General features: G+C 46.7%; 2 protein-coding genes across 2 annotated transcripts; both read left to right on the top strand.

Moving 5' to 3' along the window:
- The first annotated feature begins 40,490 nt into the window (after positions 1-40,490).
- On the top strand, positions 40,491-56,512 carry LOC142588735 (kelch-like protein 10). Its single transcript, XM_075700552.1, has 8 exons — positions 40,491-40,726; positions 43,384-43,603; positions 48,211-48,360; positions 49,806-50,008; positions 51,343-51,421; positions 53,891-54,090; positions 55,652-55,820; positions 56,504-56,512. The coding sequence occupies exons 1-8, from the start codon at positions 40,491-40,493 to the stop codon at positions 56,510-56,512; spliced, it is 1,266 nt and encodes a 421-aa protein (XP_075556667.1).
- Positions 56,513-57,176: 664 nt separating this feature from the next.
- Positions 57,177-63,586, top strand: LOC142586920 (uncharacterized). The gene is made up of 5 exons (XM_075697805.1): positions 57,177-57,317; positions 58,618-58,796; positions 60,310-60,429; positions 62,324-62,449; positions 63,426-63,586. The coding sequence occupies exons 1-5, from the start codon at positions 57,178-57,180 to the stop codon at positions 63,437-63,439; spliced, it is 579 nt and encodes a 192-aa protein (XP_075553920.1). The 5' UTR covers position 57,177; the 3' UTR covers positions 63,440-63,586.
- Positions 63,587-72,089: the final 8,503 nt, after the last annotated feature.

Raw genomic sequence — 72,089 nt, 5'->3', positions numbered from 1 at the left:
ATGCAATTCATCGTCTCTCGCGTACACGCGCGGCGTCAGAGCTCGGAAGCCATGACAGCCGGGCCGGAGGAGAGCGATACACTTAAAGCTCGCTGGCAGACCGAAATCGCAACCCAAATTGCGGCGCGGCCGTCCCGGCGCAACCCCCACCCTAATACCCACCGTCTCGTCCGTCTCATCAATTCCGTTTCTAGCATTGCGAAAGACATAAGTGCGTGAAGAGACGCGCCGGCGCACGTAAGTACTATTCGGGCCGTCAGTCGTACCATTCCTGCGCGTTTGCGAAAGCTCGCCTGTCTGGTCGGAGAATCAGAGCCGGACGCTTAGTCCTTCGGCATCAGCCCACCGTGAACTTCCTCCTCGGACAGAAATGACGACGGTGACTGAAATATGAGGCGCTTGTTGAGATGCAGCGAGTAACGTCGCGTGCGTGCGTGTATAACCATATGCAAAATGACACGTCGATACGTGAATAAGGGACCATGATACGTATAACACAGATGTGTATGGTGCATGGAGTGTAGAGAGGGCATATCCATGTCGCATATACACGCCATACATGCCATGTATTGTATGCAGGTTATGCATGTGAATTAGAAACAAAGATTAGGGGCCGTGCTCAGACATCGTTCTACGCGCACTCGCCACGCTTACGCAGCGTTTCATATGCAATTGCAGTTCATGACTGAGGCAAGGCGGGCACATCTCGCAATCACATCAATGCTTGCAAAAGAACTAGTTGTTATTTCGTATTGCGTAGAATTAAAGTGTGAAATGTGGCTAGCAAAACGTGCACAGAGAAGCGTAGAAGCGAATGGGAATGCTGTATAGTTTTTGATTCACAAAAATCGTCCACGATCTCCTCTTAAGTCAAGTCAACTAAAGGATGCAACGCGCAAATTGAAGTGTGTTCCATGTGCGATAGGAGTTGTCTACCAAAGCGTTATCATGCGGCGTATCTTGTATTGTTAAAAATCGGCTGTGCGAGCGTGCAAATAATGTTCACTCAAGCATGGATGGACACTTGGCAGCCCAGAGCCACATTTGTGAATGCAAAAAGAAATCTATCATAGTCCAAGCGTCTCAATGCCAGTGCACTAGAAAAATTATAGAGTCAGAAACAATACATAGCGGGCATGATCTGTACTTTACACGAGGCGTCAGCACGCCTACTTCAGTGGAATTAGCCTGCCGGGTCTCAATCCTTCACATGCCTTGCAGTAAGACTCAGAAGCAGAATTCACAGGCTTCTCGGTCGGGAGCGTTTTTTGCCATTGGCCGACCACCATGGCTAATTAAATGTCAAGTACCATGATTAGTCGCATGTACGCGGGAAATTCTAGTGTAAGAACTGTGAACGTTGGCCCAGTTTTGCAAGATATGATTTTTTTTATATTTTGGTTGCTGTCACTGTGTATGTAATCATGTCTTATCGTTCAATAAAGTTTAGCTGAAAGTTAGAGCCTGCCCATGTCTTTACTAATCGTCCCAACTTCCTTTCGCGCTTCGAATCTATTCATCTAAACAATCATGGCCTGTATTCCCTCTCCCCAAGAAAACTGTTACGCTGAATTCATTATAAGATATAATTAAAGCAAGTAATCATGTTAAACGCATTATTATTGAAGGCGCCCAGCCAATGCCGCAAACAGCTAAATAACAAAAAGCTTAGCGAATTCAGCCTCATGTCCTCAGTCCTGGTTGCCAAAAATTGCTGGTTTTCACAAAGTTGGGTATAATTTTGCAGCAGGCTTATTTCCGCTGTACGAGACATCGTAATAAAGCAGAAGTTTACCAGCGCGCTATTTTCTAATTTCCTTTCATTTTGTTGTTTTCTTTTTTTTTCAATTTTTGATTGCCAATTGGCTCTCAGTGATCGTTGATGATGTCAGAAGAGCCACCTAGAATTTTCTTTTTCCAAAATGTTGTCGCAATTACCAGAGAATAACACAAAAGTGTAAATATGCATTCACTTTGTTCATTTGCAAGTCGACGGCACTGGAAGAAATTGCCAACTTGTTTGTTTGAGCGAATGCATAGTAATTCATATTGTTTGAATCCAAGACGTTAAATTCTCTAAGATCTCAAAGGCATTTTGATATGCCACTGCAAACAGAGGGGGTGTGCAATACCTGCGGAAGTGTGGTGGATCACTGTACCGCTACTAAGCCAAACAGCTTGCAGTGTTGACATCAGAATAAAGCACTGTTGTTGTTGTTTTTTTGTTTATTTAGGTTAGCCTTAACGCCCAAAGGCACTGCAGAGTGGATTGGTAAACTGGAAAGCATAGCAATAAAATGCTACGCATAAAGTCAATAGTAATGCCTTACATTAGCTTGTTATCTACAATGGCTGCAATGTCTCCTTGAAGGCGGTTCCATTCCTGCGATCTTCCTGGAAAAAAAGACTGACTGCAAGGTTTAATGCTACTTCCTACTATTCCGACTTTATGCTGATGATCGATGCGGCGCGACATGCAATGTGGTTGAAAAACGAAGTAACTCTAAAAGGAAGTATAGTGAAAAATATGTCAAACGGGATCAACGGTACTGCTACATTGTGCTACGTGATTCACGCAACTTCCACGCATAGTGCCGAAAATCATCTGGTTGAAGCACGCCATGACATCGCCTTACAAGAGTGCCCCGAAACTATACTTTCATTTCATGGTTATATTGCGCTCAGTTTTACAAACACGATATTAAGGAAAGACAGGACGTGGACGGACGCATCGCAACGTCCGTCCGCGTCCTGTCCTTCCTTAATATCGTGTTTGTAAAACTGATCGCAATATAACCATGAACGTTCACCAACTAGCCCCCTTCATTGCTTTACTAAATACTTTCATTTCATGCGCGTCTCCGCAAGGGAATCGGAAACGAGGAAGCGGAACGCGCAGGAAACTCGACCAGGAGGTCAGCGTAGAATGACATGTTAGACATTTCCACTGAACACGCTGCATTTTCTTGTAGTCGATACAACCCAAACACAAAGCAAAGATACCTACGCAACGACACACACGGCCACACCCCACCCGCTTGCGGTGAATTCACGGTCCGGGCCGTTCGCGTTAAACGGATTGCCGCACTTCGCAAAGCACTGGAAGATCTACAAGCGGGCGCCGTTTTTCGCAACTGCGTGCCGCGGCAGAGAAACGCGTGTGCCAGTTATGTCGCTGCTCGAAACGCTGCGCGGGGTCAAACAGATTCACCCCAAATTGCCTGCTTGAACGCTTCGCTACAAGTTGCGGCCATTTGTCGGTGCTAGAAACGAGAACAGTTACAAGTCGGACTTCCCCGTTTCAAGTGGCGAACACAATTGCGGGGCCAATTACCGCACCGCATAACTCAATCTGTTACTTTTGTTTCTCTTTCCTTTCACAAATGGGCACCGCAACAGCGTTAACCTCGATCTGCGGCCATTTACGAGCGCCCTTCTATTCCCGTTCCATCCGAGAGAGGCGAGTCACTAGTGACACCTATACCGGGTCAAGAGGTCACACAAACTATCGAGACCGCTTCAATGTGCCCGTTGGCTATAAGAAAATATTTAATCCTACAACGTAGCGGGATATCTAAAAAAAATATAAGGTTAGGCTGTGTCAGGGACACAGCCACAGTGGGCTATGTGAAACGTCTTGTGTATGCTGTAGGCGGTGTGTGAGCACTAGGGCACACAAACATAAGACGGAACGAAATGGACTCGTTTATTCACGCATTAGGAACCTTACACGCCAAACTTAATACAGCTACGAGGCGACTTACGATCTAAGTTTGCAATCGTGCTAGCTCCGTATTCGCAGTGGACCCGTTTGTTTTGCAGAAGGTGCAGTGGAGAAGGTCAAGAAATAATCGTCGTACTGGTGGCGCCTGAGACAGCCCTCCGCCACTCGAGCCCTCCGTACTCATAGATGGTTGGGGTTCCTGCGCTTTTCTCAACCTCCTGCGCTTGCGCTCCTCGCATACCGGGATGGACGTATGCCACTGGGGTCAAAGGGGTTCAATATCCTTCTGTCTCGCTCGTGGCCCGAGTCTCTTCACGCCAATTCCGGACCGAAAGTGCCAAGGGAGCCATAGTCGAGCAAGCGCGAAATTTCCGCCACGAATTGTACACTTGCAGGCCTTATAAGTCCTTATGATAACCAGTATGTATTTCATAAATTATATTTACTACGACGTAGTGAGATCTCTCACACGCGACCATTCCTGCTCAGGTGGACAATCGCACTGACGAGCCACGTCTCTCTAAGCGCCGCGCCCGAGGCTGCATTCATCTCCTGTTGTGTCATGCGCTGCGCGACAAAAGACGCCATCTGCGCACGCGACACATGCATGACCGAGTAATCCCTTCTCTTCTCTAGGCAATAATGCCGAAGTAGTGCACGTGGGTAGTACGTGGTTGTAAAGATATAAGCGATAATGCTATAACACTTCATTTCAGTTCGTTTATTTCTGAAAGAGCCCAGTAACAGCTCTGCAGCTTAGTATTGGCGCAATTGTGTTACCTAAAAAAATAGGGCACAAAAAACAATTATGGCTTCGTTACATGCGGTCTTGGCAAGAGACCGAATTAGGTACGTTTCATGTAAAAATGTGTTTATTACTAACTAAATGTACTGGCGAAGAGGGAGCATAGCTTCAAGGAACAAGTCAGTGTGTTAGTTGACGCGTAGGAAAGGAATCCACGTCGTCAAAACCAACGCTTGCATATAGCCCTTGCTTTGTGAACTCTCGGAGCGGTGCACTTCGTACCGAACTTCATTAGACTAGAACGGCTACCTACATAACTACGGCTGCCGCAGGCAGTTCCACCTCGTGTAAAATGTAACGAGCATCAGGCTCCATGCAGACTCCCAAAATTAGTTCGTGCGAGCGATTCATAGTACAAGTGCCAGCCGATGGCAGCGAGCAGCACCGTATTATTGAATTCCGCCACATGCTTACAGAAAGCCCTAGCTAACGCGTGCAAATCCTCGCGTCGCAAATTAGGCCCTAAAGTCCGTTGATCTCTCAAACGAACCGCACTGATTGCGAAAAGAAAGAACCAGACGCGTTGGAACAGAACGCGTGTAGCGATCACGCAAAGCGAGGGGCAATGACGCTCTGGAGGGCAGACCCATAAATATCGGGGCGTGATTCGTTCGCGTGACGTCTGAGAGGTCTTTGTCCTCGTGCTGTAGATGCATATAAATTTAGCAACCAACGTGGCGACCGGTTCCAGGCTAGTGGAAGCCTTATAGAAGGCAAGCATCGGATAACTTGGTCGCGTGTAACTGGGAAGCGGTGGCACGATCGGCAGGCAAACAGCACGAATCCTAACGGCCAACTCCTTGATGCTGCGGAATCGTGTGCAGCACTGCAAATTACTCAAAAGGAAGTGTTATGCTTTCCATCGCGGCTCGCAACACAAGGAACTAGCTGCAGGCGCACCCGGTGTTGTTCAATTATAAAATATGCACGAATGCAGACATTGTTCTTTAAACGCATTATTGTCCGGAGACATTTGCTTCTGTAAGCAGCCGTGCCTACTAGTTTTTAGATAAAATAATGGATGTGAGTAATAAAGATACGTGCTGAACAACGTAGAACCACAGAAATAAGAGCACAATTTGCGCGAATAAAAATCAACTGCCCTTGAGCAAAGAATGTCCCTGAAATTTGGTTTGGCCCCTTGTCCCCTTATCGAAATGTTGACTCCAGAGATGCCTATTGTTCGGCCACTGTTTATCCCGTTGTCTTCATCCTCCCAAAAGCGTTTGTCTTGTTTAAAATAAGTATAGTAATGCCTACTTTTGGTGTTAATTACGGCTACGAACTCTCGATCTTTGGTGGGTGTCGAACCCACGACCTATGTAGTTAATTAGGTCGAAGGTATTTAAGACATCGTTAATTAAGCTAGAGTTAATTAGGATACTCGAACCACGACCTTTCGTGTGTGTCGTACCCACGACCTTAGTGTTAATTAGTGCGAAGTTATTTAAGGCACAAGTAATTAAAATGGAGTTTATAATGACACATGAACCCGTGACCATCAGCGGTAGTCGAGCTCACGAGCTTTGGACTTAAGCAAGGCGAAATTAAGACCAGTTAATCAAGATAGATTTAATAAAGGCCACAGCCTTTGTTGGGAGTCGAAACCGCGACTATTGGTGTTAATTAAGACACAGTGAAATAAGCTATAGTTAACTAAGGCACAGAACTCGAACCCACGACCTTTCGTTGTGGCATAATGTCTAAGGTGGTCGCGATCCTTTCGCATTCAATCACGTAGGGATAACTAAGTGTCCCGGGAATTTGTTGTTTTTGTTTTGAATGCTACCCGCTCTCAGTATAATTTTACGAATCTCCAAACCCAATCGCGATACGGCCCTCATTCTCGCAATTTCTTTAAAGAGTATACACCCACTAAACAAAACGCGCCGTACGGCGGCCTACCCAACGCGAAGCTGGATCGTGACACCGACGTCGAGGAGGTACGCGCGGCCCTGCACGACATCAACAGCCGGTCGACAGCCGGTTCGGACCTCATCACGAACAAGGCGCTCAAGAACTTCAACGACGGCTCGATTGAAAATCTCGCAAAATACTTCACTAAGTGCTGGAGAGCGGGCGCACTGCCAAAGCAGGGCAGAACAGCCAAGACCGTCCTGATCCCCAAGCCAGGGAAGCCGCCGGACACGGACAACCTCCGGCCCATATCGCTCACGTCCTGTGTCGGCAAGGTGCTGGAGCACGTCCTGCTCAACAGGTGCCAAGACCACCAGGAACGAGAAGGGCTGTAGCCGGCCACGGTGATCGGCTTCAGACAGCGCCTAGGCACGCAGGACGCGATGCCGCAGCTCAAATACCAAGTCATCGAAGATGGCGGCAGCGCCCGCTACAACAAGGCAATCCTGGGGCTCGACCTGCAGAGCACCTTCGATAAGGTGAAACACTCAGCGATTCTGTCCCAAGTCTCCAAGCTCCACATGGGCGAAATATGCTACAACTACATCAACGACTTCCTCACAGACAGGACCGCCGAACTACGAGCAGGCGACCTACAGACGCAAGAGAAGAAGCTCGGGAGCACCGGCACACCGCAGGGATTGGTAATTTCGCCGATGCTGTTCAACCTGGTAATGATGGGAGTTGCCGAGAAGCTCGCGGACATCGAAAACGTCAGGCACATCGTATACGCGGACGATATCACGCTGTGGGTGACCGGTGGCAGTGACGCCCACATCGAGGGCGCGGTGCAAGCCGCCGTCGACGCGATAGAAAAAGAATCGACTAAGCTGGAATCGTCCACAGCTGGAAGGCACCGGACTGAGATGTTCGCCGAGCAAATCGGAGCTCCTCATACTCCCGCCTACCAACAACGGCAGAGACAAGACCAGACAACGCGAATACGAAAAAGTCAGAATCGTAACAAAATCCGGCAACGTGATCCCCGAGGTCGGCAAAATTAGGATCCTAGGCATGGTCATCGAAAAGCACGGAAGAAACGGCGAAACCATCACCCGTCTCAAAGCAAAAGCAGCCAACGCGATTCGATTCCTCAAACGAGTCACTTTCCGGAAGGCTGGCATGAGAGAGGAGAGCCTAATTAGGCTCGTCCAATCTTTCATCATCAGCCACGTCGCGTGCGTTGAAGCCTGCGTGCTGTAGCCTGTACAACCAGCACCATCGGCACGACGTGTGGTGCCATAGCGCCCTCTCACCGTTTTCCTCCAAAACACAAACACACGTATTGCGGCCTCCAAGATTGCCGCTCCGTAGCCGCTAGTTTCAGTGCACATGTTATCTTGCTTCTCAGTTCGCGAACAATTTAGACTGAAGGAAACATGACGGCTGATCTTCAGTTGCGATTGCTTTTCTTTTTTTAATAAACTCGGGGCTTAGAAAAAGAAATGCCGGATGTTTTAGCGAATCCAATGTGCGCCTAACTAGACTTACCGACCAGCCCACGTCAAGTTGCTCTGTCGACGTTGTCGTTCCCGAACAGAAGCGAGGCGAACGTTCATGGGTGGTCACGCCCGTCTTCTCCGCTTACTGCTTCGCTAGCATTGCACGTGACCGCTTCTTCGTTCAATTCACGTGAAAAAAAAAAGATCTACATTCGTTGAAGAACGGATGCCTCTCGAGGCAGCCTTTCAAGAACGGGACTTTGTCTTCGTGGAGGCAACGATTGCCACGGAGGCTCGATGGAAACACGCAGCCGTGAATTTGCCAAGTGGACATGTAGTGTACGATGACAGAAGTCGAAACGTTTGAAAAAAACAAGTGTGTTTATAAAAAAAAGTGGTTGTGTTTGCCACGGAAATGGGGTGGAGGGGGAGGGGGAACAATGCAGTTGATTCTTCCGATCGGTAGTAAAAATACGAAATAGACAAAGAGTCATCACGTGTAAGCATGGGCCTATCAATCCCAATGGCCCAATTTTTCATGGAAAGGGTAAGGAGAGATAGACTGTACTGACAGTAAAAAAAAACGAGCAATAAAGAATCACAAAAAGAAAAGGTTAGCAGAAAGTGATCTATAGATTCATATTCGCAAATAGGTCCTTCCATTTCACATTTACTCTACTTCCACAATCCGTTCGGTGGGTATACAGCGTTGTGCTGCGTAGCAGGAGGTTATGGGTTCGATTCCCAGCCACGGAGGACGCATTCCGAGAGATCTAATGCGAAAAGTGCTCGTGTACCCCGCTTTGGGTTTGCACTGAAAAAACACCAGATAGTGAAAATGAAGGCGGAGGCTTCCGCTACGGTGTCCCTCGTGGTCAACATTTTTGCTTCTGCAAGTTGAACGCATCGAATTTAGCCCAAGGTAACACATTTCACACTGCTGTGCACTCGAAGAACAACAAAGCTTTATGCATATTTGTCACATGTGGGATAGCAGAGAAAAGATAGCGTAAATGATGTGTTTTTTTCTTCGTACATATCCCGAAATAAACGCAATGAACTGAGTGAGAATAATTAAATCGCAGCCTTTCCGGCTCTGAAAGTGCGGACGGTAAATTCAACAGGACGCGCAAGAGATCAATAAATACCCACAGTCACTGCCTACTACTAAGGGTGAATACAACCTCCTGCTGACTCGCATCTTATTTAGAAGCATGAAATGGGCCCTATGTGTCCACGTTCGCCTTCATTTCGGCCACAATTACAATCTTTTCATTACCTGATCGAAAATTTAAAAAAAATGAACTGACCTGATGTTAACGATTAATTTATTGGAGAAATACCGTATCAAAACACATTTTACCTAAGAGATATTTCAAATGTGCTGCAGGCAGAAAAAAAAAAGCTTGACACGGACGCGCAATACCAGCGCACAAGCACTTTTGTTTTTCGCTGCTTGCTCCACGGCTTCGACGTGTAACGATGCAGCGCTAGCTGCGCTTTCTCGACGTTTCCGCGGTGAAAATAATTATTCGAGCTTTATCCAGACAAGATGGTGTAGATGCACTTCGAAACTCAGCACTTGTGGCAAGCCATCGCCCTAAAATCTGCGCACGCAGTCCCGCGCGCGCCGAACATCTTGCTTCGACAGTCAGTGCACAGCAAAACCGAGGATGACCGCGAGCGGTACCGTCAACCGCTGTAAGTTATCCTTTGTTTGTTTGTTTGTTTGTTTGTTTGTTTGTTTGTTTGTTTGTTTGTTTGTTTGTTTGTTTGTTTGTTTGTTTGTTTGTTTGTTTGTTTGTTTGTTCGTTCGTTCGTTTGTTTGTTTGTTTGTTTGTTTGTCATAGGTGGTGTGCGGAAATGGCGCCGCAGCGCCGCCATGTTGCGGTGTGGTTGTCTATTGTTCCCAATCATTTCTCAGGTACTCATTACACGTGCACTACACGGAAGCACTGGCAACCGAATGCTACTGTCGGCGCGTGTTGCACTTTGTCGTGTGTAACAATAACTAATTATCTGCTTAGTATAAATGCATGAAATAGTCTCATTTGCTCCAAGCGACGCGAAACAACGTTACCTTAGTTGTGTTGAGCTACGAGGCAATTCCATGTTTTCAAATGCTGTCACAAGTTTTGAGGGACGCATGCCTTAAGCGCGAGGTTGAAAAAAAAAAGAATAATGTTCTAACAGGCACGCACATTGTCAGTATTTCGAGTACATAGCACAAAACAAAACAATATATGCAGATTAAACGAACATGTTTTAATCCATAGAAGGCAAAACTTTTGTAAAGCCGGTAATTATACGCTTTATCCCTCATGGTGATGCACACAGTTTGTTTACTTTCTTTAGAGTCTATGCCTCCTGTGTCACATATCGAATGGCTAAATCGAAGAAAATTAAGTAAACCAAAATCCCTTAGATACAATTCACCATTCAAATAAAAGATCAATGTACTTTAGAGACTGCTGTGAGCCGTATGTTCAGGTTTTATGTAAGAAGGTATTTCCTTTTGCTACGCTGAACAATATAGAATTTATTTACAGGAAAGACAGAGAGGTCAACGTACGCTGAACAAAGGATCACATACATGGTCATGTGGCCAGCATGTGGGGGCTTGTGTAACGAGGGTTATATAAGTCCGTAGGCTGGTACATTCGTTGACAACTGATATAATATTTGTATATATACACACAGATATGTCTTCCGAGGCAGCGACCGACCCAACATCTGTCAGCAGCCAGGCAGACGCGCCAGACCTGGTAAGGAAGGAAAATGAAACTTCGCTTTAAAGGAAAACAATGCACAGCGCATGATGTTATCCTGAAGATGTCCTGGTGAAGGCCACCATCCTAACATAGTTCACGAAGAAAGCGCTGGACTGCTCGCAGTCATAAACTGCCCACAAGGTTTCGTCTCCACTGCGCTTACAGCGGCAAGTTAATAGCACATGTTCGATGTCCTGATACGGTTCACCACAAGCACGTGACCGTAATTGAGCGCGACGTATTTGATGTAGAAAGTGGTTGTAGAAGACACCACCTAGCCGAAATCGTCGAAACAAAGGTTCTACGTCTAGAGGCAAGTTAACAGAAACGCAGAATTTTAGTTCAGGGTCCATTACATAGAGAATAGTTGTTTTCGGGGCATCATGGAACCATCTTGTCAATTACCATTTTTTAGAAAGTTTACTCATAATGTGTATTATGTCGTGACTCAAGAGAGGCACAGCGCCCTCGTCACATGGCACGTTCTGCCATTAAGTCGGCCTTAGAGCATGGTACGACAAATCAAGAAAGAGAGCGCGACATGACAAAACACTGTTAAGTGCATTTACCGTGGCGAAACCAAGCGATGTGACGTTTAGGCCTTGGCCAGCGCGTTCCACCTGCGTAGCAAGCGTCGTTCGTTTATTGTTGTACACAATAACTATTATGGCCTTTTCCTGAGCTTAGAATGACACATGGTGTAGAACTTCACCGATATTGTTTTCATTTATTCATGATACTATAATGCTATAATTATCATAGGTTATAAAAGAAAAGCGTTGCTGTCCAGCTTAGCGCGATTGCCTTCAGTTGTTGGTAACTTTTTTTGTATAGCATTTTTTATGTGAACACCTTAGCCTTCGTTCTCAAAAGTTTCTTTGGAATTGTCGTCCACGTTTGACTGATTATCTCATTATCACTCCGTAAGTAAGACAGAACGAGAAAACCAGAGGAAATCCGCTCAGACGGATGAAACCGCTTCACAATGATCACAATCGCTCATGTAGATCTGATTACCTTAAAAAAGCAGTGTTTTTGAGCTAGTACTAGAAACAATATCTGGGGATTTTCCTTGCAGTGAGGAGACGCTGTACAATTCGTCGAGCATAACCCAAACCGCCTTTCTGCATTAAAGGGCGGCCAGTAGTCTTTTTCGCCCCATTGGGAACTTCTGGTTATACCAGTGAGAAAGCAGGAAGCATTTAGAAAGGCAACTCCAAGCCATAGGCGGCCTATGGCAGTCACGTCGCGCCATGGTAAGCCGTCTTGAAGGCCAGTTCTTGGTGGGGATCCGAAAACTAGGGCGCTGCTTAATAAAGTCCTCCGAATTCCATTGGGCGAGTACAAGGTCACAGGCGAGTACGCTGAGTTTTCCAACAGCTTCCGACTGCTGCTGTAAGAGCAGGGCGCTGGACCAACACTCTTACGCAAGCAAGAATTTATGAATATATGCGCTTACAAACTATTCAGCACCTGCTATTCGGGAACCCTGAAAACATCCACAAGTTCACAAAATTGCTGGGCTCGTTTTCAGAACAAATCTCTCGCAATGGAAGTGTTCGTAGGAACAGGTGCTAGACGATAACGATTTCGAACATAATATTGGCGAAGCTTGGCAGCCGATCGCAAACAACTTTTACTAACGAGAATTTCTTTCTGAATTCAGTCCCTGAGCTTCAGGAATATAATAATGGGAACGATCACATGCATATCTTCGGGGGATCGGAGCAGAGATGGTGCGACTTGGCCACGTTAAGCCTCAGGGAAAGCGGAACCGCGCTCCGTAAAGGTTTCCATGGACGTGGCGCGCTTCTCTCAACGTGCGACTGTGTCGACGTGTCTGTATTTCTACTTTGCATATGTGATTTTGCTCATCCGTGTCTGCGTGCGTGCTGCGCGTGAGCGTTTCTGCGTGCGCGTAAGGCACGCGAAACTGAAATCCCACTGTGCGAAATTTCGGCAGATGGGCGGTTCCTACAAACGGCAGCAGGAAACAAGAAAACAGTCAGCGTTGCAAAACTAAGCAACTTCCGAGCGCGAAGTGGCGCTCCCCATCCAGCAGGAGCGACAAGCTTTTACTTAGAAAGGTAGCACTTATCCTTTCAAGAAGACGCGGATTGGAAAGTGAGGCGGGAGCGGATCTTTACTGCGCTACGTCTGGTTTAGCCCGGCAGTAGACGGATGTCGAAGCCCTATGAAGAAAAAGTTCGCAGGACAGAAGAGTTGTTCCCCCCGGCATTTTTAAACTCGTAAGACCCACTTCTGTGTTCTTACATCTATAGGTGCTACGTAACACGTAATGATAGAACGCGCAACTTTCCTTGCACCGCTAAGGAGCATAAAAGTTAGTGAGGAAGCTGAAAGAGGAGAGGGAAGACTGAGGCTGAGCATGACAGGGAAGAGCACGAGAGAAAGAAAAATAAATAATATAAAGCAAACAAAACCGCGTTTTCTGTAATTTTCTTTCCTTTGCAAAGGAGAAGCCACTGGACTTAAAGTGAGCAGCTCTCGGGGGCTTTCTTTAGTTGATTCTTCAAGAAACCGAAAAGAAAAAAAAAAGAACCTACGGAGTGGTTAGCTCTCTCGTTCCCCTTCGGAAAGATGCGTACATTTTTCACCGGCTGGCTCTTCACCTTCCGTTGACGTCACCTGGCATGAAAACAGAACAGCACCAGGAAAGAGAACGTCGAACCAAGAAGGGGTCGAGAACCCGCAAGAGGCGCTTTCTTTTTTTTTTTTTTTTTTTTTGCGTGGTCCCGGTGGTGAACGCGCGGTCGCAATTAGTGGTTGCCCACGCGGATACAATAATCGCTTTGTGTCGAAGCGAAGCCTACGGGTGCGCGTACTGGCAACCGCCGGCGAGTTCGACGGCTCTCCCCCTCATCGCCCTCCACCTACCCCCTCCACCCCGGCCCCTTTCTTGTGGCCTTTTTCCAAGCAGTAATTTTCTCCAGGGTGGTTTCACACATCGATGACGCAGTAATCGTGTTGTTCACGTGGTTACTGTGTACTCTTACATCGCGGCTGTCCAACCGTGGCACGCCATTTAGAGCTTGTTACGCGTTCGCCAAAGGCAGTAACGGCCTTGAACCTTACTGGTTCTATAGCACGGCGCACTACCGCGGGTCTCGAGCTCTTATGAGAACTAATTAGTGCCTCCCCATTTCGCCCCGATCCGGAACCTTTGACTTTTCTGTGTTCTTCTGTTCTTCGTCATTGCCTGCTGTTATCATACTTAGTATTTTCGAAGCCCACTTGTGAGCTAGGTCTTAAATGAGGCCGCTAAAAAAAGCTAAAATAAGAAATGAGCCACTAAAAAGGTGTGTACTTTTTTTTTCGGTAACTCTCTGTCGCCCCCTCCCTCGGTTTATTGTTGCGAGAGTTGTTGGGAACAGCAGTCAGCGCTCTCTCTGAATCGGGGGCGATTACCGGCGGGTGCGACAGCGTGTAGTCCAGTTTTTTAAGACTATAAGAGGAAGATTATTGAAGCAGAATCGCTGAGTTATGGAGACCAACGGAAGAGCAAACAGAATCTGAACGTGATAATATGGGAGGGGAAAACATTACCACTGGCTCCGACTTACGCTAATACCGTTTTTAGGCCACGGGCAAGGTTAAACTACGTAAACCAGATTTCAGCCACCGGAAATGCTTCAGAAAATCATCCGTCACTTTATATAGCGGCGTTCTAGGATAAACGGTGAACATACCAATGATGGCGAGTACAGTTTCCGGAGTAGCGTACAAAATTTCGGGGTTCGTTGTATCGGTTTCGTCGAACACTTTATGGCAAAAGACGTAAGATGGAGGAGGAAAACGGGGTTTTGTTTTATTAGCCTCCTTTAAAATGAAACGAGAGTTAAAGCTAGGGATTGCTTACAAGAAGTTCACAGCATTATCTTTCATGAAATCTACGTCTGTGATGCCGACATTGGCATTGTAGACCGTCTTTCTTTTCGCTGTGCGTTTGAAGGAATCGCTAGCATTGTATTTCTCGATAGGAAATTAATTTTCTTAAATAATTAAGAAAAATGAACGTTCGAAGATTTTTTTCAAATAGTGCTTCATAAAACGATATAGCTCTCTAGTGTGATTGAAGCGAAGGAAGAAGAGCCAGTATAACAGAGCTATTAGCTCTAATCTTCTCAGAATGGTGCAACTGGCGTCATCTTGCACACTCTCTGAAAATAATGCAGTGCCACTTTATACTAACTTTCGGCCAAATTTCCACCAATCGGTTCCATTTCCATAAATATTGTACGCTGGCTTAAAAAGCCATGGCGTCAAAGGCCAAGCACAAGGTGTGCCATACCTGGAAGAAAATTGTGCGCTATCTAATTCGCACCTAGCTGTCTTTTTTTTTCTTTTTACCTTTTCATATCATGTTAGAATGCCCGGCCTGTATAAATGAAATGTCATTTTATGAAAGCTAAATGGACAAAATAATTCAGGTACCGCTAAGGCTGAGAATCACGCTAGGTCCTATGCCTTGTATTTATAAGTAGCGGCAGGTTTCCACCTTGTTGTTTGCTTGTCTTCAGCATATATGTTTGAATGGCAAGTTTAAGAAAATGCTGTCTTATATGTGCATATTAGCATGACCAAGCATCATTTTTGTGTAGCATTCCTATTGAATGCAACATGGCGAACATGTGTAAATGCCAATTCTATCTCTCTCACATGTTTTTTTTTTACTTTCGCCCTCTTTTGTTAGAGCATTTCGATCCCTAATCCCTACCCCCATGCAGACGACTTTACACAAGCCGGAATGATTCTCCACGTTCCAATAAAGAGCTCTCTCTCTCTACCGCTCTCTCTCTCTCTTTCTTTCTCTCTCTCTCTCTCTCTCTCACACACACACACATTTTCGCGCAAAATCAAATGTTCGAAACTGATGGTGAAAGCAAGCTAGATAGTGTGGAACATCATGACATTACTAGCTTGTTTTAACTGAAATGGCATCGCTGGCTCGTGCCGTTCACTATAACGCATGCATTCAGATGCATCTGAACGCATCGTTTTGGTCGCGTCGTACAAAGCGCTTCTTCCGCGCCAACTGCAGCTGCAGCAATCGACGGTGACGAGCAAATAGTGTCGACGAGTACTGTGATGCGAAGAGCGCAATCTTACTCCTTTACATAAGTGGCCCGTTAAGACATGACCTTGAGTCCGCGGAATCATGCGGCACATGGAATATGACTCTGTGGTTGCTTAATGCTGTGAGGATAAGGAAAATACATGGCATCGTCTAATGCAGTTGATCATCTCGTGAAACGCGACGCTTTGCATAATATGCACAGGAGCAACGTATAGGAGATATGGAAGGCGATGGTAATAAGGAAGAAGAATGAGTGATTCATATAATCAGAGATATTCGCGAATGTTTCTGGCATGGGTAAAGATCCTTAATAATCATCGATGTGCTAGCTAGAGCGCGACAGACGTGGACAAAAGGCATATGAGAGACATTACGACGCTGAATAATATGAAGCTTCACTAACTCGCCCTGTTTTACATCTTACTCAATCGTCGTCGTCATCGTCAGCCCATATCATGTTCACTGCAAAACGACACACTCACATAGATCTATTACCGGGGTCTTGCATCAGCTGCCTCGTGCTGTGTGGCTGGAGATTTCATCTAATAAAACCACCCAAAGCTCACGCTCACCCGTGACTTGAGTTTATCATTCCCCTTGGCAACCCCTATTACACTATAACACACTACTCGTTATATGGCCTATGTACTACGTTACCTAGCTTAATCCACTTCTTCCTCTTAATATGAATTACGTAGTTACTCACCTTGGCTTTTTTTATTCATACTGCCGTCTTCATATCTCTGTCATAGATTGGCCTCATGCGCAAGAAAAAGTGGAATAGTGCATTGATCAACTTGTAATTCTCCTCAATGCTCGCAGCGGTACTCCACAAGTTCTCACGTTGACACGGACACGCTCACGGTTGCCGAAATTTCAGTCAATTGCGAGATGCGAAGGCGAACAACTTCACCGACCACTTTCACCGACCATTCAGTGTTTTTTAGGATCATTAAATTCATCGCTAAAGTTTATGGAAAGCTAAAATACAGGTCGGGTGTAATATAATTAGCAGAAGTCCTCCATTATTAATATTGTCGGTAACATACCTTAATTATTCTTTTTTCTGTTTTGTGGCGAACGATCGCCAATATAACGTCTTAACATGATTGATTTCGAGAGAGTGATTTCGCGATTTCATGGTAAACGGAAGCTACTAAGGGTACTTGAATACGAACGATGTGTTTCCGTTAAGAATGGGCGTGCCTAGATGAAGACGCGACCTTCATTAAAGTATTTGCGCCAAAATATTCCCGCTAGAAACAGAAATCGCCAGCGACACTAGTGGAAAAAAAAAAAGGCCGGCCGGCGTGAAGACGAAATACTGCGTAGAAGAAGCCCTCAACCTTGTTAATAACGACGCGCTCGGCGCGGCGCGGCCCGATGTATAACGTCCATACATCTTTCAATTTGGTCCTCCTATCTTTTCGCGGGTCCAGCGCTCTTCTATCTTAGCCGGCGGGCCCACTCGCCGCAAGGCCCGAGCACAGGACGGCAGCAACCGCGCGCGCGTTTCCCCGTTTAATTGGCGGTTCACGTCCAAACGGCGAGACCGGCCCCGAACGATCAGCTGCGCGCCACATCCGCTAGGGGCGTGGCCGACGCTCCGCGCACGCCCCGGCGGCCCCGTTCTGCCCGGTTGTTGCGCCGGCGGTAGTTCCTGCTTCTCGTAAGCCCGCCGCCAAAGCCACCAGGGGGCGGGACTTCCCCCACCGCAACGGCGGCAGATCGCCCACTTTTTCTCTTGCCAATCCATGCTTCACTTTGTTTCGAGATGTGGCGTCCATGTTGCGCTAACTTCTGTACAAGTGCATCGCAAGTGTACAGAGGAATATCGCGGAGCAAGACGCTCAAAACGGGTGTGGCTCTTCATGAGCGTTTCCAGAAGCTAAAACCGCAGTGCAATTAGGGTTCGTCGAGGGCGGAGTGAAGGATAAACAGGAGCTGCATAGGTCGTTCGTACATCCTAGTCAACACGACCTTCACGCGGCCTTGCGTCTCAGCGCGCTTCTAGGAAAATGTGTTGTGCATGTTGTTGGGCTTTCGCTTCCTGATATGAAATTGAACTGTCCAGAAAAACAAGATTTATGAATTGTAAAACTCACTCTTCCATATCTTTGATTTCAAGCGCATAGTACTCAAAATCCATTCATACTACAACAGCAAAGTTTGTGCCAAGTGCTATAGTTCAGCTGCTGGCTCCGTATTCCTGACGCGTCAGAAAGGGAAGTATAATTACCGCGTAACCTGTATTAAAGTTGCATCTTTTTGTGGCGTTTCTTTTTTGCCTTTATTATACTTCGAAACTAAGCACAGATGGGTCCAAATCAAAACAAAACATGGGTCCAAAATCAAAAAAAGCCTCCAGCACCTATCTGCGGCACTTTTTCTAGATATAAAAGGAGCATACGACAACGTTGCCCATGAGGCCATACTGAACTCACTTGAGGCTGTTGGAGTTGGTGGCCAGATATATAAATGGATTCGGGACTATTTGACTGAAAGGCGTTTTTTTTTTTCTTACAGACCGAAGACGGCCCAACTTCAGACCATTACATCTGCCGTGGTGTGTCGCAGGGTGGAGTGTTGAGCCCTATTTTGTTCAACCTCTTCCTGGTAGGACTAGCGGATTACCTACCGCAGACATTTCAAATCTCAATATACGCCGACGACATTTGCATCTGGGCCTCTGCGGTGACTCGCCCTCAGCTAAGAGCAAGGCTTCAGCGGGCGGCAACCATGACGGCGTCTTATCTCCGAGAACAAGGCCCCAGTGTGTCTATGGAAAAGTGCGCATTACTTGGTTTTACGCACAAACAAATGTCATTGTGTCCTGTTTCCATCAATGGTCAAGCTGTATCCTATGTTAAGACGCATCGCTTTCTGGGCGTCATCATTGACCGCAACCTCTCGTGGAGCCCTCATGCGTCTATCTGAAGAAGTTAGTCGCCATTGCTCAGGTCTTCAAATTTTCTGCGGGAGAAACTGGGGTACACCACTCCATTCTATGTTGCAGCTGTAAGGGTTTTGTTTCCCGGACTCCTACGTTACAGCCTGCTAGTGTTGTAAAATGCATGCAAGGCGAACTTTCGCGCCTTGGAGAGCATACAAGGTCAAGCCCTACGCACGTGTTTAGGGCTGCCTCGGTGCACCTCAACAGCAGCAACAATCGCCATCGCGGGGCATCATATATTCCAGATACATGTAGCTGTCGACTCTCTCAGAGCGTACATTCGCCATCTGTCAAGTATTCCCGACCATCGTTTGGTCTCCCTACCAGCTGAGACACCTCAAGCGACCTTTTCACGAGTCATCAGCGCTCATCAAGATTGCATACCGGCATCTTTTACACCAACGGCGAAGCCTTCCTCTCCCCTGCGGTGCCTGCGACAGCTTCAAGTGAATTTTGCTATTCCTGGAATTACAAAAAAGTCCAGTCATCCATCGCCGGCTCTGAAGCAACTTACGCTCCTATTACTGCACCAGACGTATCATGACCACATTAATATATATATATATATATATATATATATATATATATATATATATATATATATATATATATATATATATATATATATATATATATATATATATATATATACCGATGGTTCCACGTCACCTACCAGCTGCTCAACTGCCGCATTCGTCGTTCCAGCCAAGAACGTCACAGTTAAATTCAAATTGTCGCACACGACTACATCTACATCGGCAGAACTTGCAGCTCTCCATGCCGCTATGATGCAGATCACCGAAGGGCCAACAGAGAAATGGGTCGTATTTTGTTACTCTAAGGCAGCCCTTCACAGCATCAAGTCTGCATTACGTCACAGAACTTACGAGCAGATGATATCTTACATCAGGGAAGTGCACCACCATGCTCTGGAAAGAACACACCACATTATATTTCAATGGGTCCCTGCTCACTGTGGCATCTTCGGCAACAACCTAGCTGACAAGGCTGCCCGGTGGGCCCACGAAGATACCAAGACGCATCCAACACCTTTGGCGAGGTCGGACGCTGTCAGAGAACTTCGCCTACTTGCAAGCAAGAAGTCGCAAGATCACTGGATTCCAAGTACCTTCAATTGCAGATTACGTAAACCGGACCCCACGCTACGGCTACAACTGCCATCTAGCCTTTCCCACGGCGAAACAACCATGTTGTGTCACTTGTGGCTAGGAGTGGCGTTCACGAACGCATACTCCTACCGTATAGGAATGGCCGAGAGGCCCATGTGCGACTCCTGTGGGTGCGAGGAGACCATCGAGCACCTATTGTGTACCTGCCCTCGCTACGATGTCCATCGCCTCTCTCTGCGGGCAACTTTACGCCGACTGGACTCGAGACCGTTCACCGAGTCAAAGATACTCGGACCGTGGCCTCACTTGTCACTGCCTCGAAAAGCGATTCGTGCACGAGTGCAGTACTTGAAGTGCACCGGCTTAAGAGACCGTTTATAGTGTCCTTGTGTGTGGTGTACCTCCCACACGTACTCAGCGCTTACTCTCTCCTTTTCTTCCTCTTTCTATTCCCCTTTCCCCCACCCCCAGTGTAGGGTAGCAAAGCGGATGCTGTTCTGGTTGACCTCCCTGCCTTTCCCATCCTTGTGTTCTCTTTCTCTCTCTCTCTCTCTAAGCACAAATGGGTACGTAATGAGAGGGAACGCCAAAATAGAATCCAATAAGCGATTTCTGCACACGTTCGAGTTCCAAGACTTGTCCATACCGGCCGTGTAGTCTTCGTGTTGAACGCATCCGTAACTCCCTGGGACCGAATTCACACAGCTTTTCATTTGTAAGGGCTATTTGCCATTCGTCGGACGCATTCACTAATGTTGTGGAAGTAATTTAGAAGCGAAATCACGAATCAACGCATATCTTGATGAATGCTTACTACTGTCCTAGAAGATAAGAACCCGAACAACACTTAATCACTGATAATGACAATATTGAGTTATTATTATGAGTGCACAACTTTATTTATAACTTTCAGAGATTGCGCCGAACACTCTCAGGTCTGTTTCTTGGCTTGAGAAAAGCTCTTTACTCGGTCTCGCATGAAATCCTTTTGCCAAAATAAGTACAGAGTACATGGTATTGTTGTAGAAATAATTCCTGAGTATCTAACGATAGTATAATAATATGTAAGGAGCACTCAATTATGACTCATTACATGTAGGTTACTAAAGATACATCACATTGACCTTTGCTCTTATAATATCAGTATAACTCATCTATGAGAACTTAGCGCTCTCCCAAAATAGTTATGTATACTTGTGATACAAATTTTTCTTATTGGGACTTCAATAATGTAAGTTGTAAATGCTATAAATGCTTACTTACGTTCCCTTTCCTCTTGGCTTGCAAAAAACCAGCTCATGCCAAACAATACCAAAACCAAGCATGATATTCGCTCTACCTAATTAGCAACTAAGAAATAACTTCCAGCTTGCCCTTTCCGGACGCAGCATTATACTCATTAAATTCCAGAAATTCTTAAGAGTATGGTTCCAAGAATGTGCATCATAGAATATCCACGCAACAAAATGGCAGGAGAATGGAGCAAAACGGTCGCCTGCCTCCATTTTCTGACCACACTTATTCCGCTATGGTTGGAAACTTCATTCTGTAACACGCTCTTTCTTCAAAAATGGCATAGGGCATATTACTTCGAGGAACGACCATTGCATCAAATTATGAAAAATTATTTGTGCTGCAAGAAAAAAGTCTCGTGCTTATATTAAATGTATGATGGCCCCCCAAAACATTTGCATACCTTTCAACTACTCACAAAGCATTAAATGCTAAGAACCAACCAGGCCTAACATTACCGACTGCCACAACACACTCAAAAGCACCATCTTTTTGTCACCTTTAGGCAAAAAATAATAAGAGGTAATACGTATTTAGCACTCATACTTGACCAGTCCGTAGAATAAGAACACACTATTGACAGAACAATAATTATCAAGTGACTATGCTCCTGGATCCGATAAAACGATTTATTTGACTGCTGCGCTTCCTGAGGATACCCAGAAAATGTTAATTCAGTATACTATTGTATTTGTACAAGCTATGCTATATTTGCTGTTTCGAGTTCTTGCCCCCTGTGTCACTTTCGCACGTTTTAACGGTTTGTAAACTCTCGTCGAGCAATGTACTTACCCTATTCTAAATTGATGTGTTTTTTTCTTTTGTTTGTTTTTTTCCCTTCGTTTTTACTGTGTCAGTCCATGGTTCCTGAGTATGAACTGTGGCTAATGCAGTGTTCTGTGGTATTTCTCCGAACTTCATGCTTCCAAACAGCATTCGCAGCAGACAGCCTTTGACAGGCTTTGCCTTTCGGTCTTGCTCAGTTTTTCAATCTCAGAATAAGCTCTCACATATGTATGCAATGTCATGTTTGGCTATCACGTCCTCTTTGGAGCTGTTTTACGTTAAGAACTTTTTTTCGAACAGCGGCCCTTGATACTGCAAAAAAAAAAATCGTAAAATTAATGTCTGGCAAAACCAAAGCAAATAATTTTGTTAGGAAACACAGAGTAAGCGAATTCCAGTGTAAGATATGTCCAACCACCTATTGTTTGCAAAGAAAGTATCGCTATTTTCCCATTTCTTTATTAAACCTAAGCTCACAACAAATCGAAGCATCTTCATTTAGCTGTTCACCGTGGTGTGGCCGCCAGTGCAGGGGGCAGGGACTTGTGAAGGTGGACCATTAGTCACTACGAGAATGGTTACAAGGGATGCCCGCATTCCCAAAGATGACATCGGAGCTTAATAGTATGTCTCAGAATGTCTGGCTTCTCTGTAATGTGAATCATACATTGCGTATGATTGCCCTTTTTACATTGGTCCTGACAACTAAAATAGGGGTATATATTTTGAATTTACCGGTGGTTGGTTAGGCTACAAGCAAATCGCGGCTGAATTCATAAGTATTTTACTTCGTAGGTCATTCTTGCTTTGGCTGATCATCTTTGTATCAGTATGTCCAACATCGTGATTTACTGGCTTATGCTCTTGCAAAAAGTTCGAGCGCGATAACTTTTTTGTGCTTGTGAATAAGAACTTGTCATGCTAAGAAAACAAAACAGGTATTCGGCATGGGCGGCGTACTTCTTTGGCCTGTCCATCAGCAAGGTCGGCTGCGGGCATAGTTTCCATGACAACTGTATGGTTTTCATCAGCAGCAGCTCGGGCAGCCTGCCACTGGGTTCTTTTAGTGTTCGTGTGCAATGCGAAGAATTGACGAAACAAAACGTGAAATATCAACTGTCATGATGTACAATCTTGAAGCTTATACAAGAGCGGCAAATTAATTCGTTTGTCATTTCACATACTAAACTAGCATGTCACACAAAGCTGTAAAAGCTCCAACATCACACCTTTATGCTGTGTGGTGAGATTTCGAGAAAATTCAGCTTTGCTGCACTTACGAGATTGGAGCCATTTTTGCCGTACACGTGTTTCTAGGTGAAAAATAAAGTTGCCCACTCTTGTTGCAAGTGCGACTTGCTACACCTTCCGCGATTCGTCGTCATGCTGCATACGTAATATAAAAATAAAGGAGGAAACGACGCGCCAAGATAGGGATATCCGATTTTTTATTTTTTTGCGGAGAAAGAGAGAAGCCCCAAAATTTTCCAGGTAACGTTCTCAAGAATTATACTCAAGTGGTATCTGAATTAACAGCTCAGTGCAAAATCCTCAGACAAATAGCTTCCTCACACTGATGAAAACCAAAGCCACGTACTCGTAATGTAGATACACGCGAAAAATAGCAACTCATCCCGCATTGAATTACCACCATAAAGGACACAGACGAACTCCACATCACCCGTTCTTACTGGTGCACTACGTAACCGATGTGCGATGGCATGAGCTAAAAACGACCGTTGAACAAATGGCTCGTGCTATCTTTGCCTCAGTCGTTGCTATTTTTATTCTAGCTACCATACCCTAATCATCACCATATTCCCTCACATTTGGTCCAGGAATTGGATGCCGGTCAGTGCAAACCTCGACGACACATCAATCAGGTGGGGTAACTCGCTCGAAGTGGAATTCTTGAAATGTGCAACTGGAGACAAGGCGCAACAAAGCACGACGGCAACAACCAACTAGCCCACCAATCTGTTTTCATGAACTAGAAATGTGATTTAAAACGTCAGCATTCTTAGGGCACTTCACGCACTTTCCGGGGGCCGGCTGGCTGGCTGGATATCTATCTATCTATCTATCTATCTATCTATCTATCTATCTATCTATCTATCTATCTATCTATCTATCTATCTATCTATATATCTATCTATCCATCTATCTATCTATCTATCTATCTATCCTTGTATTATATTTGTGTGCTTGTATATATGTATTTATGTATGTATCTAACCGCTTTCTCGCTTACGTGAAGCACGCATCGGGCTGATGCGCTGACGTAACAGGGCTCGAAACTAACCATCGGACCAACTTGCGTCACTGAGAATCTGGCAATGTGCACATACGTGCCGCTCTCCCACAAATACCTTTCACGCCGACATGATTCATTGTTGACCGGTACCGAGGTAGGTACCGCAGCTCAAAAAAAAACTCTTTTCATCCCGACTTGGAGCACTTGGCATGTGCAGTCACATGCAATATGGCTTGCAACACCCTTGTTCATGGTCGAAGGGGCTCCAGGGCTGCGCGGTGGCTCTGACGTGCGAAATAGGAGTTTATTTATTACCTCTAATTAAAGCTGTGTTTAGCTCTGTAACATACACTGTGTCTGCGCAGCCGTACAGTCTTGGAGCCCCTTCGACCACGGGCACCAATGTTGCAGGTCATATTGCACGTGACTGTACCACACGGTATGTGCTGGCCTTCAATGAACCTCTTTGATGCCAAGTTGGATCCCTGTGTATGCGAGAGCAGGTGTATGACGCTCTTCAGTGAAGCTCTTTGACGCCAATTTGGGCAAATAGCTATGGGCCATTGGGAATGTGCCTGTGTACAAAGACGAAAAACATCTCTTAAGTTTCTCCAATGCTGAGAGGGATCGAACCCACGTCACGAAGATTTGCTGAAGGACAGCAATGCGACTCCTTAGCAACCCGAATGCGCCCCGAATGCACTGGGCATGTGGTGCTTTTCCTGCCAGCACTTTAGCGAGGTGCACCATGAGTGCACTGCGCATGTGCCGCTCTCCAATGAACCTCCCGCCAACTTGGCTCACTCAGTATAAGCCACTGAGTGTGGGGCCAAACGAGGGAACGCTTCTTAGCGTTCGCAGGCACTAGCGCGCCACGCTTCTGGTCTCGGAGGCCACGTGCAGACTTCTCGGCAGTGCCACTAGATGGCGCAGCGTGTCCAGAAAGAATCGTGATGCAGGAGCCCGGTTTCCTCATGACGCGTTTCTCAGCGTTTGCATGCAACGCCACGCCTTGCATTTCGGAGTCCACGCGCAGGCACCGTGCCGATGGCGCTAAATGGCGCCGAATGTTCTTATGGAAGCGCGAAAGAGGAGTCCCGCTGCAGTGCACGCAGCATACATAAATTGTTTCGACGGTAGCAGTACGTTGTGTATTGGTAGCAATACGTTGCTCTACTGACTCAATGCTAGCGCATTACCATCGACAGTCTTCATCAGATGGTTTCTGCCAAAACTTTTCCCCTCAAACAATTATTATGTGCAACAAACTACCCCATGGAGTTATTTTTTGTACATCCGAGACACAATTTCGTCGTTCCTTGATGGATCTCTCATGTGTAAACCTATTACATTTATCACATTGACATGTATTTGTTATATTTTGGTAATTTTACTTTTCTTGCTGTTCTTTCTCACTCTCAATTTTGTATATTTTGTTATCCCTTCTGCTGCAATGCCTGAATGGCACTTCGGATATCGTAATTAGGTAAATGAGTAAATAAACAAATAGCCTTTGCTCCAATTACCTGCTCTCGGCTTTCTTTCTGCCAGCACCACCTTTATCTGCCAGCTACAAAAACGACAACTTTATTTAGAAAACGTGACAATAAAGGTTTCCAACGGGTAGAACAATTTCAACAGAACTGATGTTTATATGTGACACAGCCTTATTGTCCAGATAGATTCAACCAATGCTGTTATGACAATTGTTTCGTCCTACAACAAGGACAGCTGCACAAAGTTATTTATTGCGTTGTGCTTTGTTTTCAGATGTATTTTCTGTACTCGAACAAAGCTTTCCACTATTTTGTGATCGTTACACTAATTCGGAATCAATATTTCGGGCAAATAAACATTCGAATAATTTTTCATCCCATTCAGCAAGTAAATGTATGCGGTACCACATACATTCGCTCTGGTTTTAATGGAGCCTTAATCATTCGTGAAATTCCCCATTTTTCCCTAAAGAGACAAGGAAACACGTTTTCTCTTATCAAGTCGTTCAAATCTTACTAAACGTTTTACGTTCTGCTACAAGACTTCGATATAATGTACGGCACAGAAGCCGACCCCACTTTCCCAGTGCTTCTACTGGCTCGACTTCGATGGTATCGACAGCACCAGACGTGCTGGCTTCCAACTTGCGATCCTAATCTTGAGATTGCGTCGTTTTGCCGCTCTGTTCCCAGCATGAGTTCGAGTCGCGGCATCATCGTTGCCCTGTAGTACTTGGTTGATCTACTAGAGGCCCACATCTCCGCTACACAGACATGAATGCTTTGCGTGGGCACTTATTTCGAAGGCCAAGGAAGGAACGACAGAGACAGCAAATAAAAAAATTAGGACGAGAGCGAGCATTGACCTAACAAATTAATTACTTTTATACCTGCTAGAGCTAGTAATGCAACGAAATGCCACAGTTCTCACGTAGAGATTTACAATCTTGAAACGACGAGCCACACTTTGAAAAAATCAGTTTCATATTCCAACAGCGCAAGTTAGGGAATACATATGCAGTCTCCAAGGCTTTTTTTTTTTGCAAGGCTTCTACTAATCACGAGATTCAGATGCTTATTTATCAAGCACCATTTCTTTAGTGTAGGCTCCCTTTATACTGTCTATTCTAAATATAAATTCATACGAAGTAACTCTGCTCTTCTCCCACAGTCTGACATATACTAAGATGCCATTTCCTCCTTCGTCCTTGACTTTTCATGCCCAAGAAATTACTTCTATTGCTGTGCATTGACTAGCACGTTAAATAATGACAATTGAACGCTTTGTGCAACTTCTCTCAAACTACACCGTCACGTGCGGTGAGGCCCGGACAACCAAACTTGCATAATGATTGTGAATTTGGCAGCAGCATTGTGGGGGGGGGGGGGCGCATGTCCCCCTTCGGAGACAACTCTTTTTGCCGACAGGTCGGTAAATTGCCTGAGTTCCTGCTTGACCTTGGTACCTGTGTCATCTGCGGCCACTATGGGTTAATTTCCACGTGCGTTTGCGCTCACTGCGAGTGCTTTCAAGCATCTGCGCCCTGCACTGTCTGCTGCGTATGCACGTGACTGTCATCAAGGACCATATAAGGATGCATACCACGGCACTGACTGAATTTGTCAGCAGCAGTTGCGGCGGCATGTCCCCCTTCTAAAACACTTCTTGCCAGCCGGCTGGTTGATTATTCCTGTATACTATTTAAAGGTTTATTCTGCCGCAACTGCTGCCCAAACTTATTGTCCCATTGTTTGTAGTGCATATATATTCCGCTATACCTACTGCAGTGGAACTGGCGAAAAAAATTACATCTCTTGAGGCACTGCTCCATGAAAAGTTGGACACGCTGGTTTGATGTCAGGGATGAACAGCAAGTTACGAAATTTAGGACTAGGTGAGCACGCTTCGCTTTGCCAAAGTGTGCAGTTCATGAACAAAGAACTCGACATGACGAAGCTAAAACAGGAAGAACTAGTTAGTTATGCCGAAGTAACCAAGTGTTATCGCTTGGCTCGGCGGACAATGCCGCCTCCCCACCCGGCTCTCAGTCGGAAGGAGGCCGTAATCATAAGGCAAATACAGACCGCGTCACTCCTCGCCCCCGCAATGCTGCATGTGCTTCACCCAGAGCTCTATCCGAGTGGGATGTGCGGTGTTTGTGCAACGGCTCCGGTGGACCAATGGCACATCATGTGGGACTGTGCCATTTTCCCGGCGGCAGCTACCTCCAGGACACCCGCCCGAACTTCAAGGTGCACTGCAGTCTGCAGACAAGGACACACCACTACGGGCCTTCCAGCAGCCCCGGGGTGCGCTCGAAAAGCACAAGCCTCATGACCCACTACAAACGGGCCCAACTGGGGTAGTGCAGAGTAGGGTATAACCCCGGGTCGGCGCTTGGCCAGCTTCATGACGCGTTAAATCGTCGGTTGCCGGCACTTTCTTATATTTATTCCTATCCCTAGTAAGCTCAAAGAAGGCGCCCTTCTCACGTAACAAAGCACTCGAAAAAAGAGTGGCTGATTTAGAGCAGTACTCGAGAATGAATAATATGGAAATAAAGGAATGCCTACATGGCCGGAAAAAGATTGCGGAGCCGTTCGGAAGCGAAATGGCGATGCTTTCGGGTACCCTGCCTTACCCGCTGATATCGACATGGCTCACCGTGTTGCCTCTAGATCAAATGAAAAGAACATCATAGCTTGCTGCTGCTCGCGTGATAAGAAAAATAAGTTCACCAGGAAGCCGCGAAGGGCTAGGCTTTGCGCTGACCGCATTGGTTTCACTGTGGCACTAACATGTACATCTATGTCAATGACCACTTCACCATTGACAAAAAGCAGGTATTCTCGATAGCACTGGCGCTAAAAACGGACATATGTGTATATACCTATCGACAGAAAACTGCTACATAAAAGACCGCAAAACTGATGACAGCTGCGTATATCGCATTATCACTGAATCCGACCTTAGAATCCTCACTTGATGTATTGCAAACTTTTTGTGTTTCTTTCTGTCTTTCCCACTTTTTTCAAGCCCTTGCTCTCCCCACGTTGATGTAAAATCTCGTTGTAACGTAAAAAACGATCACTCATTCACTTTAATGCTCGTTTCCTAGCTAAGAACATGCATAGATCCAATTAGTAACTTTACCGCCTCACTTTAGCATGTCTTCGCTTTTATCTCCACGTTGAAGACTTGCTTTCTGATGCCGACAACAGCGTGAGCGGTTTTCCATCTTATCAAGCAGAGTATTGTCATCGTCCAGCTGATAGTCATCGTGGTGCCACCATTTTTATTTCACGATATGTCACTTACACGCGCAGATATGATCTGGCAGTTAACGTGAATCGTTGTGAATCAGTGAGGATAGAGGTCGAACGGTCACCTTAATCCCAATAATAAGAGCTTGATTCTTGGTTGCATCTATTGCTCACCGTCATCTTCCCTTAACGACTTCTTGCTTTGTTTTGATGTACTGTCAAAGCTAACTTTTGAAAATTAGGATTTTCTGATTGTAGGTAATGTTAACGTTAACTTACTTGACAATGACGTCCCGTCGTACACAACTTACACTGATTGTTTTACTTGATTTGTTTTTGAATCACTCATTGACTGTCCCACTGGATTAGCCTCTTGTGGGTGCGGTACGCTTATTTATCACGTGTTACCTAACGTATCACCATCGCCTTGCCCCGGGGTTGTTGATACTGACATAACCGCTCATTTTCCCATCTTTCTTACATTGAATAATGAAATATACGAGAACGATCGATACTAGCTACTTTACTTCTGTATTTAGTTGTAGATGCATTTGTTGAAGCCATCAGTGAAACAGAGTGGTCGCCAATTAATTCTATGTTTGATCCTGAAGCAGCAATAAACAAATTTTGCTCTTTATATTTGCGGGCCGTCTCGACTAACACACGCACTGTAAAACGTAAGAGAATAATATAAACATCCGCAGAACCCATGGATGAGGGATGGTCTTTTAGGAAATTTAAGGAAGAAGGAAAACATGAACAAAAAAACTAAACATCAGCCCTTTAATACTGGACTGGCTAAACGATATAGCAGGTACTGTAAATTACCGAACGTATTACTTAAACAGGCGAAAGAAAGGTAGTACAAAAATAAATTTCACCAGAATAAGAATAACCCCACAAAGCAGGGAGAGCTACTGAACTCTTCTCTTAACAAGTCATCTGTTGATGTCTCTGTAACCAAAATAAAATACAATAGCCTCACTCTTTCAGAGCCCAAACAAATTGTTAATGCTTCCTCAGATTACTTTTCTTCCGTTTACGCTAATAATGACCTACATACGCACTCGTGTAATGCTTTAAGCCGCACGACACAATCATTCTTCCTGTTATCAGCTACACCAAATGAAGTGCTTTCCATGATTGCTAATCATAGAAATACAGGGCCTGGCTAAGATAAAATTTGGGCAAGGCATTTCAAACTGGTTGCACATTTAGTTTCTGACACGCTGTGTAATATGAGCAACCTTATGTTTAAACACGGCTTGTTCCCTTCATTTTTAAAAAACGCTAAGACTATTCTTGTTTTCTAAAAAGGGCGACCAACAAACAATTACCGACCCATTGCAATTGTTACCTTAGTAAACTCCCTGAGAAATTATTTGTTAAACGACTTAATAACTACATCTCAATGTTTAAGTTGCTTAAAAACAACGAATTTGTTTACCGCCCTGGAAGTTCCACTAATCTAGCTGTGCTGTCTCTAAGTGACTACATAAAAGAAATATATTGCTTCGGGAAACTTAGTCAGATCTGTTTTTTTAGGCTTCAGTAAAGCTTTTGAGACGGTTGACCATCAAGTGCTGTTTATTAAACTTAAGCCTAATGGTACAACAGGTCCTACCCGAAGATTCTGAAAAAATTACTTACTTGACTGGCAATACACATTACGTGTAGCAAATACTTTCTCTGCAACAAAATATATTAACCAGGGTGTACCACAGGGCTCAGTTCTAGATCCTTCGCTTTTCGTTCGATATATTAGTGTTCCTCCGGATTCTCTCAACTCCTCCAACTACGTTCATTGCGTATTGTAAGCAGATGACACAACCATATCTTCATTTAATAAATATATTGCTGCTCTTACCGGGTAATTTCGTATTTCCTAATTTCGTCACTCCACCTAGCTTTCTGCCGTCCTCGACTGCGCTTCCCTTCTCTTGGCACCCATTCTGTAACCCTAATGGTCCACCGCTTATCAAACCTACGCATTACATGACCTGCCCAGCTTCATTTCTTTCTCTTAATGTCAATTAGAATATCGCCTATCCCTGCTTGTTCTCTGATCCACACTGCTCTTTTCCTGTCTCTTAACGTTACGCCTAACATTCTTTGTTCCATGGATGGATGGAAACAACTTTATTTTAAATCCGCCCAAGTTTAACGACCCGTTCGTTTCATCGCTCTTTGCGCGGCCTTTAACTTGTTTTCGAGCTTCTTTGTCAGCCTCCAAGTCTCTGCCCCAAATATCAGCATCGGTAGAATGCATTGGTCGTACACCTTTATTCTTTACGATAATGGTAAGCTCTCAGTCAGGACCTGACAATTTCTGCCAAAAGCACTCCAACCCATTTTTATCCTTCTGTAAATTTCCTTCTCATGATCAGGGTCCCCCTGTGAGTAATTGACCTAGGTAAACGCACTCCTTCACAGACTCTAGAGGCTGACTGGCGATCCTGAAGTCTTGTTCCCTTGCCCGGCTATTGATAATTATCTTTGTCCTTTACATATTAACCTTCGACCCCACTCTTATACGCTGTCTGTTAAGGTCCTCAATCATTTGTCGTATTTGTTGTAACTCGTCCCCAGTGTTGCTGAACAGCACAATGTCATCTGCAAATAGAAGGTTGCTGAGAGATTCGCCGTTGAGCCTTACTCCTGAGCCTTCGCAGTTTAATAGCTTGAATATTTTTTTGCGCAGGGAACAGCATTGAGGAGATTGTGTCTCCTTGTCTGACCCCTTTCTTTATAGGTATTTTCCTCTTTTTCATGGAGAATTAAGGTAGCTGTGGAATCTCTGTAGATACTTTCCAAGATATTTACGTAAGCGTCCTGTACTCCTTGAATACTTAATGTCTCTATGACTGGTGGTATCACTACTGAATCAAATGCATTTTCGTAATCTATGAAAGCCATATAGAGAGGCTGTTTGTACTCTGCGCATTTCTCGATTACCTGATTTATGACGTGGTTGTGATCCATTGTAGTGTATCCCTTCCTGAAACCTGCTTGTTTCCTTGGTTGAGAAAAGTCCAATGCTGCTCTCATTCTATTGGAGATTTTCTTGGTGAATATTTTATATAATACTGAAGGTAAGCTAATGGGCCTATAATTTTTCAATCCTTTAACCTCTCCGTTTTTGTGGATTAGTATAATGTTGGCATTCTTCCAGTTGTCTGGGACCCTTGAAGTCGATAGACAGTTCGTATAAAGGGCCGCTAGTTTTAACCAACCTTAATCTACCTAAATCTTCCTTCATCTACCTTAAGTGACTTTAATTTACCTTAATCCACTGTAATCTACTTTAATTCACCTTAGTTAGATCACTAATCAATCTATAGTTAACTTTGCTAATCATTAATAATCTTTTATACGTGGCTGGACATGCTTTGATTCGCTTCTTGCCTACCTTGGGTAACGTAGAATTTTTTTACCCTACAACGCGACCTTGAAACAGATGTAAGGCTTTCGCTTTAAAACATTTATATTCGCCCTCCTCTACAACTGACCGATGGGCATGTTTATCCCGTTGCATTCAATTTCATCATAAATCACCAGTCGATCATACTGCACCTGCCGAGGGTCTAGAGGCGAATGTAACAGAGGAGCGTTAAGGGCCACAAGTCGTCCTCAATATCTGCTGCCATAAACAGACAGCAGACTAATATTTCTATTCTGCAACCAGTAATAGCAGTGTCCTCACCAATAATTGTTGCACCTGAAAAGCATGAACCGTTTTTGTGTTCCCTTCCATATTGGATTATGTATAACTCTGATCATCGTTCACCTGTGTTCATCGTGATCGATGTTTGTTCCATCAACAATCTTAGTTTCAAATAATTGGCAGCTGCTTTGTTCAGCTGCAGGTAATATAGTGCGTGGAACGTACGATGCAGTTGACGAAATTATTTTAAAAACATGGGCGCCGTATCTGCGAAAAGCTCTTAGCCTGAATTATTTGTAGGATCACATTCCAACTAACCCTGATACTGGGCATTTTCTTATTTAGTCAAGGTGGCCGGCCAGCCACATGTATGGGCGATAACGAACAAAAAATTGTGAATTTGGTCGCTGGTCATCGCTTTTTCATAATCTTTTTTTCATCGGGGAAATATCTATATGACTTCAGTGTGCGTACTAGAAACACGGTAGGAATGCACTCACTGTTTGCCGGCACGCATGGCAGAATGAAAATAACTAATTCGCTTGTTCTGCGAGTCAACACACGATTGGTGCAGTGATGCCAACTCAAACACAAGAGCAAATTCTCGTTCCACTCTCTCTATTCTTTGGACTGGCCCATCATGACGCCTCAGCGTCCGCCCCCTTCCTTCGTTGTCTTCGTTCGAGGACAAATAAACGAGCTCCTGTGAAAGTGGGGCGTCCTCTCTTGGTGCAATTTTAAAGAACGTCTTGGCCTCCGAGATGGCCTGCGTACCTCCATGTGCAGTCTAGGAGGCCATGCATAAGCGAACAATGTGCGCCACAGGGTGGTGGTGCCATCTGTAGGCAGGAAACGACAACGCAAAAAAAAATTGCCTGGCCAGCTTTTTTTTTTTTTTTCGGAGGGGGCACGCGTTTGGCCTGGAAAGGAAGCCGATGTTTTCGCACAGGACCGCTATCTTTTACGCGTTCGAAAATTCGATGTTCGGTTTCGCTTCACGCGATTGTGCAGGCCGCGCCAATACCACGGTTAGGTCAACCTAGGCCAATCGCGTGAGGCGAAATCGAACGTCGGCTTTTCGAACACATACAAGGTAACCTTGTATGTCGGATATCTGGGAGGGAGGTGACATGCAATGTACCTCGCAACCCTTGTTACGAACCTGACTGGTATTGGCAATGATCCGCTGAAGAGACAGTTTCGTGTTGGAACTTCGAAGCAGTAACTGTCGCGACGGTGATGGGTTTGCTCGCGCACGCGGCAATCTGAAACGTGCTTCGTTGCAGGCAGCTGTCGAAACTGCCGCCACAACTGCCGAAAAAGAAAATGCCCATTTAATCCATTTTTATCAATTTTTAGGGCAATGTTTGGAGAGGGTGTTCTTGATCAGCGCGTATTTTCCTTGGCCTGCAGGTTTTACAAAGCGCTCCCCCTATATTCAATAAATTTGAGCTTGGTGGCATTTATAGTTCTGCTTCGACAACCGGCTGAATTCTAAGCCATTTCTAAAACAGGATGACAGTTAGGGATCGCTTGTATGTGTAATTTATTGCAAAGGCCCCAATTTACCCACACACTTCAAACATTGCGTACACGCCACACATAACCTCGTGGGGTAGACGCCCACTGCGCGCTAACGTGCGTCCTGCCGAACCTTTAATAAAGTTTGTCCAATTTAATCTCAGTGTTTTCCTTCTTCTCCTTCTTCTATTTTTTTTCTTTTTTGTGAGTGAGGCAAGCCCTACGACGACGAGCGCGTTTTCACGAGCCAACTATCGCTGACGCTCGCGGTAGGCAGCTTCTTCCTCAGGAGTAGGCACTACTCGTGGTCTTCTCATAGTTGTAGCTGGGATGGAATGTGCGGAGCAACTAATCCAAAGCTCCTTATATTGGGCGCAAGGCCCACCACTGGAGATGCGGGCGCTGCAATCGTTTTGACAACTGGTTAGATTGATTTGACGATTGACATCCTTGTGCTTCTTAATGAGGTTAAACACACGTTCGACTGCGACGGAGCGAAAGACGTCAGTGATGGTATGCCCGCAGTCCGCCGTTGTCGCTTGCGTTCGATGTCTAGAGTTTGCTCGGTGGCATGGTTAGCAGCATCCGCTCGGTAATTGAGGAGGAGGAGGAAAGAAACATTATTCTGGTCCTGTACAAGGTGTTGCCACCTGCCTGGCTAGTCCCATGTTGGGACCGGGAGGTCAAGCCTCCTAGCGCTTTCACGGGCGTACTGGGCAGCCAGGACTTGAGGGATATGATCTGTAGATCTGATCATTCCTAAAAACTGATTCCGGGAAATGCCAGGGCCGAGCGACCCACACTCCCAGAGCAGATGTTCAAGCGTGCATATCTCCTTTTCGCATGCTTTGTATATAATATTCATGCCTGCAATGTCATACCATTCCTTAATATTTGCAGATGAATAATAAGGCTGTGTTTGTAATTGCCTAAGTGTAACTGCTGGTGCTCTGTTTAGCCTATAGTGAGGGGGTGGAAATTCCCTCTTTTCCATGTAGTAATGTGTTGTAATTTCATTGTATGTAATGTGCGTCTCTCTCTGTAAGTTCTCCAATCCAGCAGAAGCAAAACAATATGTAAAAATGGCCTGGTTTGTAAGGTCGCGGGCGACGCTGTTGGCCGATTCATTTGCATTGACAGGAATGTCCTCAAGTGAACCAAGGTGTGCCGGGAACCAATAAATTTAACGTGTAACGTTTGTTTGCATTTGGTTTATTATTCTCGCTGCCTGTGGGGCAATCTTTCCCCTATCCAAAGCTCTAATAGCTGTTTTCGAGTCACTATATATTTCTGTGAATCTATCGTCTGTTAGTGCCAATGCAATGGAAACTTGTTCAGCGACTTCAGGTTTGCTAGTGTAGACCATGGCGCAGTTGGTGAATTTGCCTTCATGATCCACTACCGCCGCCGCGAACTTAGTTCGATCCTTGTAGGCAGCCGAATCAATAAAGCAGGCTCCTCTGCCCCCTTTATCCATTTTCTTGATTAACGCCCTGGCTCGTGCTACTCTCCTGTTGATGTTATGTTTTGGGTGCATATTCTTTGGTAGCGGTGCGACGATTATGATGTCTGCGTATCCTTGGTGAACTTTAGTGTACTTTGCTGCATCCGTAATGGGGTTGATCATGATCTTGTCCAGGATTGATCTTCTCGTACTGGGTGTAGATAGTCTCGCTATTTGTGATGTCTCCTGAGCCTCCGCGATCTCCATGGTCGTGTTGTGTATTCCTAACTTGAGCAATTTTTTAGTCCTGGTTCAAATTGGGAACCCCAATGCACTTTAAACAACCTTCTTGATCGCTGCATCAAGCTTCTTGAGTTGAAACTGCGTCTAGTTGTACATGGCAGCAGCGTATGAAATATGACAGAGTACGAAAGAGTTGATTAACCTGATGAGGTTACCTTCTTTCATGCCCTTGTGTCTTCCTGCAAGGCGCCTGATCATCCTGCACGCGTTATACATTTTAAGGGTGATTTTCTTGACTTCCGTATGGTTTCCACCGTTTGCATCAATGAAAAAGCCTAATACCCTGATCACGTTGATTCTGAGTATATTGACGCCATTTTCAGTATGTAGGTGTATACTGCTTTCCGATAAAGGTTTCCAGTCCTTAGGCCTGCCCCATTTTTCACGTCTATAAAGTAGCAACTCTGATATATGTGGGGAGCACCTGAGTCCAGTGGGTCTCAGGTATCCTCCTCCGTCTTGATCGCTTCAGTCAGTGCATCCTGTATCTGCCCTTCACTGCCACCAGCACACCATACAGTGAGATCATCAGCATTTATGGTATGGTCAATTCCCTTAATGTTGCCCAGCTTTCTGGACTGGCCAATCATGCACATGTTGAAAAGGACGGGAGAGATCACTGATCCTTGGGGGGTTCCTCGATCTCCGAGCTGAACCACTCCCGAGTTTGTGTCGCCGACCTTTATCTTCGCACTGCGTGCTTCGAGAAAGGATTTGATGTATTTAAACATCCTCAACCCGAGTCCAATGTCTTCTATCGTTTTGAGGATGTACTCATGCGTGATGCTGTCGAACGCTTCTTCCAAGTCTAATCCGAGTACGGCCTTAGTATTTCTAGAATATCCGTCGAGTATGTGGTGTTTAATTTGCTTCATGGCATCCTGCGTGGAAACTGCGGACCCAAAACCCAGCATGCAATGAGTGCATATATTATTGTCCTATAAGTGGTCTTTTAGCCTATTAAGGATTGCGCGTTCAGCGACCTGCCCCAAGCATGACGTAAGCAATATTGGCCTTAAGTTGTCCAAGCTTGGAGGTTTACCCGGTTTTGGTATTAGTATAATTTGTGAAGTTTTCCATTCTTCTGGGACTTCACCTGAAATGCATGCTTCATTTATGAAGTCTGTCAGCGATACAATTGACGGCTCATCTAGATTGCTAAGTGATCTGTTACTCCATCAGGACCGGGGCCTGACTTTCGATTTAGTTCACTTAAAACCCTTCGGATTTCGGATCTGGTGAAGGGTTGGTCGAGTTCAGTTTGAGCGGCTCCCCTCTATTGTTATGGAAGTGGTTGTTACTGCTCATTTGTAACTGGTAGATATTTGTCAATTAGTTGTTTGGCAACTGCTGCGATGTGCTGATCCTTAAGGGCTACGTGTATAGCTCGAGCAAGGCTGTGTCTCTGGTTGGCTTTAGGGCCTTTTTCATCCATCAGATGCTTGATCAATTTACACGCCTTGCAGTTCCTTATTTGCCCATCGATCGACTGACAAAACTCGTCCCAATGTTGCCGGCAGAGGATATTACAGTTTTGTTTCATTTGTTTATTAAGTTCTGCAATTATTTTTCTCAGCCTACGATATAAAAGCCTTTGGGCCCGCCGCCTTCGAGTTATGGCTTCCTTGACTTCTATTAAGTGGGCAAGTTTCGAGTCCATTGCCTCTACATTAATGTCTGTAACAATCCTTTTGGACGCTGTTTTTATGTCCCTTCTGATGCCCTCACACCAGCCTCTAAGATTGAGTTTGCCTAGAAGGTTCATCGCGCCCGCGAGAGGTTCGAGCCCATTCTGCAACCACATTTCGCTACAGACAACATTGCGAACTTTGTGGTGTGTGCCAGCTGCCGAACGAGCTTGAACAAGAACTGGCTCGCCTCTTTCTCTGGAAAGGCTTCACGTACCGCAACAGCATTCACCCCCACCTGCAACCGCTGAATGCAATCAGCAAAGCCATCGTTTCGCCTCACGTTTAGCAAGACCCTCGCGTCGTCCTGACCCTCTGATTCAAATACCTGCGCTGCACTCCGCTCTGCCGGCGCTACACCATCATGGCGCCCTAGGGATCAATCCATCGTTGTCTGGAAAAGTCAGATATCTCCAAAACGGGGCGAGAACACCGACCTTTTCGGCACCCGTTCCATGAAAGATCTCCCTCAGGACAATATAGTTCTCACCATAAATCAAGCGACAGTTGTATGGGACAAGTCTGGATATCGCGAAATCTACTCCGGCGAGTAGAACACACCACCAAGCATGATCTTTGACGAAAACGCAGAGGAGTTGTCATTTCCAGACATCCATTTGGAGCATACGAGGTACATTCACTCAGAAATGCGTTCCACTGTCTTTGACTGTACGCCACCAGCGAGATTCGCCTCACCAACTCGCCCAACTTTCTTGCCTTTGCAATATTCATATCGCGGAAACCACACTTGGTATATACACACACACATGATTCTTGAGACAGTCACACCGAGAATGCTTTGCATTACGGAGTTGCCAGCTGGCGCTGAGTATGCCTGTTTTTCATTTAAATTACTCTCCTCAAGGGCACTAAGAGGTGCGGGATCACGTAACCTGGGCCTCTTAGTAATTCTATCTTTCCATTCTGACTAGTACCGAGATGGAAGGTATATATCCCATAGGTTATAATCTTGTTACACAGTCCATGTGTTGCTTGTGCACAACCTTCGTAAACAGACCTGGTGACGACAACAACGAGGGCGCTGGTCGACGCGAAACAGATACCACAGCAAAGTTATATGTTTTATCTATAACAGGCCCTTGCTCCTTTTGAGCAAAACGAGAACAAGGTGAAAGCGACAAGAGCCCTTGTCTATTTCAAGGCGCCTTGAAAAAGACAAGTCCACTTGTCGAAACGTTGGCTCCCACTTTCACCTTGTTCTCGTTTCGCTCATCGTCTTGAATTTCCATCACCCGCCTTCCCGCTGTTTTCCCTTGCCCCTTTTGTAACACGCCAAAAAGAATTTACCATTTCTTTTTCTTTGGCCGCCGCTTCCCCTCCCTCGATCCGTAAATTGTTTATAGTACTTCCAAATTGTAATTTGTATTCATCAAATCATTGTCATCATCAAATCTATTGTCGCTTGGTACCGGTCATTCTGGCACAAGCCACGGATCGATTATTACTGCTACGCAAAAATTCATTGAAGCATCCGGAAGATAGCGCTACTAGGGTGCCGGTAGTTGTGTGCTTTATTGTGCGTTATTGTGTGCTTTATAGTTGTGTGATTTATTGTAATGGCGTTTTAGTCCCCTTTGTCTTTTGTTGGGTGGACTTTTCATTACCTTAAGTTTGGCCAACCCTATTCGTGAGTACGAGTCCCTTTTTGAGGCAACAACTACAAAGAGATACATTTTTATTTGTACTGGGCTGGTCTCACGCAGTTCCCCTTCGGTCACTTATGTAAATAATCCGATATAATGGATTTCTGTTGTTCTGTTATCCACTCTCGCTACAAATAAAAGCACTTCCTCAATTATGCTCTGTGTCGTCGCCTCGGCTCTGAGCTTCAGCAACAGAGGTGTTTGCACTTCAATGTGCAACTTCATTTGGAACTCATAGAACATTGCTGTGTTATGTGATTATATCGGTCTTAATTTTTTTTACCTTCTAATGGTAATTCGACATTTTGTTTCATTCATATTCAAGCAATCCAACATTCTTATGTTCGGTCTCTCTTATTTTTATTGCCTTTAATTTATTTATTTAAGTTTATTATATATATACTGTCTTGGCCACTCCCCCATTAGGGTCGACCTTTGGTCACTGCCCTGTAGCATGTACCATAGCATGGAACTCCTCATCATTAGGAGCAAACACTTCAGAAAAAAAAAAACGAACGCTGAGCAGTACGTGTTGCATTGCCATTTCACACGCTCTCCTGGAGGGAGTAGGAGGGTGGGCATGCCAACACTGCAAACTTGTCCTTTTAAGCCGATTGCCATCAACAACAGCGACAACTAAGTCGGCGACGGCCAACGCTCTATCTTACGTGCCGCGCGTGCATCTAACGACTGTTCAATAAAAAAAATCCAAGGAAAACACAAAAAAGCGGTTATTAAGAAAAACGTGCGTCGTTCTGCATCACGCAGGAGCTTCAGCACGGCATCTGCGAACTTCAACCACACAGCTGTTACAGTTGTTCTGCAGGGCGGACCTTCCTTAGAGTGGCGTGTCTTATGACACGCATCTTAAAGGACACAACTGGAACGAGTGTCCAGACAAAAAAAGGACCTAGCCACAGAACCTTGGCATTAAGCTCACTTCCCTTGATCGGCAAGCTATACAGAAACACTAGTAGCAGCAACAACAACCAAGCTGAAGATGAGGAAGTCGGGAACTGCGTGACACGCGGCGCGTGCAAATAGCCGGTAATAAGGGCCATTCAAACTGCCATGCCCAGGCACACGGCGTAATCTGCTCGGTCGTGACAGGTGTGCATGCTATCTCTGGGCCGGCCGCTGGTGTTGCGGTGTGTGGCCCGCTGGCCGACGCCTGCCTGTCGCCAGCTCGCTCGCTTGGTCGCCCTGCCCTGCCACCACTCCTGCGCGGCTGTACCCAGGGGCTCTCGCCGCCATCGAAGTCGCAACAAAGCTTATGGACGCAGACAACGCTGCCGGCGAGACCGGCGACAACGGCATGATCACCGTGGTGTCCGAGGCGGTGCAGCTCTTCCGCGACAATGGCCGACAGCGCGAGTTCGCGCCGGGCGTGGTGGCCAAGGCCATGCCGGGACTACGAGAGCAGAGGAAGACCCGTCAGTACTGCGACGTCGTGTTCCGCGCGGCCGACGGTGTGGACGTCTGGGCGCACCGCTTCGTAATGTCTGCCAAGTGAGCTCTGCTCTCGCCGTAGTTTTTTCTCTCGCAGGATTGTTGCGCTTATGCCCATGCCGTGGTACTGCAGACTTTCGCAACTGCAGTTCTTGCACGAGTACTCATAATAGCTCACAATAGCGTAGTTCGATGGGAAGTCCTGAAGTGCCGTGGCGTCGTTCACGCGTGGACCCGAATTGTGGGGGTCTGGTCGACCGGCGGGTCAGCCTACGTAATCCCAAATTCGCTACGTAGCACCGTTTACGCGAAGTAATGAATCCAATTTTAGCGAATCGTGCAGCTTCGTTTCTCGGACTCGAATGGGTCGTGAACTCGACCCGAGCAGGTCGAGTTCACGGCAGAGGAGGCGTCACCTCCTCGGCCGGAGCCACTGTTGTCTCCATGAATCTGACGACTGCGAATTTCAACCCCACAGAAAGCCGATCCGCCATGATTTGTTGGGTTCCTATGTTCCGTTTCGCGTCGGCTGCGGGGCCGTGTGAGCGGGAGATTTTAGCATCTCAGAAAGCGCCTCCGCGTTCATTTTTTTTCTCCGACGTCCACCCATATTACAACTCTATTGCGGGCTTTTTGCAAAACGAGTCGTACTGCTTTGCGTCCATTCGCCTCAGTTTGATAGACTTACGTGAACTATCTAACCCAATTCGTCCAACCAGGCAAATCAACCTGACTTTTGAGCTTATGCAGATAATGAGAAAGTTGTGTAGCTCACTCGTTTGTTCGTCCGTCCGTCCGTCCGTCCGTTTATTCGTTCGTTCATTCGTTCGTTCCTTCGGGCTGTACACTTATGTTTCCATCGATCGTCGATGATTTCTGCAGAATATCTTGTAGTAATTGTGGCCTTAACTTTGAGTATACCTCAACAACCACAAATACAAAAACCAGTACGCACTTTGGTCACTGATCAGTCCAATAGGCCGCTCAAAGGCAGGTCACTTGAGCAGCTAGTGAAAAACGTAGTTCATAAGGACTATCGAAGTCACCTGGGGACCACATTCACTTGGTCTACCAGTTTAGCGTATAGTTCCACATTTGCGTCACGTAACGTGACTCTGCTCGCTTAGTGAATAAACTTCCGCTGAAAGGGGTGCGCCCTGAATTGCACCGATGGATAATGCAGCCTTCATTTTCCCATTTAGCAAACATAATTAGCACTTGGCTCGGATGCAAACAAAATAATTTAGAACAGAAACCACTCACAAATATTTATTTCTTCCCCAAAATAAATCAAAAGGCACCGCTTAGTTTTGCAGCTAGGCGTTTTATCAATGCAGAAGTCTTCATCACAGCATTACAGATGTGTACAGCAAGAATCACATTTTTGCATGCGCTGGTGGAAACGTTGTAGTTCGAGCAAGAAAAGTCACTGCTCCACGTTAAAATCTTCAGTAATTCTGCTGAATATGTAAATAACAAGAAACCAATAAGTATAAATTACGGATTTTAGTTCTGTTACCAAAGGAAGGTAACGGCACATATTCCAAAAGCTATACACTATGCAGGAAGCCAGCTTCACCGCGAAGGTGTACGCCATGCAATGAAGACATCATCATGCTTTGTCGAAAAAATTACATTTAAATTTTTTTGCAGTTTTCTTTTTCCTTTCTTTCTTTCAATTTTTTATAGCACTACTCTGCTTTTGATTTAGGCCAGCATTGTAGATTAAATGGTTGCGCGATAGGGTAAATCGATATATTATGCGACCATAAATGTGCTTTAACACAACACCGACGTCACTCTACAAAGCATGACAAAGACTCTAACGCAGGTTTCACCGCAAGAATGGATGTTAGTAGTTAAGACCATCTACAGTACAATACACAAGAGCTCAACAGTGAGACTTAAGATTGTTTCTTCCCTAGCCTCATGCACACAAACCATACAAGGTGCACGTCAAGTAAGCCATTAATTGGGTCAACTAGACTCACTTATTCCGCACTTTCACATGAACTCGATTCTAGCGAGTGAGCCAGCGTCCCTGTTCCTTTTCAAGGCGAGTTGTGCGAATGAGCGAATCGTTTCCAGGTTACAGTGTCAGGGCCATACTATAGCTTCGCTTACCGGAGCTCAACGAGAGTTCCATACGGAGGTCGGACTGACACAGGACAACCAGAGCACACTGACTTGCAATTAGCCAAATTGGTATAGGGAGTCGACCCACCCCGAAGCCCCCACCACGATCCTCCCTCTGCGTAACCGATTTGGAACCGATTTTAGCCCAGCCAGCCGACTCGTCGCGACATTGTCGAATTCATGCAAACACGGAAGTGCCGAGTAGCGTAGTTAGTCAACTTTTGCAGAGAGTAAATTCCAAACCCGTTTCAGTCAGTCAGATGTCAGACAGCACAAACCGAAGCAATAATTGTCATCAGTCTTACGTACATTTCTGCGCTGCTCTCACTTTCGTGTAATGAAGGTTATGTCACATTGACAGGCGCTTGCTGTTCGCGACCTGAAAGTACTAAAAGCGTTAAAACGATTCTTCTCTTATCAGCAGCAGCAGGAGGATCGACTCGACAGTTCGCTCTCGCTTTCAAATTTTTGCAAAAAAAAAAGTAAAGAAAAATAAGGTGGTTTTGTCAGAACTCCCTCTATTCAGCGTGCGCACGCTTTCCTAAATCAATGTTGTCGTTGTCGGTCCCTCCACTATGCAGGTACTTGGGCTGCTACACACTCTTCGCTCGCGCCAAGGAAGAGATGAGTCCCGAGCAGAAGCAAAACAACCAATGGACTCCGCCCATCCGGGTGGTGGTAGCAGACTTGGACAGCGACATGACGCAACTGCTCGTTGAATTCGCCTACCACACTCCACTGCACGAGTGCATCGGCCTGCACAACGTCGCCAAGGTGCTAGAGCTCGCAGAGAAGCTAAAGGTCAGTCTAGGGCTGCAGCACTGGTGAAGACTTTTTCTGAAACTTCGTTTTGAGCAGGCGGAGCACAGGAGAGTTGCCGTTAGCAAGCATCAGCTCTATCCTCTTTACGATCACCGGTCGAATTTCTAGGTAGGTCGATGTCACCGGCATGAACCTGAAACCGCTCGTTGACGCTTCATTCTCCTGGGGGCGTCGAGCATCTATAACATTCCGCCTGTTGGGAGGTCACTCACTCAATCGCTTAGCCGCTCACAAAGTCGCTTAGTGGCTCACACAGTAACGTAGTCGCTGAGTCACAGTCACTCTTAAGCACTTAGTGACAGTGACTTAGTCGCTCAGTCGTACTCCCTCGCACAACCGACTTGACACAGTAACAGTCACTCAAGTCACTCACAAAGCGATTTAGTTACTCAGTGGCTCATTCTGTTACGCGTCCCCTCACAGTTAAGGAGCTGGTCACTCAGTTACTCGGTCAATCACACTTACTTTGTCGCTTAGCCACTTAGTTGCTCTCTCAATAACTAGCGCGCTCAAGCACAGGAATTTGCCTATAAAGGCAAGCTTTGTAGTCATTCGGGCTCCCGCGAATCAGTTGGTTGGTTGATCCTATATCATATGGCTCAACCCACTACGGGGGACATCCCATGAATCGGGAAGTAGTAGCAAAAAAAAAATTTATTTGAGAAGAAGGTATTTAGGGGGTAATACTAATATACAACACTGAATAATCATAGTTTCAAAGAATCGCGTTGCGTTCCATCACCTTTTCTCAGTTGTTGAGCTTTCGATGAGTTTAACTGGCTATAGAAGAAGTAGAAGAAGAAGAAAAAGAATTCGAATTGGTGTTTGATGCATCTTGAAAAGAAAGCACTATCGGCAACCGATTATTACGGTAAGTCGATTTAGGGCACGTTCTGCGGTTCGATTCTTGACTGGACATTTGTAAGCGCACAGTGCTTCTTGTCGTGTGACTCAGCATGTCGAAGCAAAACGGCCGAGGCATACTTTCACTATCGGCGTGCGAGTATCAACTTGAGCAGGCTTGTCCGGTGCTTTGCAAACCCGAGCCTTTAGTGGAGTAATATTGTCCGGTTGAAAAGAACCCGGCGTGGTAGCTCGGAGGCTGTATGTAGCATGGTCGAGGGCGTGGACAAGGTCGAGGGTTCGGTTCGCGGCCGCGGCTACCCCATTTTTATAGGTGGCGAAATGCTAAAACGAGGTGAGCTTAAAGTCCCTTGCAGGTTAAAGAAAATAATGGGGTCGAAATTAATCTGAAGCTCTCCACTCCGGTGTCTATCTTGGACCCAGTGGTGATTTCGGACGTTATAGCTAGGGAAAAAAATAATAATATAAAACAATAATTTTATAGTAATAATAGTAGTTGCAGTAATGATAGAATAATTATGATTGATTTCCAGAAAGTAAGCAAAAGATTGTCAGGAAAGAGAACGAAAAAGTTGCTGAAAGCAACTTGAATAGCCCCGAATTTCCTGACGTTGGCTCGAGCAGGCCGGAAGCATATATTACAAGGAGATAGAGAATGAAACCTTTATTTGAAGCAGTGACTTGTCAGTCGAGGTGGGAGGGTCCCTTATTCCAGGAACCCTCTGGCTTGGATCGCCCTCCGGGCCCGGGCGACGAGTTCGCGCTGGTCGACCAGGTCAGGCTTCGAGGCTCCCACGTCGACCAGGTCAGGCTCCCACGTGTCAGCGAGGAGGTTTGGGTCTGCGTCTGCTGGGGCTACTAGTTGTGCCGCTGTGAAGGTTTCTCGGGTTTTCTTGCATTGCAGTAGGAGGCGCGCCAGGCTGTCTCGCACTTTTCAGTGTGGACAGGTGTAGCTGTATAGCGTCAGGTGGAAATGATGCAGTAAGCTTCCATGGGTAAAGGTATTGTTCTGGAGTCGCCTGTAGTCAGTGCCTTCGTTTCTCGTTAGTTTTGGATGTGGTGGAGAGTATATCCTGCTTCCAAAGCGATAGTGCTGCAGTAGTGCTTGATAAGTTAGCGGTATTGTTTCTCTTTCCACTGCTGATTTGGGAGAATCTCGTGCAGGGAGGCCCGGTTGACGCTTGCGCGGGCCGCAGCGTGTGCCGCTTCATTCCCCTCGAGTCCCACGTGTCCCGGAACCCACATGATGCAGGTGTAGGGGGGAGGAGTGTCGCCACGTTTCAGTATGTTGATCGCTTTTATAGAGATCCTGCCCTTCATGTAGTTACGTGCCGCTGTTTGAGAGCCGGTGAAGACCACTATGGCATGCTCGCTTGTATGGGTGGAGAGTGCTGTAGCGGCCTCCTCAGCTGTGTCGGTGCGTTTGGTGAGAATGGTCGCCAACGCCAGTGTCGAACCCTTGTGGTCTGTGACGTTGATGGCGAAGGCATTTCGGCCCGGATACTTGGCTGCGTCCACGTAGCGCGCCTGCGGGTCGTTACGGTGCTTGCGTCTGATGGCGTTTACCCTGGCGAGCCGTCTGCCTCGATGGTGTTCTGGATGCATGTTTCGAGGTATCTGAAGAACTTGTACACATTCTCGGAGCTTCGACGTGATCTTTTCCTTACATTCGCCATCGTGTTCTGGGTTGGTTACGTATCCTGTGCGTCGGAGGACTGCTCGGCCTGTGGTTGTGAGCTCGAGTCTCTCGATCTGGTTGATGAGGTGCGCTTCCGCGAGTTCTTCCCAGGAGTTGTGAACTCCCATGCGAAGCAATCGGTCAGTGGAGGTGGTTGTCGGCAGTCCTAGGGCGAGCTTCGTGGCCTTTCGTATTAGAAGGTTTAGCTTTTGTTTCTCGGCCGTCTTCAGGTTGAGGTAAGGAGTTCCGTATGTAATGCGGCTGTAGAGGAGGGCTTGTACCATTTGCAAGGTGTCGGGCTCTTTGAGGCCATTGCGGCGACTGGCCACCCATCGTATCAGATGAGTAAGCTGTGCCACGGTGTTGTGTAGCCTAGGGAGTAGGATATTTGGAAAATATATATGCGCCACTAATCATCGTTTGGAAACTGCACATACAATCGGAAACTATATAAACGAACTCGATACCCATTGGTTGCGCTGTTGTTCTGCTTCACAGTTACGTACGTTCCGGAGACAGGGAAAGGCGAAGCAATACATTTATTGAGATTAAATGAAGTTAGAAATCCAAGTTAACATATAGGCGGAAAATATAAATATTATGGAGAAATCGTCGAGGGCGATTCTGAACATAAGCGAATAGCCTGCACGAACGAGCTAGCGAGGCGACAGTCCCCCTATTGTTGCCGGCCATCCTCGCTACTCGGTTGCCCTTTCCATCAGCCCTTTCCCTCGCCTTTGCCTCGTTCCTTCATGGCAGCCGTGGAGAATGGATTCGTTCGCTTCTTTCTCTCCCTGATGCGTCGTTGTGAACGCCGTCAGCGTCCGACGATACGATCGCGTGCCCTCTAAAAAGAGTTTACACCCTTTGGGTTGTATTTTGTCCCCAAACAATAATCGTCATCTGTCTTGTCCGCGTTTCCTTTCTTTAACGCTGCGAGCCCGGTACTTCCTAGTTGCGAACGGCTTGCGCGTTAACGGTCAGGTTGGCACAGCATTAAATTGTGGGGTTTTTCGTGCCAAAACCACTTTCTGATTATGAGGCACGCCGCAGTGGAAGACTCCGGAAATTTCGACCACCTGGGGTTCTTTAACGCGCACCTAAATCTAAGTACACGGGTGCTTTCGCGTTTCGCCCCCATCGAAATGCGGCCGCCGTGGCCGGGATTCGATCCCTTGGCACAGCAATCTCGACAGGATAGTAGTGAGCGCCGAGTTTTCAAGAGAGGAAACGCAAGCAAGGCAAATGACGATTATTGTTTGGGGACAAGATAAGCCCCAACGGGTGTAAAGTTTCTTTAGAGTGCGCATCCGAGAATCCTTCTCCCCCGCCGCATCGTCCAGGATTGGCTAGCCACTCTCCCTCCTGTTTCTTCCCGCAACTGGCTTGCCCGAGAGCGCACACCCTCTCCCTCGCCTTCTTGCGGTGAACGAGCGAGCAAACGAATCGACAGTGTGCCCCCTCCTCCCCTTCTTTACAGTCCTCCTCGCGACTCGGCTGCACGAGAGCTGACGCATGGTGATCCCTCAGTTGCCCAAGAGCATGAGGGTTTCTTCGCCTTTCGTCGCCCGAGTCCTACCACCATCGTACCAGAAACTTGGCATGAAAACAGCCAAAATAACCAAAGGAAGCGATTCCCTTTAAAAAAGAAACACCACAGCATCAAGCGCCAAGCCTTCAACTGGCAAACCATCACAACAGCTACACCTGCGCCACGTTCGTTGCGCAACCATCTGTCTCCCCCCGGTTGTGCTGTGTGGGCACCTTCGATATCGTCACCGCTAGTAAATCGTTATAGGGTAGCATTTCACGAAAGTTATATTTGATTCCACGACGACCGACGGCGTTACGTGCCCGGAATTCCTACACGGTACACAATTTTTTCTCTACTTGGGCTTAGGAAATGCACTGTGCAGGACGATACGTCGCCTTTTTCTGTAATCGCACATCTTGTCTTCGATCATGCTGAAAAAAAAAACACGTTCTTCCAATTTCTTTTTCGGCAGGCATCAGCGGAGTCTACACGCTGTTATTTACGACGCAGATACTCCGGATACGGGATCACTGCCTCAGCACCCTGAAGAACAACCTCGAACCGGGGAGTTGCATCAACACTTACCACTTGGCCTGCAGTGGGGGATACGAGTATCTCGAGGGAGAAGCCTTTCGCTACCTCGTGCGGAACTTCGACGAGGTACGAATATGGAAGTGCTCCGTGAGCACAGACCATATGCTCTTTTTTTTTACGACAACTTCCGTTCTCTATAAGACGAAAGCCTAAAGTGGCTCACAGGTCGAAAAATCAGTTCTCCAGCGTTATCGAAAGCTTGACAGTCCGACGTTATGGCACCAAAATTCAGCGGCACCAAAAAATGACGTTGCCACCCGCGACCATCGGTGGGACTTGAAGCAACGACCTTTCCCGTTGATTAAGGCACTCGAACCCTCGACCTCTTGTCGGACCAAAATTCAATAGCGCCAAAATCAAAGTGCGACCATTGATGGTAGAACCCTCGACCATCGGTGGTACTCGAACCCCCGACCTTTGGTATTAATTAGGACGAAGTTAATTAAGGTATAGTTAATTAAGGCATAATTATTTACGTTGGTTAAAACACGTTGGCGGGCTAGTTGGTTAGAATCCATGGTGGAGTGTAGAAGCGCGACTGAACAAGAACGTAGAAAGAAACAAATACACAGACACAGCGCGTCACTTTCAACTACAGATCTTATTTTCGCACGCCTCGATTAATATATACCGCACGCGCGGAAACAAACGTGACAGCAAAAAACATTCAGTGGTGCATTTTGATGAAACGTACGCGTGTGCAACGCATGGTGAAAACATGCACTGCAGTAGTCACAAAAATATACCAAGGTATCGTATCTCCTTTTCACATAGCGACAACGAGTGAAGCGCTCTGTCTTTGTATCTGTTTCTTTGTAGGTCCTTGTTCAGTCGCGCTACTACACTCTACCATAGAATTAATTAAGGCATTTGAACTCACGACGTTTTGTAAAACAAAACAAGTAATACGAAGTAACAACGCGTTCGAACGAGAAATCTCAAGTAATTTACTGGACGACTCCTGAGTGCGCAGGCTTTCACCTTCATCCTCTTATCCTATGCTAAAGTGTCTGTCACCTTTTTTTTTATTTCCTATATTATTATACCTCAAAGATTCAATGGAACTGCAAAAAATAAAAGCTGCCATTACGACCTGGACGGCGGTAATCGTAGCGAGCATGATATATTTAAGTAATTTTTTTCTTAATTTATTTAGTGCGTTGTAATTTTGAACAAATTTTCCGTTTCAGAGGAGCGGGAGGCGTATCGCTAAAGGTCACAAATATACATAAAATCTGATAATGTACGTCGGTCGTTGTCATGCAAAATGATAGAAAGCTGGGCGAATTGGCGCGGTAACATGATTTTGCATTATAGCGAGAAGTCACACGGACAGAGACTAGAAGCAGACAGGACAAACGCTCGTCCTGCCTGCTTCTAGTCTCTGTCCGTGTCACTTCGCGCTACAATCCAAGGTAATGCTGTTGTCCCTGATATCAAGAGACGAAATCGGAAGTATTCCGGCACGTTTGTCTGTAAACAGTGGGGGAGGGTGTCTGTGCGTGACGCAGGTGTGGAAAAACAGCGCCCAGTTCCAGTCCTTGACGGCAGAGGAGATGCGCACCATACTGGAAGACGACTGCCTGTACGCCCCCAGTGAGGTGGCGGACACGTTCCACGCCATCCTCAAGTGGATCTCCGCGGACGTGAACAGCAGGAAGGCCTACCTCGCCAAGTTCCTGCCGCTCGTGCGCTTTGCACGCTGCCCCGTCATGTGAGCGCATTCTCGACGTCAAAAGCCGCACGTCTACACACGAACGGGCCGAGAAAGTCGATGCGCATCCAATGGCAGTGCTTGTAATCTCGTTTCCTTGCGTGATATCGCGTTAGATATGATACTTCTTTTTCGATAGTGGTGCTTTTCTGGAAGTATATCTTGGGGCACCGAGGCACAACGCGGTTTTGTGCGAAGAGCTTGTACAGAATTATTGGGACATCACTGACGACTGTCGGTGGTGTGCCCTGCTAGGGTCACTGACGCTAGTAGGGGTAAATTAAATTTTAATACGGGCTTTCTCGAATTTCTTAGCATCCATGATGGAACCGGGAAGATGGTTGCTATCCGTCCTTGGTTGAGGGGACTGAACATTGCAAGTGGAGGTTAGTGGCACCAAGGTGAAAGGTCAGCACTACGATGATCATTTCTGCAGGAAGCGATTCTAGCGCATCGAATTATTTGCGCATCGAAGCGCCGAGTACAATGTATTGCGACGTTCGCTAATCACGTTTTTCTTTTCGTCATAGCGCGTTCTTGTAAGAGAGACCTCGCTACACTTCTCAAAGTCAATAACAACATTTTCGTGCTAAAGAGCGCTTGCCCTTTTCCTCAACGCATTGAGCTCCTCGCGACCTTTTGTGTTGATGGTGGCCCGCCACTAAAACATCATGACCACTTGCCGTGAACACTTTTGTCTATTGCTCCCCCCCCCCCCCCGAAAGAAAAGTCATGATAACGCCATGATGCGCGCCTCGACCATCTCGCAATACCTGATGCGCTACACGCACTCATAATGCGGTGCCATACAGTCTCATTCATGTAGACGCGGCTAAACATAATGAAAATGTAAACTGAATGCTGTTAACGCGTCCGAAGAATGCCCGTCATCGCCCATGTCGTTACAGAGAGAAGACGCGGTGTCCCTGCAGTCTTCGACACCCAAGCAGCGACGATATGCCTTGCATGTTGCGTTTAAAAGCGCTCCGCCGACAGCTCCGCCATGTCGTGCCAGAGTCGATGCGTTACCTGTATGTGGTGGCGCATTGGATTAATCCGCTCGAAAGCGTCACCAGCTGCTGTTGCATTCCCGCATACGAAGTTGCACGTGACATTGTTGCTTTCACGTTGGTTCCCGTTTAGCGCAACGTACTACATTGGCTTCGGAGTTCGCTTCGATGAGGTGTTCACAGGGGGAGGCTGTCATATGTATACCATGCTTTTACGGGACGCGTGAAGCCGAACACTTTTTTGGCACACGTTTCGTTATCACATACAAAGCTGATGATGCTTTCTTCATTGTTTTTTACAGCGGAGTTTATGTCTTGTTGCAGAGAATTCGAGAAAGTTGTCACCCACCCAGAAGTCCAAGGTGACCGAGACAGCCTCAAGGTGATAAACGTGATCCACCAGGTTAGCTGGCCTTCTTTTTGCGCAGCAGGCGCTTGCTTTATTACAGATAGCTAACTGCTGTCTACGGTTAGATTGCACATGCAGTTGGTGGCGCTTTCACAGTTACGTGCGTATAGGATGCGGCTATGGCCACCAGTAATATGTGAGAAATTAATTAATTCTGAAATGAATGTGAAATAAAGGAAACGTTGCATTTTTATACACGCGCACACGCATGCACGCAATACAGAGTTTCGTACTACTGAGTCATGACGATACCAACGCAGCACTCACGTGCCTTGCGGAAAGTGGAAGCGCGTGTCATGACGGGCTTTTTTGTACATCGGATTGCCCACGTACGTCAACGTACGTAAACCTGTTGCGCTATCACACAGTTAAAGTAAAAACGCTTGCTGTCTACAGACCTGCCAAGCTAAGCCGATCCAAGGTGAAACCGTACTCTCTGGATCACTATAATAACCAGATTATGACCATAATAATACCAGCCAGATCGTGCGCTCGCAAGCACGCCTCACTGGAATTCTGCACTTGGTAATCAATTCCCACCGCGCAGAATTCTGAAATGGGCTCTGCGCTTTGATTTCACCCAGCAAAGCCAAATTGTAGGCTATCGAAAAAAAACGGAGTCGTCCGCCGGTCGCCCTTGAAGCCACCATTTTGCGAAAACAAGAGTCTCGCGCTGTACCGAACCAACGAGAACTACGAGAGCAGCACCCGAGTCCCCCCACATAAGCCCTCTTACAGACGGGCACCGGTTCGTCGTTCGGGTGGCGTGGGCCTGCCGATATGGGGCTAGACTAGCAGTGAGGGGCCCAGGCAGAGGACACGGCGGCCGCGTGACGATGAACAAAGACGTTACAATTACATCGCTACGGTGGAGTCAGCTCTACAGGCTTCGTGGCGGAGAGCGACACACACGCGCTCTTAAGTTTCCGTACGCAATGTACGTGGTACTAAAACTGTCTAGTGAATGCAATCGAATAGGATGGTTTCTATTACTCGTGAAATGCGTGCAAACCTGGTTTGCAACACGATGGCCTTTTTCGGATACAATCTTTTGCATTTACCTATCAATTGCAGGAACGCGCCAGTCTCAATTTGGCCCTAAGTGCCGCCCGACGCATATACAGGTGCCTTGAGCGGCGCTCAGAGCTTTAGACACTATCGAAACCTAAGGCGGCCTTCTCTCGAAGTGACAAAGAAATAGTGCACGCGCTCGGGGCTCTTGTGGCGCGTGCTGCTTCAGTAATGTTTCCCCACTCTATTAAGTGCCCGTATAACGGCACGATGTGTTTGTGCTCAGAAATTCGCAGTCTCGCCAAGGTATCACGCCGCGATAGCCTGCATGCGCTGCGGCTGCTAGGTGAATTCGAGCTGCAGCGTTAGTGGCGACGTCCCGTCACGTAGAATGTAATTAGAGTGCACAACGCTATTTGTCGGAAGCTCACTTGCCCGTGGTTTAAAGGCGTCGGCACGAACATAATCACAAATTTATATTACCTTCCGTCTTAGACGTCGTTAAGAACAGCGTGACAGTTTCTGACGTTTCGTGGGTGACAAAACAGCCATAGGATGTGCTTTTGACATTTTTGTTCAGCTGCCGTGCAATCTCCGGTGTTCCTGCGTTCCGTAAACTCCATTACATACACTCTTTGTCCCAGCACGACGTCGCTACCAACGCTTTGCGCACTAGCTATATAGGCAGAACACCATTGGTCTCTGGAACAATAGTCGTGTTCTCTCTGGTTTAACTGGACGGACGGACGGACGGACGGACGGACGGACGTAAGGACGGACGGAAGGACGGACGGAAGGACGGACGGATGGATGGATGGATGGATGGATGGATGGATGGATGGATGGATGGATGGATGGATGGATGGATGGATGGATGGATGGATGGAACGGGGCGGTGTGTAGCGCCACCAAGCTCTTGCTATTATACTGCCTATTGTCCTACCTAGCTTAAAAAAGAAAAATAAACCACTGTGAACTCCCACAACCAAATTTTCAGATCCCCAATTGCGAACTGCGCTTTTGTACGTCTCCGTTTTTTGTCGTTTCTCTACTTTTCTTCCACCAATCCTCCAATCGCCTCTTACTAGTGCCTATTGCGGACATGTTTAGTTTTCCACTGCTCTCGCTGAACCCAAGGGCTTCAAGGAGGCCAGTGGTGCCTAAATCAACCGCTGGGGAGATGTCTTCACATTCTAATAAAACACGCTCCGTAGTTTCCCTAGCTTTACCGCAGCAAGCACATGCAGCTGAGTGCCACACAATGGCGCCACCTATGAAGCTGCTCGCGTCTTTGTCTACGGTAACCAGCCATACGCAGACGGACTAGCAGAAGCTGTCAAACATTCGACGAGGTTCACTTATTCTTTAACCCTTGTCTGAGGGCTTCCCGAGATCTCGCGACTGTAATTGTTTCCAGTCAACTGCACGCGCAAAACTCCGTTTTCCGCGCAGATACTCATCCAGCCGTCGATGGCGGTTGGCGTAGTGGCCGGCGTTGACCTGTCCCCGAAGCTGTGGCTCACGCCTCGCGTGCCCAAGGACATCCTGTTCCTTTTCGGGGGCTGGACGTCGGGTGCTACCAACAACATGTTCACGTACAACTGCCGCGCCGCCAAATGGCGCGTAATGGGCAACCAGTACACCACGCCAAGGTAACGTGTCCCCTTGACAGCGAGGCATACATTGTTGTGCGTGGCGGTCGCGACGAATACGTGTTTCCAAGTTGTTTCGGTCGGGGGATTCTCACAATTTGCAGAGAACGGCAACTCGCATAGAAAGAGTGGCCGTGGTTGCGACCTCGTGGTTTAGTCTCCGCCGCTGCGGCGGCAGGCCGTGGGTTCAAAACCACATTGCCGCCGGTTACCTAACTGTTATCTAAATGGGCAGACGCGTCCCCGACCCGACTTTTTTTTTAGCGTGTATTGTCCTGGAAATGCAGCCCGCGCCTGCAAGTTCCATCGATCCCTGTGGGCACAACAGAAGAGACAAATACTACGTGGATGCAAGTGGCCGCGTGTCGAACGATGGCGACAAGTGATGCGTGAATCGTTGAGAAATTCAGCATTGAAAAACGCTTTTACACTCACATTCTGTGATAATATTCCTTTAATGCACCCATAGAAGTAATTCATTCTTAATTAGGAGAGTAAGATTGCTGCACGGTTGTGGAGTAAAGGTAGCAAGCTCGTAATTTCGAGGCCAGATAGTTAGACAGCGCATGAAATGGGGCAGGCAACAAGGGACATATTTTCCATGTTGATAAAGTTTCAAGGCCAGATAGCGATATCTAAAGAAATTATATCAAATTTGAAAGGTGTTCGCTGTCGTTCTCAGCAGGCGCACTGGTGCCATAACATTTTCTTAATTACGAGACTGTGATTGTAAAACGGTTGCCGAAAAGTGCGAGAGAACGACAAACACAGCCGTGGAGATACCGTTTTTGTTCCTTTCTTTCTTTACGCACGTTGGTGATGGAGTGGACGTAAATTCGAGTGTACGTCCGGATGTATGTGTGCATGTAACGTGCGAAAAAGTTACTGTGCCAGGAAAGTGCGCTACTACCCTTTGTCAATGTGTAACGAGTGGTACTCAGTCCTGCCGACGTTCTGGAGTGGTATTCCTTTCTCTAGAGGTTAGAGATACAACGCTGGCGAAAGCGTGGCTGTTTTTCTTTCTTTTTTGTCCTCGAATAAAGCATTACACCGCCAAGGGCTGGCTATCCACAGGTAGTCCTTGTGTAGCGGTGGTTCCTAACTTCACCACACGGGGATTCGTTCCATTCCTTAATATGTCAGTCAGTCACTATTCAACGAACTACTGCACACGTCTTGTCTCTAGCTTTCCACGTTTTGCACGATGAATGGGGAACAGTGTGGTAGCGACCACGCAGTTTCATTTCCTACAGCTGATCGCACAGGCGGGCAAACGCGGTTATGGTTTGGAATTCGTGCGCTTTCGCTGAGGCTACATTCGGCACGCCGCCGAAAGCGCCATCTCATTCTTTTCAAGCAAACTATTCTTCAAAAACATGGTGTATAGATAGCGTAGGAAAGTACGCAGAACTAATCGGGGCATACTACCTAGATTACGAGGATAAAGTTTCGAGGGTGTGATAGCCAGGTTTTGAAAAGCAAAAGGTGCGTGTGTCAAGGAGAAGGGGAGGGGGGGGTTATTTCATGGCACTGAAAAAGTTTTCGCCGACGTCCTCCGCAGGGCATACCATGGTGCCGCGGTGCTCAACTCGTGCATTTATATTGTGGGCGGTTTCAACGGCCGAGAGTGCTACCACTCGGTCGTCTGCTTCGAAGTGCCTCTCGCCCGCTGGACTGACAAGGCCAACATGGCGGTCGCGCGATGTTACGTCAGCGTCGCTGTCCTCCAGGCAAGCTCGAAATGGTCGACGAAGGGCGACCACTGTACTATTACAAAGCCGACAAATCCATGCAGGGGGCACTAACTGCCTACTGTAGTTCAGTGCCTACTGTGTTCGCCTACTGTAGTTTTAGCTATGATTGCCGTATGCGCAAATAACGTGTGTGGCAGCAACAGTGATGGTTGCGACAACTTCACTAGAGTGCAAATTCAGGCCACCTGATTATTCCTGATCGCCTAATAAGACCGCGCAAAACAATGTATGTGGCAGAGACGTGTCTATTTTTTTTTTCGCGACGTCACTCGCTTTGCGGCTGTTATTAGATAGAAGCGACGCCTTATCGCGCTATGCGTAACCGCAACCTGGTAGTGTTGCATTATTGTCTTCGTAGAAGGGGGTTAGGGGGGAAGCTATCGCGAACGTATTGCAATTTGAAACTCAAAGGGTTACTTACCTTGGGCGGTGGACAGAGAGTAAGTCTGAACTTCGAATATTCCGGTCTGAAATAAATTCAATGCAGTGGGAAGCAAGAAAAGCGGAGAAGCGATATTTCGAACAAAAACAACTTTGTTATAGGGAGCGATTACTCTGTATACTACCATTTTCCTTTCGTACGCAGAAAAATTTCGTTTATTCCCGATTGTCGAAAGATTTCTGGCCTTTCTCTGTATATGCTTCCGTCCGAAATTCAGGGACACTAACAAACCGACTCGCCCTTTAGTGTCGCCTGACGCACACACTTATAACAGCGAGTGGCCACGACGTTGTTACGTCGGAAATAGTGGCGTGTACGTCTTGTACCATGGCGCTGCTGACCTAAAATGCATACTGCAATAATAATTTTTCACTCTAATTGCACGGGAGATCAGCTCACGCAATTTATGCCGGCATACAATGGTTAGGTGTGACACTAGATCTGGAGGTTATCAATTTCAGGGGCGCAATGATATTGTTACGGTGATGTGAGGAGGAGAAGGGCGAACAGATAACTCTATAAAATGTCATGGCCTTCATAACCTTTACACGGAAACTTAACAGTATCCTCTCCCCTACTCCAATTACCTGAAGTACGTAGAACCCTGGTTCTGCTTTAACCGAACCGCCTTGACTTCCCGCTACTTTACTGGTGTAGTGCGCGCTACGTAATATCCGGCTTATTGTGTAGTTGCGGGCCACACCGCCAGGTGTGCCTGCCGTCTGCTATGGGGCTGTAATTATAACCGTCTCACATGCGTCTTACTGCTTTTGTGAGAAACAAAGGTATGCTTATGTACTATGCTGAACATTCTGAGCCCAAGGGAGGTTTCGCAAGCAGTCGGCAGCCGTTTCACGGGGCGTCCTGTCTTCGCAGGGCTATATCTACGCCATGGGAGGCTTCGACGGGCGCCTGCGCACAAACACGGTCGAGCGCTACGACGTAAAGGCAAACCATTGGTCCATGGTGGCCAGCATGTTACACGTCCGCAGTGACGCAAGCGCCGCGGCAGCTTCAGGCCGCATCTACATGTGAGGTCGCTTTCCGATTCACTGGCTTCCGAATCGTTTTGTGAAGAGTAATACAACGGATCAAATTATGGGGGCCATCGATTCGCGGTACAGTCGAGACTTATGCTCGCAAACGTCGCTCGGCTCTAAGTTAGACTAGACCCACGGACATCTTTATGGTTAAGAAGAGAAAGAAGAAGGAAACTATGATGATGATGATCATGATGGGTATTGCTAATGCATTACATCTGGGTGGCGAGAAATGGTCGCCTAACCTGCATGAGCTAATTAGGTTTTACTATATTTCTAACTTAGCGCCCTGGTTCGTTTCGTACCCCGCGGAGATTCGACAAAACATAAATGCTAAGCACTTATCTAGCAATAAATGTGGAAGTAAATAACTTTCTCAAGGATGTCAGTTTCAAGGATAGTCGGGAGAACGTAAATGAATGGGTCGTGGAGGCTAAGAGACGAATGAAATATTGGTGGCGCGAACATGCAAAATGGGGGTGGCCAAGATTCACGCAGAACAGGGCTAATTAAAGGGACTGACAACTGACTTTTACGGCACCCGTTTTTTTTTTTTTTTGTGTGTGTGTGTGAAACAGAAAGTTTACCGGTCTAAGTGTCGATTCACACAGTGGTAACGCGGAAAACGCCGTGGAACGTTTTCCATCAAAATTTTCTGATGTGCATACAGCATTTAGTCGTGCTCAAGAAACAGGGTGGAAACAGTGATAGGTGCGCACCAATTGACGATCACATTTTGTGCCTCACAGAAACCGCACAGAACTCGTGGAACCAACTCGCGAACACGCGCACATACAACCCTCACGTGCGCCGCGATACATCAGAAGCTGCACGGCTTCTCCCACTCCGCTCGTTACCACGAACGCAGTGTCGCTCATTAGCGTGCACTTCTTTTACTTCGTAATACGTGTAGAATGAAGTGCAAAAGCGTAATAATATACGAATTTCAATTTTAGCAATATGTGTGCTGCACTTTATAACAGCCGATTTATGTATACAGTAATCTCATGTACTACATACGGGGTATACACCAAGATTTCACCGTCAGGCCACGCCACCTACTGGTTTTTGAGACTTTCTTTGCCAAGTTAAAAATTTAATTCCTACGCAAATCACGAACAGCGTGCTGGGTTGTGTCTTTATAAATCATGGTCATGTCATTTCCATCAACGTCTCGCAAAACATTCTGGCCAGTCGTCAGTTTCTTTAAGAGATCCTGGAGAGAAAACGCTATCGCAACGGAGCGCTTGACTATACGATGGTAGTTTCGGTTATATCCACTGTCGCGCAGTGCCGGCGGCTTTACGGGTCGCGAGGTCCTGGACAGCGTGGAGTGTTACGACCCGTCGACCAACGCCTGGACCCGGGTGATGAACATGTCCTGGCCCCGTAGCGGCCTCAAGGTGCTCGCCCACAATGACACGCTCTACGTCATGGGCGGATACAGCGGTCTCGCGCGGCTCTCCTCTAGTACGCCTCTATTTGTTGCAATCGCTACCGTGCTAAGCAAAGTCTTCGTCAGGTCCGAAGGCGGCATCGATGTTATCGAAAATTCGCACCGGGCAATATACGTATATCTTCGTCTTCAGTCCACATGTCATACATGGTCAAACTTGGCACGTGGCGGCTTGTTTACACATCGTTGCCTCCTGCAAATCGGGCTGTCGTACTAACGTTATTTGGGGGGCAAGTCGCCGGTAATTACCGCACATTTATTCTCATTTAGAACAAAACAGGGAAAGATATCCTCCTTCCTAGCCTTTACTGGGCAATCCGCAAACCAGCGTTTTTTTTTTCTAATTCGCAGGTTGTATTAGAGGTGTTCCTGCACACTTCTTGGAACATGCTATTTAAACCTAGCAAATCTACGGAACACTACCATAAAAAAACGCATATTAATCCCGTGGTATACAGCTTAACGCACGCGATTTCTTTAGCCATATTGTCAGCCTTTTCCTTTAGCTTCTCGTAATCACCACACGTTTGGCCCGCTTATTGTGACGCACCATTAAACACTGCGGCTGCAGGGCTACTCTCTAAAGGACGGCGTCGCTACTCATATCCCGTTTTTGCGCCTTTCGTGGTTGAACAAACGTAGTCTCACTGTAAGCTTGCCAATTTCTAACCCTCGCAGAATATAATTTGTCTAGATGTCTTATGATAATTTTCTGTGCGCGAATATATGATATTCATTACGTGGAAACTGGCACTGAAGTTCCCGCTGCTGCTCTTCAATTTGAATTGCCCGCGCCGATACGGACGACTTGACGTAAGCATGACGTGGCTTTCCTCTCTACCTTTCTCGCCGAATCGGCCGATGCTGACGTCATGTGAGAAGCATCATGGTCCAAAATAGGCGGCGCCACTTCGGTTTGTTTCATTCTCGTAACTTTCTTGCTTACAAAAGTTCTCTTCTCGCTACAAATGACGAATTTTGGGAACTCAATCGGATTTAGGGACAACGAAAGCAGCAATGTGTCTTATCAACAAAGCTATTCCAAATCGCGGATAACATTCATATTGCAATGCAAAGCGACAAATTAAGATTTCAGTTGAGACTGCTTTGTGTCTTCTAACGCATTTCGATACTGTAATCTGTGGTGGCTGAGGGCAAGGTGCGATGGAGTGACGATTAAGGCGAGTGGCTGCCTCGAAAGGAGGAAGGCGAGAGGAGAGGCAGCTTCGTGCGCCTATTGGTTGGTGCCAGCAATGACGTCATAGTGGGAAGATATGGCGCACAGCGGTGAGGATACGTTGGCGCATGCAGTGATGTCGCGAGGCCGCAACAAGAACAGTCGAGTATACAGTGCACCGTTCAGACATCAGGCTTACATCGGTTCATGTGGTACGTGGAATCTGCTTGATGTTTGTAATTCTATACATCATAACGCGTAAAGGAATGCGGCATTCGTGCTATACGAGGTGTCCGTTGCGATTAATCTTTCTTTAATTTTTCTCGATTCTTTTAATTCACGCTTTTCAGTGGAGCAGCTGGACTTGAGGAGAGCTCGGTTCTCGGAGTTGCCCAGCATGCCTCACGCCAAGAGCAACTTCGCTGCCGTCATTCTGGAAGGCTGCATTTACGCCATTGGAGGTTTCAATGGTACCACCCACCGGCCAACGGGTTTGGCTGTTCAAATCCCAGCTATTTGGTGCCAGCAATGTCTCTGTTGATGATGACGTTATTGTGATTATCCCAATGGACCCAACCGGAAATTCTTGGTTGTCCCCACGAGAGTCTAAACAAGTCCGTAGGATGGCCACTAAATACGGAACAAAAAGATTAGTTACGTCATTGCTCGCTGCGCTCATGGGTAATCGCTTTATGGTCGTGACATGCAGAGCAGAATGGCTGGGAGGTTATGTTTGAATTCTAAGGTTTTACGTGCCACAACCGCCATCCCATTATGAGGTACCCAAATTCTTGCATTCTTGCATTTCGCCATCATCGAAATCCGGCCTACGAAACCGGGATGCAGCCCGTGACCTGCAGCTCAGCAAAGCCATGCGACTCAGCTTCCGCGGTGGCTATCTCCGAAATGTGTGCAAACAGTGCATCATGGAGCATGACGCGTCAAGACGTGTCATCGCGAGCGAACCTTCACGCTTGCCACGGCTGCATTTTACGCAATAAGAGACACTGTGCAGAGAAGCTTAACTCGCACGACTGCTCTCTTATGGTATAAAAGGGTAGTTGTTTGAGTGTGCAGTGGCAGGGCTACGCAAATCGTGAAGAACGGCTTTAAAGCTGTGTTAAAGGAATAACCGGGTGCGGTAGTGATCATCTGGCTTGGTTATCGTCAGTGAAGCCCTGTTAGGTGAAATGCTTATAATTGCTCTTTTACATCACTTTGTAGCGCTTTTGCAATTGCGCCGACTGATGTCGCTTGCGCCAACATTCGCATCGCGCGATTTCCTCTGGCTTTGCACTGGAGGTAACGGCGGAACGCTGAACTATGTTCCGTTTTCCCAGCAGAACCGATAGAGTGGGTTCAAATCCTTCGCTGCGACAAGAATTATTCCGTCGACTGCCCCCAGAACAACTTTTGCGCTTAACTCCTTCCAAACACTGCACAATCACCCTCAACGACAACGGTGGCATGGCGACGACAACGGCAGTGCGGCTATGACGTCGACTGACATCCGGCAGAGCGAGGAGCTGTCTGTGCGAGATGTGCTCTGAAAGGGTCAGTGCGATAAAAGCCGCGCTGTGGACAACTGCTGGATAGCGCTGTAAGCCGAGCGGGCGTATAGCGCTTTGTGGCCTTCGAAATACGTGCAGAGACGCTATACCACTCGCGAGTCGCGTGCGCCGCCCTGAATCCTCCGCACAAACTGCGAAGAGTCGAAGGGGCGCGATAGCTCTATGCTTAACGCGTCCTGTTCTTAATTATTGGTTCATAGGGACGAGTTCAAATCTCAGTGTTGGTAGCACATGAATTTTCTCTCTATTTTTAAATCAAGATTGGTGAACTCGGCGAATTTGCGTGCAGGTGAGTGGTTACGAAAGCGAAGACGACGGTAGAGCATGGTGGCGAGTGCCACGTCCTTGCCTCGAGTGCAACTGCCATCCGAAGTTAGGCGAAACCCAAATTTAATGTTTATTACGAAAGTAATTACGCCGACACTTTAAATCACGTCCTCGCCGTTGCCGTTGGCGTCACCGCGCTATAATGGTATGGATGGCACACGCGCGGTCCTTTCGTGATGGTTTAAGCTTCCGGAGATGCGAGCGAAGCGCTATGCGTTTGGCTTTGCTCAATCGGTCCTGTATCATATATCATTTTTTCGAAGAAAAGTCGCAGTGTCATTGGCATTATTGCGAGCCTGGGAAACGGGGCAGCGTTCTGCCTTCCGCTGTTGGCGTTGGGGTCGTACACGCAGACTATTGCGCTTCTGAGGCCGAATTCGTAATGCTTTTCGTTCATTAGTGTTCATTGGAATGCAACAAGCCATTCGAATGTCGGGTACATTACACTTTTCTGTCCTTTCGACAGGACTGTCAACTGTGCGACTCGTCGAGCGCTACGACATCGCCGCCGGGAAGTGGTTCACCGCCCCTGAGCTCGGCGTAAACTGCAGTGCGTCCACCGCCTGCATCATCACCGACCTCTCCAACCCCGGTAGGCGTTGTCAACGACACGACCGTAATCGTCGTCACAGGGCTCACGATGTTGCGTAAGGTGTGATTGGGGAGATTGGGTGAGCAGGTAACTTAGAGCCTAGCTAGAGCAGCGGTATCGACACGATAAAATGTAAACGCACTCCTCGCAACGGTGCGAGCGTCGCTGAAAAAGGGGCAGGAGATGGACTACGACAGCGGCCCGGCGGCCTATGCACCTCAAGGACTTGTCGCAAATGCCTTGCGGGACGGAGATAGCCCGGTGGGACATCCTGCATCGCCTGCATTTCGCTGTTTGTAGCTTGGTTATGAAGCCACAGTTATAACGCAGCTTTTCCACTCCCCAGCCACTGCGTATAGAATGCTGGCTGCAAAATGGTAGATTGGTCTGCGGACTGAATCTTCATCAATCCTCGCGAGCTCGTTTTTCTTTTCTTGTTTTTTTTTTTTTTGTGGGTGGCGTTTGCTCTCGCCCAACGAAATTGCTTGGCGCGGTGTCGTCATCGAACACCAGTTGCTCTTTTTGAAATGCTCCTGGCAGCGCCCGGGAAGAACAGCCACCACCCCCTCCCTTTTTGGAGGCTGTGGAAAAGGGATCGGTGGTGGTAGAGGAGGACGGCAGTCACCTTTTATGCCGACGCTGGCGCCTCCGACCCAATGCACTGCACACATTTGACGAACTGGCTTATGTGGTATAGCTGCAGCATTATACTACGTCTAGAGATGTGTTCATTATCGGCTCTTTCCTCTGTTGTATCGTCAAATGAAACGTTCTCTATAAGCACAGCCTCTACAAGCACATCATTCCTTTATTAAAATGAACAGCTTTCCAGGTGCGCTTCGCTATTCTCTTGTATTGACAGTCATCGTCGATGTTGCTTTCGTTGCTTTGTGTTAACCATCGCTATTCTCTCTGTTCTTATCTGCTTTGTAACATTTTCCTCTGCTTTTCTTTTCCCTCATATCTCTCACTGTAGCCGCCTGGATATAAGCATCCGCCGCTTATCGCACCTGCGGGGCGGAGGACCGCGATGATATTTGACGACCCGCAAGCCTGACATCGTCATCCCAGTAACACCAGCCGCGTCGCTCTATATGCGCCAGTTGCGAAAGAATGGCACAATAAAGCTGCCTGAAAAACGCATAAAAGAATGAAATGATATGAATGAAAAAGATATACGCGTATGGTGCATTTTTCTAATGAACTGCTCGTTAAATGAATAAAAAAATTCAGTGTAGGAATCATTGATAACGACCGTCAATGACGCAGTTAGCTTCTTTATAATCCACTGCGAATCCGTTGGCCCGTATTCTACATAAACCGCACTTAATTGGACGAAGTGACAACAAGCGCGCTGCTTATACGATGTTAAGACTCCATGACGCGACGTCATCACTTGACCTCCGCGACCACGGATCAAATGGTCTCCGGGATGGGCCCGGTTAACTATTGTACCGTTGACGAAGACGACAGGGACAGACTGATCACGTACCACGACATACTGACACACTACACGAAACAAAGAGAAGCATACCCACAACCCCACAAACTCGACAGGTCTCAAGAAACAGATTGGAGAAGGTTGCAAACCAGAACGTTCCGAAACCCAGTACGCTTAAACAGAATAAATTCAACACAATATCCAGACGCGAGCTGCAAGCTCTGCATACACGAACACGCAGACATGGCACACATCTTATGGAAGTGCACACAGATGAGATCAATATATGTAGAGAACAAGATATAACCGGACCTTCTCGAGACAATGATGACGACGGAACGACCGCCACGGCATCCCGACGATAATATGACAACGAATGCATGGTTACGATTGTAAGAAGACGACGGCGTGATATTGGCATGAAGACAATGGGGTGATTGCGAGTGCGTGATGACAATGGCTTGATGACTATCAGGAAGCCTGCATGACGAAGATGGCGTAACGACGACAGCATGATAAGAGTCGAATAACGAAGCTAGAGTCAAGATAATGACATCACCAGGATTGCGTTACGACGACGGCCTGACAATGTAGGCATGATAGCGACTCTCTGACGCTGACGACATGACAAGTGTGGCATAATCACGGTTTGACTGTGATTGTATAGTTCCAGTACCACGAGGAAGAAAGATTGTCGTCGACGGAACGAGGAAAGCGTTTGACGACGACTGCGTGATGAAATAGGATGACATTACAGAAGTGATGACAATATTAAAACGGCAGCGCGACGATTACGGAGTCAAGATGGCTGTGTGACGACGATGGCATGACGAGTGTCACAGGACGAAGCTGGATTGACGGCGATGCAACGACCATGCCGCATCACGACCGCGAGCTCATACCTTGTGCCTCAAGCTGTAAGGCCATTTGAGCCACCGCGTCGGGAGAGAAGGCGTGACGATAGCGGCATGATGACAGTAAGGTATCACAAAGTTGTAATGACAATGGAATGACCACGACGGCCTCACGTCCCGGAACACACACCCGGTGGCCCAAGCAGGTAGACAATTTGGGCCGCTGATTCGGCGTAAGACAGACATACAGACGGACGGACGGACGGACCGAAGGATAGATAGATAGATAGATAGATAGATAGATAGATAGATAGATAGATAGATAGATAGATAGATAGATAGATAGATAGATAGATAGATAGATAGATAGATAGATAGATAGATAGATAGATAGATAGATAGATAGATACGCAGGCAGGCAGGCTGGCTCAAACTTCTGAAGTATACAAAGAACACAAAGTATGCTATTAACATTAAAAAAGATCTCCTGCGCTAACCATACTTGGACTTTCGAGTAACCTATCCCAACTTAATCGTATGCGCAAAAAAAATGTGCTCTGGCACAAGTATTTCCGATGAAGAGGTATCGGTGAACAATGACGCCATACATGTTTGAGTTATCTTCGATGTTATTCACTACGTGTTCGCAAAAAACGATTTAAAATAATAAATGTGGAATCATTTGGGGTATGAGCAAAGACAGTCTCAACAACCCGCTGTTTTTTGATGACATTGGCCCCTTCAGCGATTCTTTTGATGGCGTGCAAAAAACACTCGAACTAGCAGTCATAAAGGTACGTTTCAGGCAAAATACTAAATATCATGGCCAATGCCCTGTCACAAGAATTAGAGTTTGTGATTGGTAATCAGCCGCTTTAAGCAGTGAAGGTACCCTATAAGGTAAAACTATTCTAATGTATTTTGATTTTATTCTGTTTTTATTCCAATCTCCCGCCGTCAAACTTACGTAACCGCCGACGCACGCATCGGACGGTGACTCGAAACGTTGTTTGAACAGGCCAATGAAAGTCTCTCCTCGTTTATAAGAGGCCACTTATGTTTGCATACAAAGCGAATGGCATTGCTTTATTTGACGTCTGTTTCTTATCTAATTGGCTGACCAGAAGCGTAAAGCATGCTGAAGTGAGAAAGGGTATCGGCGCGGCCGGGCTAGCGCCCACCTCATCAGACAACCTAATCAGATAACCTGATGAGGAGGCTATTGCAGGCGTCTGTGAGTCGCTCGCTTCTTCTTGCTCAAATTTCAGTGCCTGGAAGAAAATCGTGGTGGCGTGCGATGGAAGCGTCAAGTCCAGATAAGACGGATCCTCAGCGAAGGAAATTTGGAAGAACGATGTCACGTACGTGCCTAAAGGGCTCTACAAGGTTAGGTTATACTGACACGCAAAAACGTTCATCATGCAAAAATAAATCGGTGCTCCCCGGCATCTTTGGGAACCCAGTGCCCGGGAGCACGGGGAGAACGGTGGGCAGGCAGCCATCTTCTATTCATTTTGGAAAGGTGCCGCCTCCGGCTAGGCCGGTCCTGCAGTGTACGAAACATAGTTCGTTTATTATTTTTTGGGATATTTGAGTATATGCCATACCTACGCTGTGGATGGTGAGGGAATTCTGTATACAGTGTTGTAATAAAGCCTACATTAAAATTCAAGCAGGAGAACAAGGTTGACCTCACGCTTTCACTGAAGCGAAAGCTTTAATAGTCACCGTGAGGACGCAATAACAAGACAGCACGACGTCAAGAATGGAAACACGACGGCCTCTAACTTACAGCTATGCCCAGCTACACACAGTGTAACTGGAGCATTACAATGTGCACGCACGCATGAACATGTTACACCTACGTTCTTTTTTTTTTGTCGTTTTGGTACTCTTGTGAGTGGCGGTGCCCATCCTGTTTGAATCATTCTCCTTATCATCTCTTACGGTACCGTCATCATAATAAATCATTACCAACTAGCCCGATTGTCGGTTTATGTAGTCCTCTAACATTTAACACATCGATAACTCGTTACAGACTAAGGAACGAGCCAAGCTCTTGCCTGAGAAGTACAGTGGCATTGCGGCATATAGTGTGGAGACGGACGACTTTGTGGACTCCTGCGATGGGGGTCGGAAGTTCGCGCGGCTGAAGGCCATCAGAAAGGCTCTCAAGTGAAACCTGTTACCGAATTTCCCAGCAACTGTCCGGCTCGAATGTGAACCACCCACGGGAGTTTCTCGAACATATTGAGCAACTGCTGTGTACAACAAGTGCTAAACGAGTTAAAGCGCATACCGCGTCTGTCATTATGCCTTGACGCGATTTGCCCGTAATCCCACTTCATTTCGAACATGAGAAAAAAAAACTCGTTATTCATAGCGTTTATATTGTTCCACGTCTCTTTCGTTCACTCCACTTCAGCCCGCATCATCCCTATCCACATCACTTCAGCGCAAGTAAAACGACAGAAAGAGTATCAGTGCTTTTGAGCGTGTTCGTTTACGTCCCCGAAGTCTCATGCGACAGCATAAAAAAGGAGGCTGTCAAAGTAACTTCAGGAGTGGAGTGGGTGTGGCGAGAGATTAGAGTGATAGTGCACACGCACTATCTTAGGAGGGGCACCACTCAAACTACGAACCATCTTGTTTAGAAGCGGGAAAAGTGTTCTCTTCACGCTTCCGCCGGGTTTTGATTTGCAAACTGGGCTGTATTGACCTCTCTGAACATGTTTGTTAGTCTCACAGGTATTCGGGCGATTACTGACATTGAGAAAACATTTGATCTATCAAAACAAAACCAGCATGTAGTCAAGTGTCTGTCACGTCAAACTATACCTCTAAAATGTGTTGATTTCCACCAGCGCAACTATTAAAAAAAGTTGACTCGCCATCATGGTCCTGCAAAAGCGGATGTACAGCGAAGCTGTTGAAAACCGCCACTATAACTACTGAGGAGGATATTCAGTGCTTTATTGCTTTAGAGTAATGCTAGTGGCAATCGCTTTATGGTCGCTGTGGTACACCGTGATGCGTTTTGCGACCAGTTTCGCTACATTCGTGGCCAAGATCAAATACAAGCATGTTCTGTGCCGCGCGGTTGGTTGATTGGGGTCATTGAAGCATGCAAGTCGACAGTTGACCCTCACTAGCGATGGGAACCAGTCCTTCCTGTTGGGTTTCGCAATGTCATCATAAAGTCACCTTAAACAGAATGAACAACTGGGCTAGTTGGTTTACTTGCATTTTGAAACTGTAAAAGCGCACAAAGGCGAGAACTCTCGTCTTTCTGCGCTTTTACAGTTTCAAGTCAACTTAAGGCCTCATAAAAGTCGCCAACTTTAACTGGCAACTGTAACGAAATTTTACACCACGTAAAAAGCCCAGTTTTTATCATTTCGACATGCAGTAGCCTCTGTGCAAAATCTTGGGCTTGAAATACCGGTCAATGCGTCACAAAGAGCTCGCAAAAATCAATGTTTTTCATACGAAAACTGAAAAAAAGACGACATCATTATGGCCCGGCGGAAGTGACGTACAGTGACGAATGTGGAGAACCAACGTCCGGTGCTGTCTGCTTTCCTTGATTGTATTCCGTTCCGGTGTACCAGCGATCAGATACCGCACGCCTGCTAGCCGTGCACGCAGTCAGTATACTTTGTTAGCAGCTTCGTGCGCTGTGACTACACCGCGACGCGCCCACGATATTCTTTTAATGCGAAGTATTCTCCTTTTCCAGCCGGTTTTCTAGCATGGCTGACCAGCAGCATGCTTTTCGGTTTCACTGAAGCGAGCGTGTTGCGTTCGAACCTTCGACAAACAAAAAAGCGTTCACTTGCCGCAGGCAAGCGAACGCTGCGGCAGGGTAAAATTTTAGCGATCTTATTGTCTCCGGCCATGACGTATCCGACTTCACCGGCCGCTGCCTGGCACGCTGGAAGTAACGGGATTGACCGATAAGACTGATCAACAACTACCGTCATCTGTAGTAAAGGATGAGCAGTAGCTGAGGCTTGGCACGGCCGAGGCTGGGCCGGGCTACAGGGGCTCGGTGCTAAGTGTGCGTAAACACACGACCAGACAGGCCGGACTGCGGCCGTAATAAAGCTTCGGCTATTTGGCTTTGGCGGCATTGCATTCCTGCATGGCTTGCCGCCGCGTCGCGTTCCCCTTCGTGACAAATGCAGCCATGCGGATCCTGCTCGTTTCTCGCGCTGCGTTAGAAAGTATTTCGTTCGTCTACTTCGACGCGTCGGATGTGGAAACGCACGAAATATTATTAAGATGATGTACTACCGGAAATGATCGTCCGAGAATATCGCCCTTGAATACAACTTACCTTTGGACGTTACCTTTGGTTTTCGTGTGCCATCGCGGCATACAGTAGTTATAGTCACCCCGATAAAGCGCTTGCCAAGCAGATCTTGATGGATAAGTGACTGTGCTGTTGAAATAAGAAGCCAACAAGCACTGACACAGAGGACAACATAGGGGAAATTACTTGTGCTTTATAAATGAAATAAAGAAACGATAAATTAATGGAAATGAAAGGGGATGAAAAAACAACTTGCCGCAGGTGGGGAACGATCCCACAACCTTCGCGTGTGATCATTCCCCACCTGCGGCAAGTTGTTTTTTCATACACTTTCATTTCTCTTAATTTAAGGTATCTTTTTTAAGGTAATTTCCCCTATGTTGTCCTTTGTGTCAGTGTTCGTTGGCGTCTTATGATATGACTAATAAAAATCGGCCCCTCGGTTAACCCGCTTTCTTCCGGTTAATGCTGTCCAAATATAACTTGTGCGTCTTCGTCAACTACAGTTTAAAGGCTTTGTGCGCGTTGGTTGGTTCGCGTCGCACTTGCCTGCCGCGCCGCGGTGCATGCTTTTGTTCTGAAAGCTAGCACAGGAAAGAGGTGTTAGGCCTTCCTCTGCGCAGCGTTGTCTACTGCACAGCTATTGCTCGTCTTCGAGTAAGTGTTCGAGCACCCGACGGCCACGCAGCGCATCGGCATTCTTGCAACAGCTCAAATCACGGGCGCAACAGGGAGAACGCACGCCGAGAGGGACGCCCGTCGACTCTCAAATGATGATCGAGCAATGCGCCTGGCTGCCTAGACGCAACATGGCGCAAATGAGAGATCAACAGTTGCGTACGGTTCCTCAATATTCGCCGTATCCGCATCGCTACCGCTTTGCCGCCTTGTGCACGCGCCGTTTGCATAGGCGCTATTTAATAGCTGCTAAGAAGAAAGTTAGCCAATTAGAAGCCCTGCGGCATTGCCAAGGTTACTTGGAGAGTATGTAGGCTGGGCTTTCTAGATAATTTCGCTCAAGAGAAATTTCGTTGTAGTTGGCCTTTAAGCTTCTTGAGCAATAGAAATCGGGTCATCCCTGGCTTGGCGCTTGCGCTGAGCCTCTCGGGAACGAAGTTCGACAATTTTGGCAGCAAGCAGCGGCTGGTAGTATTGCCTTTTCTTTTCCCTTTGCCGCTCCTCGTACTCACGCTGCTCCTCGGGAGTCCTAACTATGCGTTGCCTACTATAGCGGTGCTACAACAACAATAACATCTGTTGCTAGGCAAGTTCCTTTATACATGAAAGGCTAGTGACGTCACTTCCCAAGTCGCAAGCTTCCTTGCGCAACAGCAATTGTAACTGGGAAGCGTATGCGGAGAGCGCTACGTGCTTCATATTGCTATCAGGAGCACCTTATCATCGATGACGTAGTTTGGATGCTGGTTTTCTGCGTGTTCTTTATTGAAACAAATACTGTACTGTATGTTATATGTGTGATACGAAAGAATGTATGTACTTTTCGCTTGAATCCCGACAAGCTAGAAGCTCAGAGCTTCCCTGCAACCGTAGTGGTTGTCGCAACAAAACGCCTGACAGTTCGGCGTACGGCAGAAGCAACTGGTAACAATGCACAGGATATCCCGCCCTTTCAAGTAAATGGAGGCTTGCCTACCCAGTACGCGCCTACTGGCGCTCAATATGCACGGTACCAACGAAAACTTACAATACAGATATTTAGCTTGTCCAGAAACTTAAGGTCTACGAATTACCGGGATTCCGGAGCCACAGAACGCAGTAGCAAAGCTGGTAGTAACATCTTGTGACACTTTGTCCAACTACAATGCGTCTGAAACATTTCGTTCTACGTAAGCGTTCTCGAGGGTCGAAGCCAAATCATAAAAAAGATTGCATGTTAATTATTATTTCGCTGCCAACGCTTTAGACCAGCAGTTATGTAGGATGTGTTAGGTCACTGCAGTGCTAGCGTATATAGCGTGCCGTCGGCTTAAACTTCGCCTCACAAGATGTCGGTAGAGACGTTGATGTTACCGCACACCTCTCTGGTAACACAGTATTTTGTAAAACGTTATATGTTTACACGCGCAAGCTTAATTTCTCCAATGTGAGACGCAAGGCAGCCGAAAGCAAAATAAAAGAGCATGGTGCTCAAATATTGGAGGATACGGTTATGGGAAATACGAAATAACCAAATAGGAACCACAGCATTGTAACTAATGACTCATTTGCCTGCATAGTGAAAAATGAAGCAGGTCAACTATTGCAATCATTAACCATTCCGCACTACGTAGGGGAGGTAATAAGAGCAGGTGTATAATAAGCTTGGTTGAAAATTACGAATGAACTTTCCTCTACCATTCATCAGGGTAACAAGCCTAATTCAGAATATTTATGGGGTTTCTTTTTCATTGCTTACTTATTTTCTTTCTCCTGTCGTTTGCCACGCGGTTTAATAATAGGAAGAAAAACGTAAGCATGGCGTATGAAAAAGGAACACTCTGCAGCAGTGTTTCCCGGCAGTGAGCATAAGCCCCCTTAAGAGGCAGCATCGGGACCAACAACCAAACACAGTGCCCGCGCGGCCGCGCCTTACGCAGCAACCGCCGGAGTAGAACGCCCCACACCCTCCCCTCCCCCCGGTTTCTTGCGCCGGCAGAAGACGGCGCGCTTCTTTCCCGCTTTACTCCCTTACGCGCGCGAGAATGAGCTGCCATCGTCCAATCACCCTCGCAGGCTTTCACCAGACGTGCATCTCGTTGGCCTCCCTACCTTTCCTTTCTTCTTTTACTCCTCCTCCATGCAGCATGCGGCGCGCGGCGACGATGTTATCGCCCTTAAATTTTATACGGGACATCACGGCGACGGTGATGACGACGGCAGAAATGTTCCTGGAGTGTCCATATAATTGCTGTCGCAATAATACGCGGAGGCTGCCCAGTTCCGAAAGCAATATGGAACGTTTACCTACCGATCGCTCAGGCAGAGATGCCCAGATTTATTTGAGCATAAGGAAAATTGTGCGACAATATA

The sequence above is a fragment of the Dermacentor variabilis genome, chromosome 7 (genome assembly GCF_050947875.1).
Source record: "Dermacentor variabilis isolate Ectoservices chromosome 7, ASM5094787v1, whole genome shotgun sequence".
NCBI classification, from domain to species: domain Eukaryota; kingdom Metazoa; phylum Arthropoda; class Arachnida; order Ixodida; family Ixodidae; genus Dermacentor; species Dermacentor variabilis.
Note: the sequence above shows the minus strand (reverse complement) of the source record. Positions and strands in the feature narration are given on the sequence as shown.

What these genes read in the sequence shown, in the direction of transcription:
- LOC142586920 (XM_075697805.1), top strand. Translation starts at nt 57,178, where the DNA reads ATGGGAGGCTTCGACGGGCGCCTGCGCACAAACACGGTCGAGCGCTAC. An exon ending in GCTTCAGGCCGCATCTACAT is followed by an intron (nt 57,318 to 58,617) that starts GTGAGGTCGCTT and finishes ACTGTCGCGCAG; the next exon opens with TGCCGGCGGCTTTACGGGTC. An exon ending in CGCCATTGGAGGTTTCAATG is followed by an intron (nt 60,430 to 62,323) that starts GTACCACCCACC and finishes TCCTTTCGACAG; the next exon opens with GACTGTCAACTGTGCGACTC.
- LOC142588735 (XM_075700552.1), top strand. Translation starts at nt 40,491, where the DNA reads ATGGACGCAGACAACGCTGCCGGCGAGACCGGCGACAACGGCATGATC. An exon ending in CGCTTCGTAATGTCTGCCAA is followed by an intron (nt 40,727 to 43,383) that starts GTGAGCTCTGCT and finishes TCCACTATGCAG; the next exon opens with GTACTTGGGCTGCTACACAC. An exon ending in AACCAGTACACCACGCCAAG is followed by an intron (nt 54,091 to 55,651) that starts GTAACGTGTCCC and finishes CGTCCTCCGCAG; the next exon opens with GGCATACCATGGTGCCGCGG.